This window comes from Parasteatoda tepidariorum, chromosome 11 (genome assembly GCF_982258835.1).
Source record: "Parasteatoda tepidariorum strain Cologne lab strain chromosome 11, Ptep-v5.0, whole genome shotgun sequence".
Taxonomy (NCBI): Eukaryota; Metazoa; Arthropoda; class Arachnida; order Araneae; family Theridiidae; genus Parasteatoda; species Parasteatoda tepidariorum.
The window spans coordinates 35,496,906-35,557,551 of NC_141765.1; the positions used below are offsets into that span (position 1 = coordinate 35,496,906).

General features: G+C 27.6%; 1 protein-coding gene across 5 annotated transcripts; it reads right to left on the reverse strand.

The window, feature by feature from the left end:
- Nucleotides 1-2,790: 2,790 nt before the first annotated feature.
- Nucleotides 2,791-52,051, reverse strand: LOC107443689 (protein FAM135A). Of its 5 annotated transcripts, none has more exons than XM_087155308.1 (23): nt 51,671-52,051; nt 49,885-50,001; nt 49,667-49,798; nt 45,601-45,680; nt 44,329-44,468; nt 43,260-43,330; nt 34,618-34,791; nt 32,238-32,267; nt 30,204-30,303; nt 29,712-29,865; nt 28,333-28,382; nt 26,729-26,797; nt 26,422-26,651; nt 24,103-24,281; nt 18,214-19,957; nt 16,375-16,434; nt 14,323-14,432; nt 13,087-13,178; nt 11,586-11,683; nt 11,302-11,453; nt 11,065-11,175; nt 10,869-10,985; nt 2,791-3,768 (listed from the first exon to the last, which is right to left on the reverse strand). In XM_087155308.1, the coding sequence occupies exons 3-23, from the start codon at nt 49,741-49,743 to the stop codon at nt 3,563-3,565; spliced, it is 4,044 nt and encodes a 1,347-aa protein (XP_087011434.1). In that variant the 5' UTR covers nt 49,744-49,798; nt 49,885-50,001; nt 51,671-52,051; the 3' UTR covers nt 2,791-3,562. The 5 variants fall into 5 exon arrangements, with proteins under 5 accessions (XP_087011434.1, XP_087011435.1, XP_087011437.1 ...); XM_087155309.1 differs by having other exon boundaries at nt 51,812-52,036; XM_087155311.1 differs by having other exon boundaries at nt 49,885-50,030; nt 51,671-51,797.
- Nucleotides 52,052-60,646: the final 8,595 nt, after the last annotated feature.

Consider the following 60,646-nt stretch of genomic DNA (forward strand, 5'->3'; position numbering starts at 1 on the left):
TAATTAGAATAAAAAGGTTTTGAAAATATTTATGAAATAAATATTTATTTCTTCGTTTACTAATTTTAAAACATTTTATTCTCCTTCTTCCACTGAAATATATAATATAAAAGCTGTGAAAGTAGCTGCTTGAACTATGCTTTTATAAGTATTCTATACGTAAAATGACTTCTCAAATCACGAGAAATTTTTTACAAAAATCTCTAAATTAATGTAGTTTCATGTGAAGACATTTAACTATCAGTAAAAACAGTCACTTTAATAATGTAACAAAGGATACAAAGTAATAAGTAAAGTAGTAACTTAAGTCATACCCAATGAACTTTTCTGAAATTCAATTAATTAGTTTCTAAAAGACCAGTAATTAATTTCTATTTTTGGTACAAAATTTTGTATCTCACTTCATTAAAATATATGCATTATTTTAAAAGCTGCACTTTTAAAAAAAAATTATTTTATTAAGAAAATAATAAAACATATTTAAGAATGTATCTAAAATATTTATTAATGAAAAAATGGTTTTATTATAAGAATTATACAAGATAAATTATATTATAGATTTTAATAAAAAAAATATGTGTTTATGTATATATATCTGCATATATATAGTTATATGTATGTATATATATATGTATATATATATGTATGTATATATATATATATATATATATATATATATATATATATATATATATATATATATATATATATATATATATATATATATATACACTCACATATAAAGAGAGAGAGAGATTAAAGAATAATTTTAAGTATTTACAACAACAAAAAATTTAAAAATTTCAGTCTTATGAAAGCAAGAAAATTATAAAAAAAGAATAAATCAGTTTCGTTTCGTTCATGCTAATGTTGCCACACTTAAAAAGAAAATCCTAAGTAAATTGGGTGATTGGTTAAGGTTTAGCCACGCCCTTAGAATAAGTTATCATGGAATGTCTGATACTAAGTGGGCGTTCATGGTATGATATTGAACGTTCATGGAACCAAATATTCCCAGTTTTACTTTCCAGCCAAAAATCATTCCATTCCTAGTAGCTCATGATAGGGCCCCATATATGTTATACCAAGATAAATGATTCCAAGATGTTGCCCATAGATGTTGTATCCCATATATAACATTAACAAGTTAATAAGAGAGTTTTATCGAATAATTTAATACTAGTCAGTTTAGCAATAGAAAAAATCTTTTTAAATGGGATGTACACACTATTTTCTAAGTCTGTTAGGGATCTAATGCATTTTTCCATTTTTTTCTTTACTTAGTTCTTAAAAAGTTAATTATTTGCAATTACAATAATTGCTTTTTTTAATTGACATTGATAATTAATAAGTCATTAATGCAGGTATTAACAATGCAGTAAAACAGATAATGTTTTTCCACATATATCGAGAGTCAATTTAATTTTTAAAAAAATAGATTGTAGAACAAGAACAGTAAAAGAAAACTGTCAGTATCTTTCTTTCAAAACAAATGGTAGAAAAAAAATGCTGAAATTAGTAATAAGCTTTTAAAAGTTCATTAAATTAAGGGATGTGATATAAGTTAATTAATTAAAATATTGAATGTGTAAAAAAATGTATAAATATAATTGAAACAAAATGCTAAAGAACAAATTAAATTTTCAATTTTCTAAGAATACTTATATGCTACATATACAAGTAATTAGATTTATTTCTCATTGATCTTTTGGAGATTGCTTGTAAATGGCACTTGTACTAAAGATAAAATTCCTTTAAAGATAGGTAAGGTACAACAATACCTTGAAAATTGTCCTCTTGACAATAGCAAAGTACAAGCTCTACTTTTAACAGATTATTCCTAAAATGTCCCCCTTTCTATTTGAGAAAGCAGATTATAAACTTTATCAAAAAATAAGCAAATTAACAAAGTGTTCTGATATGTAATAATAGAACAAAAACTAATTTTAAAAAATATCTGCATAATTTTGTTTAAAAAATGGATGTAGAATTCTTTTGTTTTTCCTAAATTTTGAAAATGGAATAACTGTGTTTCTTTTATTTTAAAAAACAACGTGACCTTTTAAAAGAAAATAAATTTAACTATTCAATTCTGTGGAGATAAAGAAATCTTTTCCTGTCCTAAAAGTATAATTATTTTTTAAGCTTCCATGTCTCATAAAGGTTAAAAATAATTCTGTTCCTTAAAAAATAGTTATGATTTATAAAACTGTTATACTGTTTTATAAAGCATACTTGGAAATCACTAATTTAACTTTTGATAACACTGTTACAAACTTAATAAAAAAAAGAGTTAGGCATCAAATAGTTTCATAAATATGAACTATATCCTAATTTAAAAACCTACTTCAAATTAAATAGATTTACAATGTAATGAATGTAAAAAGGATTACAATTAATTATTATAAATTTATGCCATAAATTTCAGGTTCACATTTTTTTGTAAGAATCAAGTAGGTTGAATAAAAAAGGAATAAAAGTAAAAAAAAAAAAAATTTAATAATATTAATTATAAATTATATTTAATGTGGATATGGTTTAGGCAATGCTCTCAATTGTTTTGAAAGATTTTCAAATCAATAAGTTGAAAATACAAATTAAGATTTTAATAAGCATTTTATTAAACTATATATAATGGACAGAAATATTACTTTACTTATATTATTTTTTTCTAGGGTATTTTATAACAAAAACATGCATCAACTAACTAATCTACACTTGTCTCAAATTTATTTTATGAATAATCCCAAACAAAATTGGAGTATGACATATAAAATGAATATATTAGCATTTTTTTTCCTCATTTTAGGGCATTACACTAGCTAGTTTCAACTAGATTTCACATTATATCTACACTAATTTCTACAGCTAAAAAAATTTATACTTCAATTAAAATGTAGAATTATTCAACAATTTTCTCATCCATAAATGATATTCTGAACTTAAAAAACAACAAATGCATAGCTAAAAACATATTATAAATTATTAAATAAAACTATATAACAAGTATATTATTGCACAAAAAATAATATAATGATAGATAGATATTAAAACAGAACTAAATTTTATTCATAAAAATGGCAGTTTTGAATTTTAAAAATTGTAATAAAAAGATATTATTAACTTACACTCAACAAATAAATAAATTATATATAATAGCTCAAAGGAAAACATAAATATCAGATCTCAGAATAAATAAGATACACAAAACAATGATAAACATTTATTTAATTTAAACAAAAACACAACAATTTCCATATTTAACTAAGTTTTCCAGTCTTTTACTGTACTCCACATATAAAAAGATATTTTATTTTCTAGATTTCGGTCTTAGAAGCAACTACTGCTAAATGTATAAAGATGCACCAAGTATAAAATTGAAAATAGTATCACAAACTTTATACAAATGTTTGGGCTTTTTATCCATTGCCACATTTTATTTAAATTATCTCAGAATAAACAATAGATTTCCCTTTCTGGCACCATTAATGACTATTTCAATTTAAACTACAGTTTTAAGATCACAGCAATCATAACATTTTTATTTTTATATGTTTACAAATTAGATAAAAAACCTCAATCCACAAACAGCTAAAAATTTTTCAATAAATAATTCTGAGTCTAAGACGGCTATGTGTGCAGCCCGGCCGATCAGAGAATTCGCACTACTAGGCAGAGCATGATGGACATCATACCTTAGAAGGGCAATATCTGGATTTTGGATGATTGGCTGCATAAGGTTGGTTACCATTTCTCGATAAACCACACCTGCAATATATAATGCAATATATAACTAGGTATTAAAAGAACACAAATTAATACATTTAATTTAGAAGTACATTTTGCTTTAAGAAGTTTCAATAAAATATTTGATCCTAAGAGTTTCATTTTTACAATGTTTGTTAGAAATTATTTTCTGAATGTTTGACTACGGCAAAGAATTAAAAAGTCTAACAGAAAAACGTGTATAATAATTAGAATCAAATCTTAAATGCATCTTTTCAAAACAAAATAGTAGAATAATTACAATAAGAGCAAAATATTTCTTCATTTGTCTCAACTGAAAATCAAAATCTATACATAAAAAATTTAGACATTTTTTAATTCTGATGTACTTACTAAGCAAAGTATAGACAATTTTATATTATAGTTTTTATTTCATGTTTAATTTTTAACAGAATGTTCAAAAAGTATGGAAACTGTCATATCTACAAAACTATGCATTGGATCTAATAAATCTTAGAATGCACAAGTAAAATTTATTCAAAAGATGCATGCAATGACCCCAAACTCAACTCAACTCAATTTCACTCACAAGGAAAAGGGTGGGAATGACTTCAAAATATCAACTATAAACATCCAGATAGAAATTTTACAGAAAAATACATCAATTTGACTACAGGTTATTGTATTTTTATTCATGGATGCACTGTAATCCTAAAATGAAGATGAAACACGAATAATTTAAAATGAAAACAGCTAAAGAAATGCCTGTCAGATAGAAGAAATAAAAATAGAGAAGTCTAATCATTTGAAAAACCTATCTAATTTTGCTGAAAGTGTCAATTTGGCCCCAACCCCTGAGAATCACTTTAACCTCAGATAGTGGGTCGAGTTTAGTGTCATATAAAAAAAATCAAACAATTCGTCTATTTTTTTTTTTTTTTTTTTAATTTCTCAAGATATGTGTAATTCAATGTATCTTCATCTGAAACAATTGAGCGCCATTTTTATATTATAAGTGCCATCTAAGAACCAAAATGCAACTACCTTTAATTCAAACTGGGATTCTTTTCTTAGAAAACTTAAATCTGCCATAAAAAATAGGGATAAATATTTTAAATTTAACTTGCTCCTCTCTCTTCCAAGGGGTGAGATTGGGAGTTGAGTTGGGTATCCATGAAAACTTTTAAAAATATTATTATACACTTGCAGTTTTAGATTTTTTGACAGATGCATATTTCTTGAGATAATTGAACAATCCTAATAATTGAATATCCCTATCTTTAAAAAGAAATTAAAAAGTACTTAAATTTTATGAAAAAAAAGTTAAAGATAAAAAAGAAGCTAATCTGATTTGAACTTTTAAATGTATTTCACAGGAAACTAATCCTTACAATTTTTATACAAATTATTTCACATTTTGACCAGTAGCTCAAATTTTTGATCTTGGTAGTACAACTATATAAGATCAGGTGGGGTAAAGTGGGTATTAAGTCTATCTTTTTTAAAAGAAGGCTCTAAAACCAAACCATTAAATTTATTTTACCCAAAATTTTGATGCATTTCATAAACACTGGATTCACATAAATTAAATATGAAACATAACTTACCAACTTCGTTTGTTTGTATTTTTACAGTAATGCATTCAAAAGAGCATGTTTTGATAGACCCATTATGTATCATGATTATATTTAAAAAACTAAATGCCAAAAAATATTTTTCTGTCATATTATTAGAGTTAATGTTCATGGTTAGCAAAGTTAGGTTTCACTTCAGATGCCGTATTATTTGCTGAACTCAACATAATTTCATGAAAAAACAAGAATATTGTAACAGTTTTTGGCTTATTTGAAATATAAATTTGAGTGTAAAAATTAATATCTATAGTGATAATTTAAAGTGCTTTTACTATGGATAGCAGACATGTATTTTTATTCTATTTAGTTATTTTGACAAAGTTGTTTTATTTTCCATGAAAAAACTGCCATATGAAGGCAAAAACTTGTGTGAAAAGTAAAACTCATCTATATCTTTAGATATGCTTGCTAAGTAGTATCATTATGCTATTTTGGTCATCTTTTTAATTGACATTGTAATCTAATTGTCTAATCAATTGACAATCTAATTTTATAATATGTCTGTAATATTGTTATTTCCCCCTATCTCTCTTCTCTTCAAAACAATAAAATTTAAAAGAAAATTTGTTTTCAGTGTTAAAATTAGGGGCTATAATCAAACAAGCTAATTATTTTTTAGCTATTTCATTATAAAATATTAGATGCTTACTAAAGCTAACACAGAAGTAAAAGAAATATCCCTATCTTACAACATTTAGCTAAGCATAACCATATACCCACTTACCCCACCTTAGAAAACAATTCATAATAAATATAATTTTGAAATTTACACTTAAATTTCTATGTAGATCTGTCCTTTGGATATCCCTCTACCAGTTTGAACTAAAAGTTAGATTTTGCTAGTTTTTAATAATATTACAAGAAAGTTCATTAATATCTTAAACTAACATACTGCATAAGTTGATCAAAACAGTTTGTGGACATCAAATTTTTTATCAGCTTCTAAAACATAAATAAAAATGCTTGCCACAATCCTAGTAAATGTCTCTAAAAATATTAAATGAGTTATCTCAATTAAAAAGGAGAAAATAAATGTTTTTGTAACATATCCTCACTTTATCCCACCTAACCCTATAAATTGTAGAAACCTTTTTTTATAATTGTAGTAAAAGAAAATTTCATACTTTAATACACCATAGCAAAAGAAAATTTTAAAAATTTCAAATACTATTGCATTAATCAATATCCTATTTGATCTTCTAAGGCTAGATCAAAATTTCAAGATGACCAGATTCGTCCTCAAATATTTAAAAACATGTGCCCTCAAAAAGATTACAAAAAAAAAACATTGTATTTGCACAAAATTCTTCAATCCATATACCAATTTGTAGCCCAGGACTGCAACAGATAGGCTATACAAAATGGACAGAACAACGCTGTGCACTTTCGCAGATAAGACATACAATAAATATTTTCTTGAGAGAAAACAACTTAGGTATGCTATTCACAGATGTAATGCATATATTTAAAAAAAAAAAATCAAAAGATTTATCAGAAATTTACTACTTTGTGAGGAAGATTTTAAATGGTAAGGGCAATTTTTAATTAATAAAGAAGTAATAAATCTTGCAAATAAACATATGAAAATGGTATTCTATATTTAACTTTTTATTTATTTATTTAATCTCAAAACACTTTTTCATAATTTTTAAAACTTAAATAAAAATCTGACAAATAAACAAAATTATTCAAAATTCTTCCTCTTTTATTTAAAACAAAAAAATATGTATTTCCTAAGTTATAACTTACATAAAATAAATAAGTGTTATTAATTTGACAAGTTTGAAAGCATCCAATTTATTGATGTTTAAAAATTAACACTCAATTTAAATTGTCTTGTCAGATAAAAGTAAGTAGATTATGCAATCCTGAATATCAAAAAAGAACAATATACTAAAGACAGACAAAGTACTGAATAGTCTTATGTTATAGGAATTAAGAAACTAAATATTAAAAAAAAACTGATTTTTGTTATGTTTTCATTTATTAAAATTATGACCTGCAGATAGCACTAAAGCAAATGTATAAATTTAAAATGAAAATATCCTGGATCTTTTGTCCTCTATGTTTTGTCTGTCTGTGCTATGGTAGATTTGATATTCATTAATTTATTTTTGTAAAACAAATAATTAATATTGAAGATAAGCTATTTAAGTTTGGAACTTGCAATCTTAGGTTTCCTACTCCATTTGTTTTCTTCACTATATATATACAGTCGAACCTCGCTAACTCGAACCTCGATTTCACGAATTTTTCGGTATCTCAAAGGAAAAAAAATTCCCTTCAAATTTCCTATACACTCAATGTTAAAAAAAAACTTTATTTCATTTTTTTTTCTAATCCCTCGATAACTTCCATAATAGTTTAGATTTCTTCATAAATAGTGTAGATTTTTTTTTCTGAAAATAAAAAATTATTCCAAAAAAAATGAAACATTTTAAGAATAGAAAACCAATTTTCATAATGATAAACTTTTTTAAAAAAAATGGACATAAAGATGTCAGTGCATGGAATGATGTGTCTCTCTCTACGATAATGAATGGCTTCAAGAAGGCTGGATTCATTAAAGATCACGACAGTAGCCAAACAATCAATATGGTTAATTCTGCTGAAAACTACATGAAAATGATTGGGACAGATTGACCGGACTCATGAAACTTGACGAATTGGAATTTCATAACTTTGTAAACGTAGATGATGCAGTAGCAGTGTGTGGTCAGTGGCATGACAATGATATCATCGCTCAAACGAAAGCTTCTTGCAAACTATCAGAAGAAGAGGATGAGGAAATCGAAGATTTACCGCCCAATGTTACTAACAAACAAGCACTTTCTGCAGTGGACACTGTAAGGAGATTTATTTGAGAGGCAACCAAATATGTCAGAGGAGTCATTTAAAGTTTTAGTCCACTTAGAAAGTGTTACAGACAAACTTTCTCACACATCTCTAAAGCAAACAACAATTGAATGTTTTTCTAAATGAAAGTGTAAAAAGTGTTTTTAGAATACATATGGAATAGTAAATAAGGCATGTAAAGAGCATTTTTCTTTATTCTATTATCGATAACATGCGATTTTAGATAATTCGTATTTTCGGTATCTCAAATTTTTTCTCCTCTCCCTTCAAGTTCGAGATATCAAGGTTTGACTATATGTGTGTATATATATATCAAAATATTTCACAAAAAAGTGAAATTTTTAAACTTGTAAACCTGTGATATTTATTTTACGACGATTAATTTTAAATCTGTATGAATATATGAATATGAATCACATGCATGATTTTAAATTGAGAGAATATGAACCCCGATATGAGGCTTTTAAATCATGTGAATATGAAACTCTATATTGAATTTAAAAAAATGTGAAAATACAAATCGTGATGCGTAATTTTTAGATCATGTATATACGAATCATGATGCATAATTTTTAAATCGAGCAAATACGAATCCCAATGTCTAATTTTTAAAGCACTATAAATACGAAAATTGATGTTCAATATTACAACTGCAAAAATGAATTACGACATTGGATTTTAATAAATAAATATTTACAAAATTAATTGAATGAGCAAATAAATATTTTCACTGCAAATCCACCTCTATTTTGTTTTTTGTTTTTTTTTTTTTTTTTTGCTTTCACGCCAGAAAACAGGAAGCAGCGACGTCTGAATAACGAAAATACGAGCTATACAAAGGACTAATAAAAATACGGAAAATCTTATTTTCTGTGCATATAAGCGGAGAAAATAACTATAATAAGAAAAAATGCGGAAGGGTTAGCAGCTAGGACATAGTTTGAATTTTCTGCTTATCTTTGAAAATCGTAAATAAATATAATTACTTTATTTCAATGACTAAATTTTCAAAAAAAATTATATATTTATAAAAAAAAATATATACTTTTAGAGAATCGGAGCTTTTGATAAACAGGCTGAAATTTGCGAGACAAAAGCAAAAAAAAATTTCATCCCTGTATAAAGTTTTATCTCAAGAAAATGATTTTTAAAGAAAGTTCAGAGGGAGGAATAAGGACTTCCAATACTTTCACTCCGCAGAAAATTAAATTCCTCATAAAATATTTTAACTTGTGCAAAAAAATTTCCACGGAAATTAGCGGAAAAAATGCAAAAATCTGATAAAAAACGGAAATCTTCGAATCTGAGGAAGAATCACATCCCTGTATTATGAATGATATTCTATACGTTTTTCTAATAAATAAAAAATTGTCAATAGTAAACTATTTTATTTAAATAAAGGGGAATGTGACACAGATATATAACTTAATGAAAATCAATTATCTCAAAGCTTAAATTGTCAATAAAGAATGCACTTTTGTTTACTTCGAACACAAAATGCTCCGAAATCTATGGCTAAGTTTACTATTTCTAAATGATATTAAATACAGCAAATTAATATTAGCCATATTTTTCTTGTATTTAAAAAAAGTGCAAAACTCTCAAAGTATCTATACGTACCACATACGATTTTTCTATTCACCACTGGTAAGAAACTGCTCATTTAGCAAAGATTGGTTCAAAATAACAGAAATATATAATGTTTATATTTTTTAGAATTACAAATGCAATTTTTATTATCTAAAGATTTTAAGAGAATGTGATTTACATAACAGGAATGAAATCATGTATAAATATGAAATATTAAAAAAAAATTCCGTAAAAAGTTTAGAAAAGGGCAAAACATATTGCTCGAACATGCTTGAGAAGTAAATAAAATATTCACTATTAACCCCTTAACTGCCGCGAGCCTATATGTATACGTCTCGGCCAGACGATGCGTTAACTGCCGCAGGCATATATATACGCTTTCCCAAAGTACGATGTTTTGCATTGCGCTGCTATAAATGGAACTACACTCCCGACTTCTAAATGCAGTAAAATGACCTTGAAAATGTTTGCAACGAATGTATTATCAATTTCGGAGCAGGTGGAAGGGGAAATGGGAAAGGGATGTGTTAGAAAAGTGATATCATCGTATTTATTGCTTGTGTTTTTCTATTTGAGTGAGGTCAGGTTTATTCTTCTTTCGGTTTCGTTTCTCGTGTATATTCGTCGTGAATCCCGCAATCAGTGCAATGAATGAGACGTTGGTTTATGTGTCCAACCATGTTTCAGGATTTATCATACAACAGCTAAGTTTTAGCATCTTTTATATTGTATTTTTATTCTTTAGTTTAAGTTTTTTATTTTCTATTTTTCCTTTTTCTTCTCTTGTGAAAGTGAACTGTTTTTAAATTGCAAAGCGTGCATCTTTTCCCCCACCAAAACATCGCGTAACAAAGCGCACTTGAGTGAAAAATGGTGGCACTGGGGAGAGAATCACGTAAATTTTACTTGGCAGGTAAGGGGTTAAGTAAAAAATTCAAAATTTTAAAATTCACAATGAAAACCACTTTTACTTTTGATCAAACTTTAATTTAAAGCTACCAAGTTTTTATGTTATATCTCCATAAAATACAAACATGCAAATGCGAAATAGGTTCCAAATACCTTGTAAGGACGTATCTTTAAGGGCAGGTTTGCAGAGTTCGATTCGAGCAGAATGTAGAGGTACGTAACGATCTTGGGAAGACCCGAATAATAATATATTGCGAAAATGCTCCAAACCTTCAATAAAAATTAAAATAAATTTAGAAATATCCTTGATATTGTGAGAAACTAAATTTTGAATTGTAAAAAATATCACCTGATTTCTGACTCAGTTTATACAAAAATGTTTGACGAAGATCTGAAGCATCTTTCATAGCCAATTGTAGTAATGAACCAGACTTCTTCCACTTCTGCATAAACCACATACCTAAAATGTTGTAAAAGAGACTAGATAAAGGATAATATTTTTAAAAAACTAGAGCATGATATATTATACTATTAGAGAAATAACTTTATATTACATAGACTTAGAGCATTGTAATTTTTAGCTTACCCATATTAACCAAACCACTACTATTATATAATGTTCCTAAATGAGGACCAGACAAAGATAGGAATGTGTGTAGTTTACAAAGATATGGCTTCATTTCTGGTCTTGTTATGGCAGATCTGATTATTATATTTCCCAAGGAATGCCCAATGAAACTGAAAAGCAATGCAATAATATGTTAGCCATCTAGTAAAGGGTGTTAGGAACAATTTCTCTAAATTTATGGGCTAAGAATTAACAGATGTTAACCAAGAAAAACTTTTTAACTTCACAGAATTAATTCTTACCTGATTTTAACAGGTTTTAAACCATACACTTCTATGTAATAAGTTATTTCAGAAACTAATCGATCAGTCATTGTATCAAAATCATCAAATGTTTCACCCTAAAAAACAAAACAAGTAAAAAATTTCAAATACAACTTAATATAGCACAAGGTGCATAGTCAAATTATTCAACAAAAAATAAACACCTTTTAAGCACTTTTCAAGCATTCAAAAAATATTTTTAAGCACTTAAAAAACTATCATAACTACGCAGGGTTGGAAAGTTCTTGACAATTAACGGTTTTATCTTGTTTTAACCTTGATGTCAAAAAAAAAAACATTCTGGCATTGTTTTTGACAATTGTCAAAAACCATGAAATTTTGGATCATGTGAAACAAATTTTTTTCTTCATACGCTACGGATTGACAATACGCTATGTTGAAATAGATTGGGGTTGAATTAATTGTGAAAACGTTCAAAGAAAAAATGTTAACTGCTTCTTTAGCATAATTCGAAGCAAAGATCAACATAGTAAAGAAAAATCTCATTTTGAAAAAGGGAAAAATAAGCACTTTTGAAAAATACCCAATGAAAAAAGCAGCTTTAAGGGCTTTTAAAAAACAAAAATCGAAAATAAGCACGTTTTAAAAACACTACGCACCCTGTAGCAGCTTTTAAAAATTCATTAATTTATTTTCAGATTATAGGTGAACAATTCGTCTGAACAAAAACTTATGTTTATTGTTTGCAACTGATTTGTGAATTAAAAAACGGTTTATTAATTAAGAAAAAGGACTTCTTATAAAAAAATTGCCAATAGTTTGTGAATTAAAAACAATAACAATTTAGAAAGTATGCAGTAACTTATTATTTTACATTAAATAATGATAAGTCAAGTGTAATACATAATGTATTTAATGTGAAAAAGATAAGAGATTTGAAATAAATTTAAGGCTCAAATGAAATTTAAATTTTTTATAAAACTATGATGTACAAATGTTATGTCTATAATAACAAAGATATCTTACAAAAAAAAAGTTTAAAGGTCTAACGTTAATATCAAATTGACAAAAATATGTAGTTAATATTTAGAGGATTCAATTTAATAGGAATAACTCCTAAATATATGCTTTCTTCAAAAATAAAAGAAAGATTAAAAGAAATAGCATGGAACAGTTACATTAACAATAAACTGGAGAAATTTATGGAAACTATTGGTAGATATTCCTAAATAAAGTCAAGAAGTCATTGCAATAAGACAAATTACAAAATTAATTCATGAATTTTTTATTTGAATGTGTAGCTAGAAAAATTCGATACAACGCATGACAAGCACATGCTACAGAATATTTTTACTAGGCACCAATTATTTCGCATTCAATTCAATTAACATTCTGCTTATGGCTGGAACAACGGGTGAGCCCAAAAAACATGCTTTAGCATACCAAATACTAAGTAGTTAAGCAGACTAATGGTTAAGCTACTATAAAAAAAATAAAAATAAAAAAAACATATTCATACTTGATTTCTTTCAGACATAAGGAACTCAAAGTTTACAGTAGGCAATCCAAGTTCTAAATAAGTCCTAACTAAACGTAAATCAGCACTGTTTCCTGTTAGTAAAAAATATTTACTTTTATAAAATAGTTATCAATGAAATAGTAAGAAAAATATACAACAAATAAATATAACTTTTTCAATGTAGTTACATTTTTATCTCATTATCACTATTCAATGTATAATGAAACTAAGTAAAATTACTGATTCATAGTGAAAACTATAAAGTAACAAACTTGTCCCAATGAAATATTCATAAATAAATTCATTTTGATAGACAAGTTTACTTGCCTAATAAACTAATGCTCAGAAATGGTCTACTTTTTAAAGAATCTCTGTTCCTTTAAAAAAAATCTAATTTATTTTTATGCTTGGGATCTGCTACAAAATATCATGTATGTGAAAAAAATAATTATTTCTTCGTGTTTCTGCAAGCTAAATATGCATTCCAATTTAATAAGCACACTAGAAAAAATTTTGAAAAAACAGGAGCAGTTAAAGAAAACAAGTTTTGGTAAAATTAATGAACTTCAAATATTAATGAAGATGAATATTAATGCTGACTGAAAAAAACTTAAGCGGAAACACTTTGTTTCCAATTAAATTATAAATGTTTTAATTTTGAAAAAAACTACTCAATTTTGTTCATGTTTAATATCATTATTTTGCTTATAATTAAATCAGATTAATTTACTTTTGGAATTTAAGGTTTTTTTTTAATATTAACTTTTATCTGAAGTTATATCTTTGGAACAAGTTGGGGAAAAGGAGAGTAGAAAAAGAATTTTATTAGATAGATTAAATTAACATCTTCTCCCTTTAATTAATCTATTTTCTGTCTGTTTATAGTTTATCATACTAAACATTCATTAGTCATAAATCAAGTCATTAACTGATAAGAATATAGTTATAAGTGATGGCAAGTGGACTTAGCTTTTATCAAATAACTTTTTTACACTATTAAGAAAAGTTCTTGACAAGAGGATGTTAATTTAAACTACCTACAAATTCAAAAAACAAAAATTAGGTATAGTATTCCAACAATAATGTACACTATGAACTGTTTTTAACAGTTTGTGCTCACATTTTATTCATTTTTCTACATTTACTAACTCCTTAATCATCGGAATAAAAAAAAAATTCTAAACATTTCAGTTTTGATATAAAGAGAATTTAACTAAATTACTTTTTATTTCTTACCATCTAATCCATGAACACAAATTACAAGATGCATGCCATCAGGACTAAATGCTCTAAGGTCACTATCACACTGGAAATATGGAACATCAGATGCCAGGCTAGGGAAGTCACTGAGAAACATCATTATTTTAGGATCATAAAAAAATAATTTTTTGCAAAAAATAGAAAAAATTTTAAAAATGAAATATTGGGTTTTAATTGAGTTTGTCTTTTGCTATTATCTGAAACAAAAAAATTAAAAAAATAGGAAGATCCAGAGATTTTCTTTGACTAGCTGTCAAAAGTCTGCAACTGACAAGTTTGGAAAAAGAATCAAGTGTATGCCACTACATCTACTAGAAACTAAGTACTTAGTTTTTTAAACTTTGAATATTTTAAATTACCAAGTCAAGACATTGTTGACAATAAAACAAACCAATCTGATTTTTGAATTAAGAAGAAATTGCCATGCTAATTATAATTTAATGAATAAAATAAATTCACTTAAAGCCTGTATTCAGCTATTCTTTCATTTGACTGATTTCGACAGTTTATTTCATTCGGTCTAAAGCTCATAAATATAGCAGTCCCATCACTTAGCTTTTATTTATTATTAATAAAGTGATCATAGGAAAATTGTAAATGCAATTAAAATATTGTTTTATATTTAAACTTTTTTCTAACAAATTTTATAAAATAACTATCTTTAATTTTAAAAAAAAAATTATGAAAATAAATCCAACTGAAATTTAAGTGAAAATACATTTTTAAATATAATTTCAATACTATATAAACAAATAATAATTAACTATACATTCATTTAATTATGATTATATTTTATGCCATAAAATTGCACAAAACTTAGTTGATTTTTTTTTTCATCTTCAGACTGTTCAAAGATTTTTGAAATTTTCTGTTGACTGAAATTAGTTTTCAACAGATATAGCTATTGAAAAGATATAGCTATTGACTTGTCATTTAAAAGCTATTTTTGACACTTATTATGTCTAAAATGAGTTTTTAAATCAGGGGTCTGTCTAGGTTTTTCTGAGAGGTACCTATTCAGTGAAAATTTAGACATAATTTGTAAAAATTAAAAATTATACTAAAAACTCAACACAAAAATATAGTAAAAATATTGATTTATCGTTTCTTATGTGATACAAAAATAAAATTTTAAGAAAAAGTATTTTGTGAAACTGTTTTTCCTAAAGTTGAACTTGTGAAGGTACTGCTAAAGGGTAGTAAATTTGGCCTGAACAGACCCCTTGGAAATGATCTCTTTATTCAGTAAGTTTTGATATCTTCCTGTCTGATTTTCTGGTTTATTATGAGCATAAATAAAAATAATAAATTTTAACAGGGTGCATAGCCAAATTTCTCAACAAAAAACTTCTTAAGTACTTTTCAAGCACTCAAAAATCATTTTTAAGCTCTATATACATTAACAAAATGCAAACTAATTTTCAAAGAATTTACATGATCATGATTTAAAAAACCGAAAATGGAAAATAAGCACCTTTAAGCACTTTTTAAAAATGCTACGCACCAATGTTTAAAAAAAAAAAAATCATAGATTAATAAATTTGAATCCATAAATAAGCCTCTTTTTATCATTTTAAAACCCATTTTCGTACTATGATTTATTATAGTTGTAAATATAATAGGAAATTGTTCCCATGAGATGAGTGTAATATATTTCGGATTATTTATTAGATTAAAAAACAACTTTTGAGAATCATGACAGATTTGAAAAACAAAGATTCATATTATAAAAATTTTTCATTATAGAAAATTAAAAGTTTATTAGAGATATTCCTTTAAATTAAAAATTCAAAGAGACTAAAAAATTGGATATGAAGTGAAAACTTAATGAACAAAAGGATTATCAGAAACAATGTTAGAAATAAAATATTTTAGTAAATATATCTCTTTATTTTCCACAAATAAGGAGCTACAGATACAAGTTTATAATTAATTATCTTGAATCAGCTTGCACCAGATTTATAAAAATATAAGAAATAAATCAAAACAAATAATTAAGTTTCAAACAAAATACTGGATGTTTCTCACCTGTACCATAACCAGGGATACTGAAGATGTTTGCGAAACTCTTCCTTAGCTTTAACAAAACTGGGGGGAAATGAAATAAAATTGCAAATCAACAAATATAAAATTTTACATTAGAAAGCTATATATATATATATATATATATATATATATATATATATATATATATATATATATGTATATATATGTATATATATATATATATATATATATATATATATATATATATATATATATATATATATATATATATATATATATATATATATATATATATATATATATACACACATATAAAATATTTTCTAATTATAAAAAAAATATCAAGCAGTTGTATTCCCTGTGCTTTTCACTATACAACAATTTTATTTAATAATATGAAAGAAACAGATTTGATTGCAAGAAACAGGCTGGTTATTAAAGTGATTTTCTTGAGAATGAAAAACAAACTAAATTCCAGCTTCTATATTAACATGAAAGGTTGGTCCAGTTTGATAGTTCTAACAGATGTTAAAATAACATCTATGGAATATCATATGTCAACCAGTATGGTGGAAGGATCGCTGTAATGGGAGGTCATACCGAAGAGCATATACTGAGCCTCTATTATTGAAACACTCTTTAATAACCATACAAAATTTAAAAATAAATGATATTGTGACATGAAAAGCTAAAAAAATTTCATGCAAACTTTCTGTCAACAAACCTGTATCATTGTTGAAAACCTTACCATTAATATCTAAACATTAGAAGAGAGTTTAGATGCTGACCATGCACTTAACAGAAGTTACAATTAAACATTGTATTTGCTATGTTAAGAAAGCTCAAAACATTTGCAATATTTTTGACTCAGAATAATATAAAGTATAATTTACTTTTTATTTTAAGATTTAAATTTCAAATAAATTTATTTCTATAAGAAACTGCCAAAATGGGAAATATGTTTTATTTCATCAGTGACATTGAACACTGATCAAAATAACTGAGATATAGCTTTTAATGTTTAATCTACTCTGTAAACTTAAAACCAATTGGATATAGGCAGCATCTTTATAAGATAATTTCTGAAAATGTTCTAGTAACAGAGAAGAGAGAACTTTCAAACTGATGCATATTATCCTAGCATAAAGGTACAGATGAAATAAAAAAGCTTAAATTAATATTGTTAAGGTCAGAAAAAAAGCTTAAAAATGGAATAATTATTTTTTAATAGTTGAAACTAGAGATGTAACAGGGACTAGACAATTACCGGTACCCAAACAGATTTTCATTGCCCGTTTAATACCCAGATCAGACAAAAACCAGTTGTTGAAACTGGGAGATTTTTCAAGGTTTTTTCATAGAGTAATGCAAGTATGCATTAGTTTCATATAAAATATTTTTTGCAAGAAACAATTGAAATACTACTAAAACTTCAGAATCGACTATTTCATAAACTAATATCTTAGTTTATGAAATAGTCGAACGCTCTTAAAACAAAATCATATGTATAACACTTTGTTAAAAGCAGTAATAAACTTTGTTTAGTTAATTTGTCAACTCAAAATTTAAAAAAAATTCTAAAAAGGAATTAACAATAGACCAAACACACTTGATCTAGAAAAAAGAGATTTGGCGATTGTAGGCAAAGCGTGCTTGGGTCTGCCAATTCATATTAGTTATTAAGAAAAAGATGAAACAATACTTGGTTGGCCTGAGGTCTTGAGATTGAACACAAGTCTGAAACATAGGTCAAAAACCTGAGACTCAGAACAAAAGCCTGACAGTTGACAGGTGTGCAGTTTTATTTTATCCGTAATAACTTAGAGAGTAAAACCACAAAAAAGAAAAACATGATCTTACCTAATCATTTCAGTGCCAATAACTGATGCTCGACGAATACTAGGCGTATCTTCTTCAAATGAGTTTGAAGTAATCAGGCTGAAACTTCTTTGCCTTTCACTCATACTACTTAAAGAAATTGTTGTGTTACCTTCAGAGTCATCAGGCAAATTAGGATTTGATTCAGAGAGATCACTTAGCATTTCTAATATGGTACATTTTGTATCAAAAAATGAAATACTGTCTGCAATTTTTTCTTTATTTTCAGTCAAATCAACTTTTGAAGTTGCATTTTCTTCTGTATTTTTCTCTTGTTCACTTGCTTCATTTGAAGTAGAAACATCCTCTGATGAAGAGCTATTAATGTCTTTTTTATTGTTTGAAATTGGTTCAGTTGCTTCATCTCCAAATTGTGCAGGAGGTTTAGGGAAAAAAAGAGTACCTTGGCAAATTAAGCTTGTAAGGCAACTATCATTAGACCATGAAGAACTGGTTTTAGAAGCTATTTCTAAAGAGTGTCTTTTATGCTTAGGTTTTGTAGGTTTTACTGACTTTTTCGTAACTGATTCAGTTTTACCATTAGCTTGAGGTGGATCTTTAAATTGCACAGGTGGGGAAGGGGGACAAATTTCACAAACATTTGAAGTAGATGTTGCATCAGTCAGCAATGTTCCAGGCTCATCTGATCCTAATGACAATGGAGGAGGTGGATCATACTTATTGCTTCTTTTTTTCTGAGGATTCAGAAAAATATTTTCATTTTTTGATTTCGATGGCTGATTTGAGACAACCATTTCTGGTTCATTACTATTTAAATTTTTTAAAGAAACTTGTTTTTGGGAATCAGTAGAAAGTTCTTCGACAGTATTACTTTTTGAAAACTCAATATCTACTCCATTTTCACATACAATAGCGTTATTCCTTGAAATCGTTTCTGAATTAGAAAAAATTGTTTCATGGCTCTTTTTTAATTGACTAGGAGAAGGACATAGGCCATGATTCTTTTTTCTGTCTGGAATTTGATAAGATGGGCTTGGAGGAACTTTTCTTTCTTTTTGTTTAGGTACCTCAGATGATAAATACACAAAATGACCATTTAAGAGTTTAGATTTTTGCATAGGTGGTGGTGGTGGTGGAGGAGGTGGAACATACCCTGATGTCAAATCAGGCATAGATTCACTATTAGGAATAGAAGAGCTTGCTTCTGAGTACAAAGTGCTCATAACAGAAAGTGTACTTTGAGAATGCCGTATACCGCTTTCTAAAGCAAATGGTATTTTTAAAGATTTAACACCACCACAACCAACTGAACTGCATGTATCTAACTTTTTGACACCTAATAAAACAACAGTGTTCGAGCTTTGCCCAGGTTTTTTTAATTGGCGTAAAAAATTTACAGTTCTGGAACGGAGCTTCATTTTTGATCGAACAGCAATTTTTTGGTTGATTCTGGTAAATGCACTAGAAGGTACAACATACTCTTCACTTTCATTTTCAAATTCATTTCTGGCATTGTTAAAAATTTTATCCTTTAAAGAAGGCTTTTTTATTGCTGAACAACTTGATTTGGTAGATAGTGAAGTTGAAATAGATTCAGGACACCAAGAATAAGCAGATGGACTAGTAGGAGTAGCAGTAATATCAGGCGATCTATATTTTTGGCCAAGAGATCCCTGGGATGTTCTTCGAATAGCATCACTAGATTCATCAATATTCTCCTCAACAAGAAAATTAACATCTGTCAAACTAGTGGACGAATCGGATTCTAGGCAAATAAAAAAAAATTAATAAGAATAAAAATTCAGAGATTGAATTATTTAAATGATTTATTGATTCAATATAATATATTTATCAACAAATGCTAATTATTAAATTAATTATACAACTTAAAATTATTTGCAATCAACATGCATTTTAAGTAATTCAAAAAATGAGTGGGCTAAAGTTATATGCTAATATTCTAAAGCTATGTACAAAAAGATAATTTAAATTTCAATAGCTAAATACAAAAAATGTTCTGATATATAAAATAAATTTCTTATTTTTATTTTTTTCAAATGAATGTTAAAAGGTAATAAAGCAGGGTTGGGTTTTTGACGTCAAAAAGTGGTTTTTGACATGACAAGGGTATAATACTGGTTTAAACTGTCAAAAACCTGTCAAAAATGTCAAAAACTGAAGTTTGCCAAGAAAATATATAAACTTCAAAACTACCAACAGTTGCCATGCATTATATTGAAATTTTATTATACTATAGGTAATCAGCAGGTTTTAAAATATTTTTTAATTAAAATTAAGGTAAAATAACAGATTAAAAATCTCAGAAATTTATATTTAAATGCATGTGCAGAAAAATTTTGCACAAAAATTTTTTAAATATTTATATTTAAAAAATTTTTTTCTTTCTTTTTGATACTTAAGAAAATTAAAAGTTTATTACTATTCATTTTTGACATATAAGGAACATATAACTAATATTTATAAGGAACTTACAAGTTATGTTGTATAAATACAAACTTGATATAAGATACAAGTTTATAAAAAATTTTATTTAATGTTATACCGAATATCTTTATTATCCAGTATGTTAATTTGAATTCAAAAAGTTATATTTATGAATAATGATAAATATAATTCATATTGTTTATTATATTTATTTATAATTATTACACTTATCATTTTAAAACAATTTTTATCTCTTAATTTTTTTTTCTCCACTTGTATTAAGAATACAAATAATGCATATCTTGAAAGCAAGAAGTAATTATTCAACAGCTGAATATTTAGATATTCAACAAAACTATATCGTATTCAGCAAAATGAAATTCACAAGTATTTGGATAAACTAAATTTTCAGCATAGTAAATGAATAGGCTGAATATACTGTAAATCGACATTAACTACTCTGTGTATTTAACAGAAAGCACTTAAATTTGTATTGTCTTATGTTAAAAAGATTATTAAGAAGATTTAAAAGAATATTAAAAAGATTTTTCTTTAATAGAAGATGTCTTATGTACAAAACTGCTAATGTTTATCTTTAAAAATGTCTAATTTTTAGTATAATCTATACTATACACTAAATTTGGTTATAAATAAATTTCTTAATAATATCACTGCAGATTTTCAATAACATATGAAAATGAATACATAATATTACAAAAGATGTGAGTTTTAATAACACATGAAAATGAATACATAATATTACAAAAGATGTGAGTTTTCAAAAGTACAAGATTTTGGTTACTATTCAAAATATAAGTGTTTCTTCAAAATTTTAAATTTATTTTTTCTAGAACATATTTAGAAACACTATCCTTTAAAAAATATATAAATTTTATGTATTAATTAAATTTCACATATGAATATAGGTTTTTGACATTTTCGACATTTTTGACAGTGAGGTTTTTGACGTGACGGTTTAAACCATGGTTTAAACTGTCAAAAACTGTCACATGTCAAAAACCTGCCAACCCTGTAATAAAGATTTTCAATTTTCCAAGATTTTTTTCCTAATCTTATTAACAAAGAAAATAAAATTTTCGTATCTGTTATCAAATAGAAAACATAAAACTCTTTCATCCTCAAATTTATTGGTACAAAGATTGGTCATATTATATTAAGTTATAAACACATAGACGTTTCAAGCCTTACATTAAAAATTTACATTTCAACAAGCCATGAATGTGTAATGCTAACTCAACTTGTTTCTTTTTAGTCATTTACATAGATGATGCTGGACTATCCCAATATATTTTACATCAGAATATAATAGAATCTAATGTTAGTTAATGTCAGTTATAAAATAATGCAAGCAAAATAAATATAATATCACTATATTGAAAATTATTTTTTCAATATAACCAACAGTGAATGCAAATTCACCATCATCACTAACATGAATGCGAATCACCAAGAGAAACTAATTTAAAATTAGTTTCTCTTGGTGATAATATGAAACTTACATCCATGCTGATTTTGATCCAAACTAATGTTATAGAAAGCTATTTTTCTATCGAATTAATTATTTTATTACAGTTCTAACCCTACCTGCCCCACTTTCACAAATATCATTTGTTCCACATTATGTTACTTAATTAAGCAAGTGTTTCAAACATGTAGGGAGATTTTATCCACTGTAAAAAGCTTGCAATGTGATTTCAAAACTTAATAATTAATCAGCAGCTTACTTTGAAAGAAGTAAGCGTATTACTGGATGTAAAAAAAAATAATTAACTAAACTACAAAATGAAACAACAATTTAAAATATATATTAATAGTAGTAGTCATATATTAAAAATAATATAAAGTAACTTTATTCTTGAATTTACAAAATAATTTTTTTTTCTTTACACTTCATTACTTTTTGAAGAAACCTATAATTGTGGATTGTTTTTTAATATCGTTTTGTTAACATTATTGTACCCTTTCTTCCAAATTGTAAACTACATTATCATCACCACTTCAATATTTGAAGTGCCTTCATATGACATTTGATGATTGTTGTACCTCCTTAAAAATGTAGTATCTATCATGTTGCAGTGGTAATAATTTCATCCTTTTTATAAATCATTTAAGTTCTAAAAGATGAAGTGAGCTTATTAGTTTCCGTTTCTTCTTCATCTTCTAATTTTGATGATTTCTAAACGTTCTTACTCTGTCATTTGAAGTTTTTCAGTCTCTTGTTTGAAACTTTTCTCATTCATCTGTTCTGTTTCACAAGAATCATCTTCCTTCCTTGGTTTCATAAACCTGGTTTTACAACCTCCCTTTTTTATAGCTATAGCAAACAGTTTCTAATGACAGTAAACAAAAGATAGTTCTTTCTTTTTTAACTAAAATGCATTACAGAAAAAAGTTTTTATTTTGCATATACAGAAAAATGTCTAAATACTAATCTTGCTGCTAAGTCCAAAACTTTCAGGTATTCATCAATTATTCGAATTTATTCATTATTTTCATATTCATTAATTTTCGACTTTGTAACATTCTCCATGAAGAGAATGACCTTTCTGATTTGTTTTTTCTCGTTACAATCTAAAGTGGTAAGCAGCTTTGCAAAAATGGACATTTATATATTTACTTCATTCTTGAGATATTTGGGCATTTTATTTTCAGCTAAAAAAAAGGCTCAATCTTATCCTTACCTATCACATTTGTGCAGAAAAGCACCATTAACTTTTTTTTTTACTTAACTTTAATTCTTGGACTTCTAAATTTTTTATTGGAAGCATGTCATTTGGCAAAGCTCTAAAATCCAAAATGAAAACATTCTTTTGATTATACTCAATGAGAATTGAATCATGAATTTCCGAAATCCAGTAATTCCAAATCTTTTATAGTTGTGTGGAGAACTAATTTTGCAAAAAAAAAAAATCTTTAAGGCCCACTAACTACTAAATGGCAAGTAAAAAATATCAAGAGAAATAGACACTTATATACATAATGTACACGTATTTCAGTTATTAGAGAAATTTTTCAAAAAATGTCAGAAACTAAAAGTGTTATTTCCATTCTTGCTTGGTAGTGTATATTTTTATATAGCAAAGTAAATAAATTTTTTAAAAAATTTTTTCAACTTTATTATTTACTAACTGCAAATAAAAACTTTTGGACGACTCATAGGTTAATAATTATGTGATTGTACCACACAAGTGAAAATACAGACATATTTTTATAGCAAGGTTTTATAAAAATATGCATATGTTAAGAAGTATTCTGCAATCAAGGTAAGAAACTAAATAGGAAAATCATTTGAGAAATATAGAACAATTAATTTAAAGATAAATGTTATGAAAACAATAAGAATTTTGATTAAACATTAATGTGATAAAAAAAATTATAGAACTATGAAAAGTAAAACTTCAATAGTTAAATTATTTTCTGTAAATGAAGAAATTAAATACATACGTGAACTTTGACTGTTTCCAGATCCTCTTCTAGCAGTTTCTTGATAATGCTCTTCATATACAATTGGCAAAGAATTTAAATCACCATCAAACTCCACACATTCTACTTCCAAAGGTGGTAGTAGAGTAAGATAAGAAGACTTTCTCAGCTGTTCAGACACATCTTGATAGGCTTCAATACTAGAACATAAATTCAGATTATAAATACATTCTGAGTGAATATATTTTAAAAAAATGCTTTTAACACATTAAATGCAGTAGATACCTTCAGTCAATTTGATTTAGTTATATTGTATCATTCAAATAACTCATTCTAATTGGCATTTATCATTAAAAGAACTCATTCTTTGTATCATTCAAATAACTCATTCATTTTATCATTCAAAGAACTCATTGAAACTGGCATTTGAATCTCTATTTCAAAATACCAATAATCATTTTATTATTTGTAAATTAAAATATCAGCACTGAAAAAAGGTCTGGAAAAAAGTTTGATCTCGTTTTGGTAAAAGAAAAGTTCTCCATATCCAACACAATATAAGAAATGACAAAAAAATGAGGACCCATCTCCCTCAATTAAGTTAACCGCTTGAAGTGCACTGCTGTAATGGTCAACTTAGACAGGTCATCAACTTAGAGGGAGGCGAAGCATTATTTTTAATCATATTATTCATATATTTCTAATAAAGTAAAGTCTTCTAGTAAAGTTTCTAATAATCAAAATAAAGATAAATAAAATTAAATCATTTTAATATGACTTTACAATTTCAGTAAGCAAAAACTCTATTTATCTTTAAGAAATGATATTGCTTACAGAATGAATTACAATTAGTCACATATATCTTAATTTTAAACTGATAAGTTTAAGAAACAAATACACATATTTTAGTGATGCATACCAGTTAGTTACTATCAATTATTTTTTTAAAACAGCTATATAGAAGAACACATATAAAATTAGAATACTTAATATCTAATCATTCCAGCATTTTAAAATTTACTGTTATACTTACAAAAACCTTTAATATTTTCTCATATAGTCAACTTACTAAAGGGTATTGGTTAGCTTTTGATATTATTTCACTAACTCATAGAAAATTTTAATAACAATAAAGCATAGAAAATTTTGACATAGAAGTTTTTGTTCCAGTCAGCTTACGAAGGGCTTAGAGTAGCATTCAAATAACGTCTCTAGACAAATTTGATTAACTTCTGCAATCCACATACATGATAGATAGGTGGTCAGGTTACAAAGGTTTTGCTCCCTTTAATTATGCAGAATAAATTCAGTTCCTCATAATAGAGATCAACTTGGTGGTGGTAAAAAACAAGTGCGGACAACTTGACAGGTTTTACTATACTTAACACATATACTACTAAAAAAACATATTGAATTCACAATCACAAATAACATGCTAATTTTTATAATTAAACACTGCTAAGTGTGAATACTCAAACCAACACTTAAATAATATGATATATAGATTTTTAAAATAATTTATGAAACTAAGAAAAAATTAAAAATAGTTTGTTTTCTTCACAGTAAACATGAAAAACTTTTAACTTTCTAGCACTATAATAAATGTAATATGATTAAATTTAAAATAGTCTTATAACACTAATTGCTAATTAGTTGTAATGGTCATTTTCAGTTTCTTCCATTTAGTCCAGTTTTTGCTAGATTTTTTTTCCCTCACTTTTTTCAAGTGTTCTGAAAAAAATAGATTTCTTCTAGACAAAAGGCCAACCCTGCTTTTAATGGGCATTCTGTTTTACTTTTACATTCATCACTTTTTATCTGAAATTCACATAAAAAGTTTTTTTTTGTTAAGTTTTTTTTGTCATTGATTAAAAAAAACAAAAATTGTTTTGTTTCAATTGATATAATTATTATAAATAATTAATATTTAAGAGATTTTTTTTTAATTAATGTTAAAAAAGCAACAACAATTTAACATTTGTGAAAAATTTCTCACTTTTCTATTCTTAAGAAATGTAAATAAATTGTGCATCAACTTTGCAGTTTGTAACATTTAAAGGTAACTGCAAATATCAAAGCCAAGCATTTTTTATACAATTTTTTCACAAGTTTACATTTTTTGATGTTAGTCTTATAATTTTTTCCCATTCCATGAAAATCCTCTTAATATTTGTTTTAGTGTATTTCTAAAATGGTTTCATTTTGTTTTTATTATTGATAAATGAAAACTGAGAAATTGAAATGCCAAATTTTAAAAAAAAGTTAAAGCAAATAAAAATATTATGTAAACAATTTATTAAAAACACATCAAGAACTTAAAAAGGTGACTGTATAAAATACCTGCTATCGCACGGAGATAAAACAGAATCTCGTGTTCTTTCAATAATAAAAAAAGCTTCAGAAAAGCGTTTGATTCGCTGGAAGTGTCTTTGACGAGATAAATGTTGTCGTATTTTTTCCCTCCCAACAACAATCTCCAGAAATTTTTGCCAAAGAAGTATAAGAGCTCCACAAATTTGAGCAATATCACTGTTAGCTTTAAGAAAAAATTCATCTTCAGATTCCATGCCCTAAAATGAAAATGAGATTATAAACATTTTCATACACTAATGGATGTTTTCTCTAAACAGTATGGTTTCAACTATACCTCATATGGTCCAAACAGTTGTTCCTTTGATGGGACAAGACGACCACTTTTAACATGCTTATAGCATTCCTGTTGAGATGTTATATAGTTAGAAACTATTAGAACCACAAAATTCTAGGTTAAAAACAACTAATCTCATGATCTTTTTCAAATTATAGCCCAATAAAAAAAAAAATAATTTCATCTAAGAAGCCCAAAATATCTGAATTTGATAAGATTTTATTTGAGTGATAATAAATGCAACTTTTAACAGGAGGTGGCAATTCGAGAAAATGCTATCAGCTTAGAAACCTGCATAACATATACCTAAAAACTGCATCACACATCACATTAAAGTTTTTGATAACTGCATCCTTTTGTGAAAGTCAAATCTTTTGCATTTTTTAAAAAGGTTTTACAGATTCACACCAACATATAAGTGATCAGAATGCCCATGGTTTCAGTTAAAACTTATTTTTACAACATATAATTTAAAGTGAATGCTAGGAATATATTTTTTTTTATTCTTAATTATGCATTTCTTTAAAATATTTATATTGTCTATAAATTTATCTGAATCAGCTTATTACCCTGGAGTGATTAACACAATTAATAGTACTCAAATTTAAGAAAAGCTATTTTTATACATTATACACTACCATTTATTATTAAAAAAAAAGATAGAATGTGAGGTGCAGAACTTTTTAATTGTGTACACTTTAATAAAAATATAATATCCAAATATATAAACTTGGTTACCAAAAAGAGGATTTACTAGTTCTAGTATGTAAAGAATTCTGCAATCACCCTCCTATTTGAGAAGGAAAATCTCAATCGTTGTGTACTGAAAACAGTGTTTTTTTTTATTTGAATCTTTCTGAGGATTAACTATAAAACTGTTATATGTCAAGAATTGCAAAAATTTGATTTGTGCCTTTTTCACCATATAAAATTGTAAAATTGCTAACCCAAAAAGAATAAAATAGGTTTTGCTAGGAATATAAATCATTGTGTATCTAGAATGTTCAATTAAAGTTAAAAACACATTTTTATAAATGAACCTGAAAATATTAAATCAGACGACAGTGTTGACTTAAGCTACACATTAAAACAAATAAGAGATAAGAGATAATTATTATTTCTGTTTTTGACCTAATCTGAACCTGTAATTAAAATATCCAAATAAGATTAGATATGCTAAAAAGTCATTTTATGACTCACATTAACCACAACTGTTTTATGTGTGTCCCAAATCACTAAATGATGCAAAGAAAGAAAGTTGCATTGAATTTAAAATCTAAACTAAAGAGTAATTCGAAACTTTTTCAATCGCTTTGACCATTTAATTTGACTGTAATGGGATACAATAAGACATTCATTTTTGTAAACAATTTATTTTTTTCCAAACATTTAATGTAATGAAAAAAATTTATTAAACTTAATTTAGAATAAAAATGAATAAACAAAGTTAAAGCAAATTCAGATAAAATTAAAATTACTTAAAATAAAGAAATTAATAAACAAAGTTAAACACAGATAAAAAATAAAATATCAAAAATTTTATTTTAAAAAAATAACTATTAATATAAATAAAAAAAATTTAAAAAAGAATAACAGAAACTTACCTTAGCAAAATCACTTATTCCTTCTAGATGAGGGTTACTATCTAAAAAATCTGAAATATAATGAAATATAGCAGGTAACTATAGTAACTCAACCATTTAAATGCTAATGTTTCATTTTCCGGAACATGAAGTGCTGTTTATTCCTTGAAAAAGATTGGTAGAAAAGTTTTTAATCACTTTGTTTTCGAGAGGATTGAAATATCCCCGACTACCAAGGCTTATAAGTATAACATATTACTTATATAACAGACTTACAAGTATAACATTATACTTATTATATTAAGTATAACATACATACAGCATCATTACTACTCCGGGAAGAAGAATATGTGATTGATAGTTATTAGTTAAGAATAGTAAAAGCTTTCAATTTACTTTTTAAGAAAATCTAGAAATGAGTTATTTTTACTACCAGTTCTTTTCTGGGATACAAAAAGCCCTAAACATGTTCCTTTTCTAAAAAGGTAAAGACTGGTGATTTCTTTGTTAACATTATTCTTAAATAAGCAAGACTATATATCAAAAAAAATTTTTTAATGCTAAAATTTACACATTTGGTTCTCCAATCTCACAATTGTTATATTTTTAAACTAAATTGTTAATTAAATGAATAAAATATTAAATTAATTTAATTGCAAATGTGTTATTGCATAACAGCTTTTTACATAAAGATACTTTTCGTATTATTATAAATTATTAGCTCTGTGGGTAAATGGTTAAGAAAAATATTAATAAAAACAAGTTTTACCAAAAAAATATAATGTTTGATACAGTCAAAAAAAATTTATAAAGAAAGATTAGAGGAAACAAAAATATTATATTAGCTTGCAAACCAGATTTAATAAAAAACTGCTAATTTAGAAAGAAAAAAAAACAATTTAAACAAACAAACAAAGGAAGGCGGATAAAGGATAGATATTAATTTACTGGATTTATTCTAGGCAATATATGTTTTAAAAAAAATCTAGATACATTAACACATGTATCTCTGGCATAATTTACAATTATGTTGATCAAATGCCAACAATTTTTGATAAGCAATAATTTACTGCAAAATACAAATTATAAATTTTTATTGAGTAAACAGATATGTGCTTATTTTCTGCATATATTTTCTGACAATAATTCTTAGTAAAGCACACATAGATGGATTATTATAATTAATATTTAATAATCCCTTCTAATAGCTATTTAATGTTAAGAACAAAATTATAATAATAAATTCCTGATTTTTATAACTCTTTAATACCCGTTGATCTGTAAGTTAAGTTTGCAATAGAAAACCAAAAAGAAATTTAAATTTTATAAATAATAATATAAATAAAAATAAAATCCATAACTTTAGAAAATGCAATATATTTTTGTTAAAAAGAAATTACCTAATTTCAACTTCTGCCATGCTGGTAATAGGGTCATATATTCCAGCAATTTTCTACACAAACTGTAGTGAGCAGAGAGTAGAACAGCACAAAGTTCCCAATGTACCAAATGTGCTCGATAGAGCCGAGCAGGAGATGGAACAGATCGCCCAACCTATTATGGTGAAGAAAATTATATCAATAATTATAGGAATTATAAGATAACTATAACATGAAAGGAAAGAGTAATTAATAATTAAATAGGGATCAATTTAAAGCTACATTTTTTAAACAAATGCAAAATTATATATTCCTTTTTTCTTTTACTATGTGTTAAAAAATATAAATAAATCTTTTTTTTTTTTTTTTTGTAGAAATTTTGTGAAAGGTAAGATTCAGATTTTTTTTGTTCAGACTTTTAAAAACAGAAAAATGTGTTTGCAATTTGATTAACTAACATTGTTAAACTTAAAACTAATTAATTGGAGTATTCAAGGTTACTTGCTTACTTACTTGCTGGCCAAAATAGATAACTTCCATGCCAGAGTGACATTTTTTATTTGAAAGGCGGGGACTGCCGGTAATAAATGTTTGCTTGGCTGGTTTTTGAAGGCTAGTGAAAAAGAAATATATCAATTTGATAGAATTTTTTAAAAAATATGAACTTTTTATGCATGAAGGTCAATACAATACAGATAACAATGGCAATTCAGTATAAATTAAAAATATTATAAATTCACTAAGGTTTGATGCTTGTTTTTAGTTTAAGAAAAAGTTTGTTAATTTACTTACAAGAATATCTGCATAATAATGTATTGGTATTATAAAAAAAATTGGATTATTCCAATTATTTGAGCTAACTTAACATTTTAAATATGCAAGATCTCTAATGAATTCTCATACCATTATTTGTACCATTTGTACATTTTCTTGAGACTTTAAAATATCAAAATCATTAATGCACAATTTTTAAAAAAAATAGATCTTGGAAACAAAGCTTTAAAAAATGCAAAAAATATCACTTGCCATTAAAAAAAAAAAAAAAAAAAAAAAAAAAAAAAGAGGATAGGAAGAAATGACTGTCTTTTCTTGTGCCTCATGCTTAAAACTAGTTTGTCTCTCTTGAGAATCTAATGATGAGAAAAAAATTTCTAGAACAACTCCAGAACCCTCAAAATAATGGATTGTTTTAAAATAAATACAGGATATCAAAAAAACAATTCATACCAAGATTTAAAATGCATCTTTAACAACAGTTTAGGGAGCTTTTTAAAAGAGGAAAAAACTTCTCTTGGCATTCATTGCAAGAGAGTAAAAATGAAGGCTGAAATATACAAAAAGAGATAATGGAAATAGTTATTTGGCCCAATCTCAAAACTATATACAGAGATGAATATTATTGAAAGATGGTTAACCTTTGTATATAGCAAACATAGTAAACTGTACAGACAATCCGGTTCATTTTCAGATAAAAGATTAATAGCTAACAAGCTCTCTAGATCTCAATCCAATTGATTAATTATCAAGCTGTTTGCACTAATTTTGAGAAAACACTACAGCTTAAAAAAAGAAGAAGAAAATCAAAAGAAGAAAGCATACCAACCTACTTACTATATTGACATGCCATTATGTTGTTTATTTCGTTTTAAATAAAATTAAAATATTTTAACCACAGAATCTTTTGTTTAAAACTGTATGAGTACTTATTGGACACCCTGTGAAATAAGATGTTTAGAAAAACTAGAGCTCAGAAAAAACCAATTTCACAAAATGATTTATATAGGACCTTTTTCTTGAAGAAACAAAAACTGTCTCTAAACAAGTATGAATTTATTTTATCATAATAACAATTGCTCATTGAGGCTTTCAGGGGAATACCAAGAGGGTGGCTGACAGGGCTGCAACCTTCTCCAAAATCAAGAATAAGCTTTGTGCTGAGCAGAGTAAAATATAAATGTCTATTTTCTAATCATTAATTTATTTTTCAGAAGAAAAACTTTGAGGATGGTAAAAATATTGTAGTACCCCAGAGCAAAAATTTACACTTTTCCAGCACTCAATCCTTCCTTCAAAAAATGGCTACAATTCTTGCAATTTTATCAAGTTTGCTTATTAATTTTTTAACATGTATCCTCTTCTGATAATTCTTATAGCGTTCAATGACTGACTAGTTTGACACAAATGCACTTTCCTGATGACATATTTCCATTAAGTGGCTCAAAAGAGATATTTAAATCTGACAACATATTTGAGCCTAATCAATAGGTCAGTGCAAATGGGGTATTACATTGAATAAGAAATTGCTGTGAAGTCATACATTAAAAGTTATACATTTATAAAAAGATTAGATTTCACTATAATTAATTTTTGACTGGTCAAATGTTAAAACTAAAAGTTGTAATCATCTCTATAAGCTTATCATAAAAAATATTAACAATTAATAAACATGAAATGATACAATACAAATAAATAAATTAATGATAGATAACTAAAAACATGGTCACAAATTATTAAAAATGTGATAGCACCAAAGAAATGATTTCCTACCTTGTCGGATGGGATGAAATCACACCTTTCCTGATAAGCCAGATAAAAAATAAAACATAAAATGACAAAAGATAGAGTTCAAACCAAAAATTTGAAGTATGTTTACTTTTATTGTAAGCAGAATAATTTTTGTATTACAACAAATTAGAAAACAACTAATAGATGATATATAATTTAAAACAGCCTGTTTTCATAGATCTTAATGAAAGTATCCATGACTCAGACAATCTAAGCTTTATTTTATGGAATCCCTCAATACAGATCCCAATCAGCAATTTTAAATTAAAAGCACTGCAACAATTTGTTAACACTAATCTGGAATTTTGGGGGGAAAGAATAGAAATAATAATGTTGAATGCAAAGCTGTTTAATAATTAATTTTTTTTTTTTTTTTTTTTTTTTTTTGTATTGAAATTGATTTGTTTGGTTTCTTTGTTTTAGATCAAAAGGAAAGATTGATACCTGGTTCAGTAGAAAATAAAATATTTTGGTACTTCAAAACTTACAATAGCACTCAAGTAAAAAAGATAAACCATATAGTGATTAATAAGTAACAAAAAATAACTTTTAAGAAAGTAAGGATTGAGAAAAAAATTCTGAAAAAAATCAGTTTTTAAAGGTTTGAAGGACAGACAATAAATTGCAAATGGAAATAGATTCTCTTAATGTTAATTTTGCTATCTACATTTTCAGGCATATCTTTAAAACTAATAATGTAATTTTAAAAAATTTTGCACCCACTTATAAAACTCGTTTACCAAATGTGTATTTAGTGATAAAATGCATTGTTTTAAAATCATCTGTTAGTCAATTTTTATTTTAGTACAAATATTTGAATAAAATAACATAATCAATGAATGCTAAATTGTATAAAATGTGTTACTGATAGAATGTAATATGTCTGCTTTTCTTGCTTTCATTTCTTGGTAGATTCATTCCCTGGGTGATTCAATTTCAATAATATACATAACCATTCAAATATTTGGTAAATAGATTTTTTAATTCCTCAAAATATATTTTTAAAATAAGTTTAGAAAAGAAGAGATTAGCTTTGTAAGAGAAATGTTTTTTTTTTTTCAAATATAACTAACTCCATTAACAATATTTTCCTGAAATGGAATTTTGCTGTTTTACGTCAATACAATGATTTAAAATTAAATATGGCTTCATCAAACACTTAACCAAAATTTTTAAATATCTTAAAATTAAGGGATGAAAAATTTCCAGTTTTTCTGCAATCACTCACAAACAGATACAGCTAATTACCAGTTACAAGTGCCTGATACTTTTTGTATTAGATACATATCAATCTTATAATTAGATCTAAATAAAAAGGCTGAAAAATTGAAAGATTATAAACATAACTTCCACTTTCAGATTTTGAATTTAAACATCAGTTGATTTAAATAGAACAAAAAATCACAAATATTTTGTTTAAAATAACTTAATTAACGTGCATCCATTATTATTAGTTCAGATTCAATATCTGTAACAAATTCTTACATTAATTAGAGGAATAATAACTAAATCTAATTCTAAACAATAAATTTTTATATTTTATTTTTGGTAATTTATTTAGTTGTTAAAAAATGGATGGTTAAATATGATGTAACTAATTAAATACATCATAAAAATGCAAACAAAAAATTGGAGAAATTTATTAGGAATGGAATTGTATTTATGTTTGAAAGAAAATGCTTTATCATATCCATTTGTATCAATATCAGCTCTTTGAAACAGTTCCAAATGGTTTAGTTGGTAAACTTTAATCCAATAATGAGTCTGGTTACTTTCAGAAAGATTGACAAGTATCAGCTACTTTGAACTAAGTTCATAAAATAACTACTATTAGATACTTAATACTTGCAACGGGCTTGAGTACTATTTATAACTGGATTCATTCACAGCTGATAAATGAAATAAACGATTTTGTTACAGTCATCTAGATGTCACTTCTTTTAGATAATTTTTAGAGAGTTTTACTAAACTTAATATCTTAAAATTTAATTTATACTAAATGTACCCATAAATTTCATGATGTACATTTAAAGTACATTCACTTTTAAGTACAACTCAAAATAATTAAATGATATAAAATAAATAAAAAAATGATAAAATTTCAATTTTCTATCAGTAAAATTGAATAACTCATAGATAACAATATTTAATAACTCTCTAATTTTTCAAGTTTTAACATTGCTTCAAATTACAGAAATTTTACAATATATTTTAAGCACCTACCTGTTACCAAACTTTAATAATGAACTATTTATACTAAAGTAATTTATTTAAATTGAAATTAATAACACGCTTCTTTACATTATATGTGCTAGTTTAGAGCACTAAATGAGAATCTTATAATATAATAAAAATATTAAACCTCAAATATGGCTGGCATATAGCGATGAGGGAAGCATGAATTGTAATTGTAACTGCACTCAAATGGAAATAATCAAATAACAAAGGTATATGGTGATGTAGTCCTCTAGCTGGATCAAAATGTAAAAGTAAATTTCTTGTACTAACACAGTGGATGGAATTATGTTGATCAGGTCTAAAAAAAATTAAATAGGCATAAATTGAAAAATAATGTTTTAACATAATATATTTTAAATAAAAAGTTTAGACAATTTCATACAGCTATAGTTTCATATACAGATATGATACAGTAAAACTTTTTGTGCTTAAATTAAATTTTTCGAAGATGATGCTTTTATAAGAATTTTTGAAGTTGACTATTTTGAATAAAAGAGAAATTGTATGATAGTGAAGTCCACCTTTTTACTATAAATGAAAAAAAAATCAAAGTTTTGAAGGTTCAAAGATTGTGTGTGTTTGTGTGTATATATATATAACGGTTATGTAGATATACGGTGGAAAGTCCCATATCCGGACATCCATTAACCGTTAGAGTATTTTTTCAGAACACAATCAAATTAAACAGAACTCTTTTTTCTCTTATCAAAAAAAAATGTTTTTTTCTTCTTTTTTTTTACATTTGCAACTTGTTGGGAAAAAGTGCGCAGGAATGAAAATCCTCCGTTTTTTGCCAATTTCCGGTTCTTTTTTATTTTTATCAGATTTTTGATTTTTGTTTGATTTGAATCCAATTTCCGCTACAATATGAAAAAAATTTGATATCACAAAAACAACATTCAGCATTTCACGAAATTGAGATAAAATTCCGCACTTTTTCACGTCTGCGTCTCGCATAAAAGGATTATTATTGCCAAGAATCACACACTTAACTTCAGGGTGCACAAAAATGCCCCATTTTGGAAAAATTGCGATCACGACAGAAGGGAGTCATTAATTGATTATTTAAATGCACAATTGGGAATTTGCGGATTGTAATAATATTAGATTAAAAATTATACACACATTTTAAAAATTATGTCGAAATCCCAAACCGTTGAAATGATGATTGACAAAAACACATGGACAATAAAACCAAAACAAATCTAGTCATCAAAAAGTAATTCCACAAATGCACGATTCAAAATTTCTCGTGTATGATAATGTAGTAATAAAAAACTATGAAATTCGGTAACAATAACTGACAAAAATGTGATCGTAATTCCATGTTCTATTGCGAGTGAATCATCAATAATTGAGTGCGGAATACGCGATTCAGAGTTCGCCGATCAAAATAATATCGTATTAAAACATTGTGGGAAAAAACGAAGTGAAAATCCGTTTTAATATCGACCGCAAAAGATCGGCAAAATCATGTGGATTCACTGTGAAATTGTCGCTAATCAAATAGATTAAAAAATGATTGCTAACTGAAATGCACGATTTAAATTTGCATCGAAACTTTAAAAACCATGCTGTAACAAAACCTTTTGAATAAAATAATATATATATACATAAAGAAAATAGATATAAAAAATTTAAAAAGTGGTTGGTTATCTTCCAATCCTGCACTGCACTTAGATTTATAAAAACTTACAAAATTTAATATATTTCCTTCTTTTTTTTTACACCGCACGAAGTTGTAAAATAGACATCTTTTAGTTTCTTCTGCCTAATTTATGGTTTAAAAAAGGTAAATATGATAATTCAATGCATACTAATTGTTTAATGTGTTTAAACAAGAATTATATCAAGTTTCTCTCCATTTACCATTGTATAGCTAATTAACCACCGCATTAGATATTCTCTGGGTTAGATAATAAGCAATGCATTTAATTTGAACTTCTTTCAAGGAGTTTGTACGGCCCTGAAAAGTTAAGAGTTCTGACACGTGTTTCATGAGACATTTCGAATTTCAGATTTTTTTATTTGATTTTAGGATTTCGCTTCAGCAGTTGTAATATCTAAATATATTTTCTTTAACTTGGAAACATTTTTTTCTTTCAGTAAGTAGGAACTAGTTAAAACATTTTGAGTCCAGCTTTTTCTATAATGTTCTAAAGTTTTCCGTACGGTAGAAAACATGATTTACTTTTGAGTAATTTATAAATTTTCTACTTTTTTTACCTCCTTGGTAGAATAGTATTGCATATAAGCAATTAAATAAATAATAACATTTGAATGAGTCAAACAGAACTTGAATTTAACAGCAGGTTTTATAATGTCTCACAGTTGGACCTCAAGATACTTTCCTTCAGAGCACACTACTGATACAGAAATATTTTCTTTCATGCTGTTTTAAAGAGAGATTCAAATTGCTTATTGTAACAAATGGCGAATGTGTAAACTTTACATATGAAGCTGGGACAGTAGAGAAGAGAATAAAATGCTTTTACGACAAAGTCTCTAACCCTTACCAGTAGAACTGTTCAACTTCATAAATCCATCATCAATTTGTCAAGAAAGAACAAACATATAACTGATAACAACAAACATCATTTTTAAGTAATGCAAATATTGCTGCATTTTGGTGATTTACTTCAAATTGTGAATTCAGTTACTCATAGAAATGTACTTTTTGGTTGCACAGAATATTTGATGTTAGATATGATTGTGAGCAACAGGAAATGCATTTGACAACATGCATGTATAAAAATTTTAAAAGCAAAATAATATCTATGAAAGAAAATTTATAAGTTACTTCACGGCATGTAACTTAATTTTCAGTGCTGTTGACTAAGCTGAAAAAAATATTTAGGGTAATTTCCTGTTTAATCATCCTTCAGCTCTGCTTGTAACACACAAGGATGCATATTGATAATTAAGATGACTATATTTACTTACTGTATTGATTATTGATATTATTTATTAATTCAAAATATTATACATCAAAAAGTTTCCAAAGTACGAAAAATATATCAAACAGGTTAGAAATTCCTAAGAATCATGATAAATAGTTATTAGTTGAAAAATTTTGTAGTTAGAAACTGTAGAGATAGATGCTTTGTCATACCAACATTCTGTTGTTGTTGTTTTTTTCCTTCAGTGTCCTGGCTTCTTCAGAAAAATTGACATGTTTACTATTTATTTCAATTAAGAATCTAAATTTCCCTTAAAAACAGCAGGGATAACATTTGTGTTTTGATAATTTGCACTATAGGAAATTCCTTTCGGCCCAATAACTGAACATTCAAAAACCCAGCTCAATAATTATCTTTGTGTTAGCTAATAAGAAACCATGGCACATGGCATAAAGCAAGAAAAAAAAACTTATATTTTAAACTTATATCATAACCATTATACTTTGAAATAAAGATAACATTTCAACTTATTTTACATTTTTAAACCATAAATTAAGTACAAGAAACCATATAATGTTGATTGTTCAATTTTAAGTAGCATAAAAAATTTAAGCAAATTTTAAGTTTGTCAGTTTTTATTAATTTCAAGTGCGATGCATGACCCATAAATATTAACATATTTAAAAAAAATTTATATCAATTCTCTTCTTTTTCCATACGGCATTTTTTCTACACTATAGCGTTTTGAAAAGAAAAACTTTTTTCTCAAACTCACTATAGTGAATACTAATTAATGAACTTATTTTATTCATTCAAAATATTGTCATTTATCATTTTTTTACATAAATATTTGCAATAAAATTGAAAATCTTTTAAAATATTTGAGATAGATAAAAACAGCAGATATTAACAAGCCATAGCTGTATTGCAAAACCGAGCAATCACTGGCAGTTTTCAAGGGGGGTATCACAAAGAAAACTCAGGTAAATGCACAGAAAAATAATAGTTTTTAATTCTCACAAAACTCTCTTTTGAAGAGAAAGTGGTTGCCACTCACTCCTATTCCTTTTATCTGATATGAAAAATTAAACCAAGTTATTCTTAAAAATAATTCTTATTAAACAGAACTAAGAGAAGAAACAATAAACATCTAAAGCAAATGAAAAAATAATAATTTGAGAGCAGGTTCATTCCTCTGGCTAAGTCAAATGAACAACATACTAAATACTCATCTATTATGTTGTTGATGGAAAGCCAAAATGACACTGACTTTTTCTATTAATTACAGTAATTTCCGGAAGATAGGCCGCGGCCTACATGTGTTTAAAAGTTTTCCTGTCACGGTGTGTGGCCTGTGTGCCGATGTATGAAGAAGTCATTTATCCCAAGCCATATGTGATTATTTTTCGATCACGGTGGATTTAATCAAAAGCATATGTTAATCAAAAAGTTTCCGAAATTATGAACCTATTTCGTAATGTTTGCTCAGAAAACGTTTTTCTTTCTTATTTTTTTCCATTAAAATATAGTTTGAATAAAGAAGTTTTCGATTGACGAAAAATCGCATGATGTCATCTATAAATGGTGTGACAAATTCCAATTTGTAACTTAAGAATAATTAAACTTAGTACACTTTATTTTTAACTCCCTTCTTCTCATCTATGTTTTATTTTCAAATTGTCACAAAACTAGAAAATAAACTCTTTTTGTTCTATGCATCGATCCGATTTCAGTAGATACTTTTAGTTGTATTTCCTTTTTCTTTATTTTTCAACGCTAATTAAAAATTTCTGCCTCTTTTGCGAACCAATGCATTCAATATATAAGATATAGAAAAAAATTTTAAAAAAGGGGGGGGAAATACAATGCTACTGCATTAAATAAAAGCGCCAAAAAAAAGAAATCACGGAGTTTTAAATTGACACAGATCTGCCGATTGACTGATGTAAGGACTGTCAAATTGTGACAGAAAAAAAATTACATTTGAAAAAAAAGAAAAAAAAATTTTAAAAAAGATTAAATTCGAAAGAAAGAAAAAATCTCAAACTAGAAAGAAAAAAAAAACCATATTCTTCAAAACAAATCCCACTACTGACTTTATAGAAAATACCAAAAATAAAATGGAACAAGATTTCGAACTATTAATATACAGTACAGAACCCGTTATCTGAAAATCAGAAAACGGGAACGAAATTAGATAAATTTTCACGCCATTTTTAAAGAAAAAAAAAATTTCCTTATAAGATTTTTCTTCCTTTTTTGAAAGATGTTTACCTTACCATCATTTGGAAATAATCATTAGTGTATTACTCCATCGTTTTTTCTTCTTTTTAAGATTATTTCCAAAAAAAATTTTTTTTTTTCAGTTGGGTTTAACAATAAAAAAAAATGGCTTTTTGTAGCGATTCAGAAAACCGGAAAAATCAGTTATCCGGAAAAGCGATGGTCCCGATCACTCCGGAAAATCGGTTCCCTACTGTATTTCAATTGGAACATTCGCCTTTGTCTCAGAAACTAAATTCATTTACCATTGAAATTCATAATTTATTTTTTTTTCTTGAAAGTAAGTTTCGAAAAGTTAAATCGGAGAATTTCCTCGAGAAAATTTCTGATACACACATGCTAAATTATATTCACAAAATACGAACAAAAAAAATAATAAAGAAAAAAAAAAGAGCAACATACACAATTATTTTTGTATTTGAATAAATATTTTCTTGGATGCAAAACTTGAAAAATAAATTTTTTTCCACCGTTGGTATGTTAATTTTCGCAAAAACGAAATAATTAGGTTAAAGAAAGAAAAGCAATTTAAACCTAAATAGATTTCTTGCGAAAATTGTCTGCAAAAAAATGACAACTAATATATTATAAATTGCGGGCCACAAAAAAGGGTTCGCAGGTCGCCAGTTGGTAACCACTGAGCTAGAACAAAATTAGTTAAAAGAACAGTTTCGTAACAAATCAAATTTTAGAGACAAAACGAAAAACAAAGAAAAAATTAAAATCATCTGTCTACAACTAGTGATCAAAAGAACAATTTGTTTAACTTTCTATATGTTCTGCTGTCATTCCCAACCCTTCCTCACACAGGTCATTGTGCTAATGATGGCAGGGGATTGAGGGGAGAAAGAACGAAACATTTTATCTCTCCCTTCCGAATTTCACAGTCCGAAGAGGAGAGGGAAGTGTTTAATTTTTACTCACACTAAAATTATGTTGGGCTTTCGATGCCATAAACATTTTGGACATCATAGAATCCTTCCGCAAGTTCCGCCCCTCCTATGACTGCCGTGATCATTAATTTTCTTTTTAGCAATTCTTTTTTTTTTTAACTATTTATTCTCTTTAATGAAGATTGAAGGTCACTGAAGAATCTACATTTCAAAGGCTGCGGTACATTAGACCGTTACTATTGTAACTAGTGAATGAAATAGTTATTCTTCCTGGTTGCACCTGGAATAAGGTGACCTAGAGGGAGAAGGGGGATCGTAAGTATTTCAACATATTGCACTGCTTTCTTCACATTCTTTAGTTCGTCTGCCCTACTTGTTCTACAAAATTCCATTCATACACTTCCTTCTCGTTCTTTTATCTTACTGTTACACGCTTTTGCGTGAAAAATGTTCCTTCCTTGATGTGGGATGATGAAGATGACATAGAAAATGAACTAGAATGAAGATTTAAAACGTTTGTTTTGTTCTGACAGTGAAGAATCCGATTTTGATGGTTTTGAATAAATATATGATCAGAAATATTTGAAAAGTAAATAAAAAAAATTGTGATTTACTTTTACTTTGTGATCAGTTTATTTTTCATCACATACACATTCTCAACTTACGATTTTGATTGGTTATACGTGTTTCATCTGTAAGTAAGTATCATTCTCAATTCCTTCTTTTTATAATAAAAGTATACATAAAAAAAGATTTATCAATAACTATTTCCTAAGTATAGAGTTTATATTTCAAAGATTATTATTTTTTAAGTGTATTTTCATGCATGTGATATTTGATAAACATCGATGATTGATCAAAAAAAAATGAAAGTGCAGTCCATAAGATGAAAATTGAAATTTTTAGCGATGCTTTTCGCAGGTGCGGCCTGTATGGCGGTGCGGCCTGTATGGCGGTGCGGCTTGTCCACCGGAAATCACTGTCATCTAAATATCCTGAAATACCTATTGTAAATAAATCTAACACTTTTTTTCACCAATAGTATACAAATTTCTCATGGAAAAATGATCCTTTCATTTTTATGCCTCAAAACATCCCACCTATCTAGAATTAAAAAGTAGAAAAATGACAATTCATACCACAATTTATTAATTACAAGGGTGGGGGTATTAGCCTGAACCACAGAAAAAGTGTGAACAATCAGAATCAGTAAGAATGAAAATATCAACAATTTAAGTATTTTTTTATTTATCGGTAATAATTTTTTGGATTACATTTTCACTCCTCAATATTATCTTTAGACAATATTGGTTTGGATTAATTAAAATAATTTATTTCATCATTATAACGTCTGTGGTCAATGCATATCTATATCAAAATTTAGTCATCAACACCTAAAGTTTTAGCTAATGAAGAACAAAACACAGCAGGAACTATTATTTCGTACTATTCTCTTGTACATGAAAAATGTCATGATGTGTAGCATACTATGCAACTTCTAGTGCATCTTTATTTGTAATCGCAATCTTATGACCCAGTTTCTCATACTCTTTTAAAAAATTGTAATAAAAATTTAAATATTGTTCATCTTTTAAAAAACATTTCCTTAGCGATCTAAATCCGAAGAGAGCAAATCACTAGACTTGCCTAATCCCGAGGGTTCATCTTCAAGGTGTATTGAAACAATATATCTACCTACCACATTTCTAAATTCATTCCTTAATACCTGTGGGCATAATTGAACATAAGCACTGCTTTGAGCTTCTCTACACGAAAATTATTATAGCTTTCTCGCAATGTAGGCAGAAATTATTTTTAAAACTTAAGATTTAAATTTGTTACAAATACATAACTCTTCTTCAGACACATATAATATTAAATTACTAACTCTCTTAACCAAGATAATTAAAAGAAGTTCCAATTTCAGAAAAAAATTTGTTTTTAATTTTTATTCTAGTGATTGAAAAAATAAAGCATATGAGTCAACGGAAGAAGTTACCCGAATCAATGAAGTTTTCACACTTTTATTTAGCATTTCAATACTAATGTTAGCAGGCATGTGTCTACTCTGCACTCTCTGTCAAAATTTAAGCATTATACAGTCACTAAGAACACTAAACACACAATTTTTTGTTTAAACACAAAATATAACCACTCCTTTCCATTTATTTAACTTCTTCTAAGTTTCACTCATTGTCTCGCCATTTTCACACATAGAGGACATTGCAATTACTAGAATACGGGGCAGACAGCTACTATACTTTTCACTCTTTGTTTCATCATTATTTTTATAAGATTTTTTATAAATGTCATTTGTTAGATTTTCTTGCTTTGTTTTATTTTTTTTTAAGATGTTGTATTTTCCCCCCGGAAAATAAGGTAATATTAAGGATTGAGGTTTTTGGCACTTAAATATCCAAAATTTTCACATACCTAAAATTTGTGGATTCCTCATAATCAAACATTTACTGTATTTTAGAAATTTTGCAAATCACTCATTACAAAACATAATTTGAGATAAATTATTTCTGATCAATATTCTGTCTTTGAAAAATAAATAACTTTGTTGCTTTTAATATACAATTACACTTTAAAAGGCTTCATTATTTGCTATTAATGATTTATGATAAGTACTCTGAGGTAGATCATTTCAGTAATTAAAATGGTTCATTAATTAACTCAATACATACCCAAAAGATTGATCAGTAAACCACAGTTCAACAACAATTTGAAAATCTGCTTTCAAAAAAGATTCTCGTATCTGTTAAGAAAAATAAAAGTAGAGAGGTCAGACACATACACTTAAAAATGAATATTTTCAAAAGGTTAGAAGATAAAAAAATAAGAGGTCTACTCTAACACATAATGAATTAAAATTTATACACTATATTCACGAACTGATGTTTTAACTACCTAGTTGCTTTCCTACAAAACAGGATTTTCATAGTCAAACCCAGTGTTTGAAAAAACAATTTTATTGAGTAATTTCACTCTTCTAATAATCTTTGAAGAGTGAAATTTAAAATAACAAAGTAACTTCAAAACAAAGATTACTTTTGGAAATTACTGCTATTTTACAACACAGATTATATTAAACCTAACATATTAATTATGCAAAATAAACATTTAATTACTATTGATAGATTATTTCAGTAAAATAAATTATTTCTCATTTTTTTTAAACGATTTAAATGTTAATTATACTGATGTTTCCAAAAAACAAATCTCCGTGATCATATATTTAACTTTTTGTGCTTCAATTTAGCAGTATGTCTAAAATTCATGTTTCTTAAGACAACTTCACTTGAGCTGTGAAAAGGAGATTTTGGAGAATCAGGGACAAAGAATAATCTGGAAAGGTTATGCAAATATTCATCCTCAACAAACCTCGCTTTTCAGAATTTATTCTGACTTGTAAAACCTCTTTCAAAAGCAGCTGTAGTTAATGGCAAAGTTAGAGTTATAAAAATTAGTTTCCTTTAAACCATCTTCATGCATTGAGAAAACAAAACAAGTCAACATCAATTCAACATTCAAGGCTCAAAACTTAATACCACCTCTAATAATGCATAATATTTTTAGAACTAAATATGGATCAGCTTTCTCATATGTATTAAAGAATGAAACCGTTCTGCCTTCTTTTATATTGGAACAAACTAGTAACATATGCATGCAAAATCATAGCTACATAATTTAAATCAATAGCTAAAAAAGTTTTTATGATAAAATGTAGAAAACAACTAAAAGTTACCAACTTACCCTATGCCCTTCTATAAGAGTGTGTACCTTAAAAATTATAATATCATCTAAAATAACTTCTTCATTTTTATATAAAATTTGAAATGTTTTACTGACAGCTGTTCCATTTACAATGCAGGCAGGAAAAACCAATGAACATGCTGAAATATAAATATTTTATAAGTTTAAACAAGTTTAAAATACAGTAAGAAGTTATTCTCTTCAATTACTAATGATTATTTTAATTACATATGAACAATGCAACTGAGATTTAAAATTTAAAATCTCATACAAAAAACAGGTATGAAAAGTATGTAGAAGAATTTAAATTGCAACATATATATATATATATATATATATATATATATATATATATATATATAGATAGATATAGATATATTCAAAATTGGCACTTTAATGTGCTAAGAAAATTATAAAAGCTTGAATGCATACCTAATTGAAACAATACATATTCTTTATCTTGAAATTTTGTTTCAATTTAATTAATCAACTATTGGAAAAACTTAATAAAAAATTTAAAATTAACTTTCAGGAAAAAAATTTTGATTTATATTTTGAAAAATACTCTTATAAAAACAATACAAAGGTAAACAATATAAAAATTTTAACTCCTTCCAAAACTATATTTCAGCAGATAGTCTAGTTGATTAAATTAAGAATTTGAGATAAAAACTTTAAAAAGAAAGGAAGGAAGAAAAACAAAAGAAAATACTTTGCAAAAACAAGATGTAAAAAAATTTATCAGTCTAAAAAGTTTATAAAAAAAACAAAAAAAATATACATACTTTTTTGGGGGGGATTTTAACATTTGTAATGAGAGTAAAAATAACTTTTGCTTTCATTTGCGATATATTTGTAATATTTTCTGCTATTTGTTGCATACAATGACATTTGAGAATATATTAATAATAATAAAGATAAAATTAATTTCTTTAAGCCTAAGGTCATGAAACAGAGTTATTTTGCACAGTCTCACATGTTTTAAAGAATTCAGGTAAAAAAAAACATTTATCTTAAAACTTGGATTTGGTGAAAAAAATAAAGAAATTTAGCAAACTAAAATTTTACTTTTAATAATTTCATTCATCTGTTTAGTAAAAATTTGATTATTAAAGCATCTCAAAAGTAAAATAAGCACTACATGAATTAAAAGCATAACGCAATTATTATAGATCAAAGTACAATTAGCATTACTCAGTTTTAAAAAGTTTTGGCACACTTTTGCGTGAATATATATAAAATATTAAAAAACAACATGAAAATTCAGCATACATGAATTCTTAGGCAAGTTCACTTCAATTTTTACAGGCAGCTTTTGAGACACTTTAAGAGTACTTCTAACTTGATAAAAACTGCAAAGAAATGTTACATTAAAAAAAATTAATTAAAAGATGTCTAGTTAACAGATTTATTTCATCGAAAATTGAAACAATTTTTATTATCTTAAAAACTTTTAGTTTCAAATTTCTTTAACCTCCCAAAAACCATTCTGAAATACAGTGGGTGATCGGTTAACGAACAGATCGGTTAACGAACAAATCGGTTAACGAACACTTTCACAAAAGATTTTTGTGTTCGGATAACGAACACTATTCGGATAACGAACACTTTCAAGAAAGATTTTTTGTGTTCGGACAACGAACACATATTCGGATAGTGAACAAAACGAATTCTAACGAACACTTCTCGGAAAAAAAGTACTATTAAACGTTTGTTATCATTTGCATACAAAATAAGATCACTGAAAGGAGAAATGTGTAATGCATGGTTAGTATTGATAATTACTAAATGAAACTTGAATTAACAATGAATTTAAATGTCATTCAATAATTATTATTATAAAGCTTAAAACACTTCTCGTTTACCACTCTGAGAATTCCAGAGCATTCAAAAAAAAAAAAATTACATAATTAAGAACAAACTGCCAGTAATGTGGAGATCGAATCAGAGGGTATGGGTCACGCAGTATCCTTTCTAAGAATGGCTATTTGAAGTTTGTACCCCGAGCATCAAGGACTACCTTGATACCAATGACTTGCCGTTGAAAGCACTGCTGCGATTGAACAATGCACCAGAACATCCAAAGGATCTTGAAGATAATTTGTTGACAGACTTTCCCTGGCAGACAGTTCAGTTTTTACCTCCGAATACGACTTCGCTGATTCAGCCGATGGATCAGGAAGTTATTGCGGCTTTCAAGAAATTGTACACTCGCGCGCTGTTTCGTCGGTGTTTTGAAGCAAGCCAATTCTCCTCAACAATGACTTCAAAAAAGTTTTGGAAAGAAAAATTTGACATTCTTGAAGCTATTCGTATCATTCAAAAGGCGTGGTCAGAAGTCACACAGCGACAGTTGATTTCTGCTTGGCGGAAGCTGTGTCCATCCTTCGATCAAGGTGACGGAGGTGATCAGGGAGACACCCCTGAAATTATGGATGAAATTTTGACAACTGCTAGAGATCTGGAATTGGAGGTGAACGAGGATGACGTAGAAAAGCTCATAATGGGACATGAAGATTAACGGACGACAGAAGAACTCCAAGAAATTTTGAAGGAAGAACACCAAGAAACACAGCGAAATGTGTCTCCTTCTGAACAAAAGGAAGACGAAAGAGGATACCAATGCCGACCTCTGCCGTTAAAGATCTTTTGAAAAAGTGGGAGGATGTCAGAGCAATGGTCTTAGAATGGCACCCAAACTAAGCTGATGTCAGTAGGGTTGGAGATTTTTACAACGACAATGCTATTAATTACTTCCGGAAAATCCTGAAAAAAAGAGAAAAGCAATCGACATTGGACATGCTCTTCAACGCCCCATAAGCAAAAAATGAAAAGGACTGATTAATATGCAAGACTATATGTATGTATTATTTTTTAAAAAACTTAATAAGAAATTATACATTTTTTTAAATTTAATTTTTAGGGTCTCCAGAACGAATTAATCGATTTCACGTAGAAGTCTATGGTGAATCGATAATCGGTTAACGAACAATTCGGATAGCGAACATAGTCTTGGAATGGATTATGTTCGTTAACCGATCACCCACTGTATAAAAAAAAAATTACTTTTTTGCTCCTTTTAGGATATGCCTATTAGAATGTAACTTGGCGTAAAAAAATAAAAATAATAATGACTTATCATACACTATGAAACAAAGCTATGTAACAAATAAAATTTTAAAAACTTCGTTTTCAGCAAACTTTTTTTTTCAAAGGAAAAAACACTAATTTTAGAAACATTCATTCTCTGCATTTGTACCATTTATTAAAAACCTATTAAACTCATTTACTCTTTCCTGATGAATTGCTATATCTAAACTTTATTTCAAGGATAATATTTTCCTTAATAAAAAAAACACTTTAAATAATTTTCCAGCTCTTAGGATGCTAATCTCATCCTGCGATTTTATTTCAGATATTTTGCAAGCAATTTATTTATTTATTTTTTTTCTACTTGAACATCTTATTCTCGATATTTGTATCATCTATTATATGGTTTGAACAAAAAACATAGTTATAGAATCTTAAAAAAAAAAAAAAGAGTTTGTTTGGCTATACAATCAACTATAACCAGGACTTCTAATGATAGTTCACTGATCCTGGACCACTAAAAATTTGACTTGGACCACCATTAAATAATTATTGTGGGTCCCCCGGAGCAACAATCAATACACAGTAGGAAGCAAAAATTTTAAGATATGTTTTCTGATCAAACTTTTTCTGGAAGCAAAATTTCATCATGATGTAAATTAGTAATTTGTAGCTTTAGTCATCCTACATGAGAAGAAACTAATAAACTTGAAGATTTTTAATTTAACAAACACCAAACAAAAATTTGAAAAATTGAAAACGTTTTGAGACGGTTCAGTTTTTCTAAACTTTTCCAAACTAGAAGTTTTTTTACCATAAAGCATGCACACAATCCAGCTGCATTCAGTCTTAAGGCGTGTTTACTCCTGGTGAGTTCAATGGCTATCTCCTTGCATATTTGATTAATGCTTTTGTTTGTGTCACCAACCAAATTTTTTCGGATTAACCTCACTCGACAGTGGGTCATTTTTCTTGGGCTTCTGGTACTAGAAGATAGTACACACTTTTTTTATCCTTCCACTTGTTAACAATGAGGCCAACAGTTGATTTCGGAATTCCAAACTAGGTGATAATAGCAGAAAATGAAACTTTTTCTCAGCTTCCTTAATAATCAAAAGACAAATGGCCAAAGGCATATTTTTCTCTGTCTTCATACTGAAGCTGCAAGGGCAAATCCAAGATTTTTAACTTAATACCTATTTTTGTGAAAAATTTTAGCCACATTTAACTTTTTTAAAAAAAAAATTATATATCATAATTTTATGTAAGAAAATATGTATTAAAAAAAAGGAATAAAAAAGTTAATTTTGAAGGAACTGTTTTTCTGAATAATGCAACAATATTTACCATGACATTTACGATTTACAATTAATTCAAATTTACAATACTCATCTTCATTACACTTTTTAGAATTAAAAAATTTTAATAACATACAAATTATTTCTCAGCATATCATTAATGTTGGGTAGGTAGGAAATGGTGCAAAAAATGGTTATCTCGCAATTTGCCTATTTTTTAAACATTATGATGATTTGATCTAGTTGATCTTCTGGCGGCTTTTCAGGGCCATTAAATAAAAATTTAATGATTTCGTAGAAAGACTGCTTCTCAATTAAGAACATACCAAGAAATTCATCCTGGAAAACAGTCTTCTTACAAAAGCTATTGATATCGACACTATTACCTTAGGTTTAATAACTTCATTAAATTTAGGAATTTATCCCAAAAAGTTTTCTTCCTTTCCATGGTATATGATTTTCATGCTACGTGATTTATAAATCACAGGAATAGAAATTGAGAAGTGATTTTTAAATGTTGTGAAAATGAATCGCATAATGTGATTTTTAAATCTCTTGAATCACAATGTGTGGTTTTTAAAATCCCATTAATATGAATAAAGAACTGTAATATTTTAAAACACAAGAATACAAATCACTACACTGAATACACTATACTACGCTACGATGAATAACGAGTTACTGCTAAGCATTTGTGTTCATTAACAAACTCTAAAAATTTAGAAAACTACGTACATCACTTCCTATTAGCAGAAAAAGAAGCTATTATGGTCAACAACTACAATGGTCTAATATACACAAGAAGAAACTAAGAAAAATTTTAGCCAAGAGATTAGCTAAAAAGAGCATCAAAAAACTGTACTTTTTTTTCTGTTAATAAAAATTTAACAAATTGCCCTTTGAGCAATGATTAATATAAAATTTTATACAATAGATAAAATATCACATACCCTCGTTGAAACAAATCCACATTGATGAATTTGTGTAATTCAATAGAAAATTCTAAGGTGCATTGCAATTCACCCATTTTCTATCCACCTAACTTTGATGCTTGACATTGATGACTATAAAATAAGGAATTGCTAAAAAAAAAGTCAAAAATTGTAAATACATAACTGATTTAAATACCATTTAATGTTAATAATTTAAATAGAAATTAATGATTTACCCTACGAATATGGCAGCAGCTGGATGATCAGCATGGCACGTATATGGTCATGTAATATTTAACAGTCTTTTTTGCATCATTAGAAAATCTTTGAATTTTATAATACTAAACCACTTCCTGCATGGAAAAAAAAATAAAAATCAAACCTGAAAAATTATTTAAATATAAAATTTGTTGACAATGTTTAAATAAGAATAAAATTCATAATTAAATTCTTGATATAGCTTGTTCACCATGAGTTGGCACTTGGCTCCGCCTTCATCACGTGGTATGCGACGATACTATTTCGCTATTTTTGGGAGAAGGTTGTAAGCAAACTTGAACAATGTTGCTATTTGGCGATCGTTTGGCAAAAATATTTATTTCGCAAACTTTATGTGCATTTTTTTAACAATAAATATTTCATAAATTTGATTATATTTTGCACCATTTCTTATGATATTTCTTTCTTTTGAGTGAATAGTTTGTCCTTTATAAGCCATTTCGCTGGGAGAACAACAGTTTTTAAATTGAAACTATATTTAATTAGCTAGTGTAAAATAGCAGGTATAATATAAAATAAAGGTATAATAGCAGATGATAAAGCAAAGTAATGACTGAAAAATAATTCACTTTTTGTGTTTGGCGCAAATTAAGGGTTGTCTCAATTTCAACAACGGAGATGTTTCTCTTCTAACTCCCGCGCTGAAATGAACTCTGCGTCCCAGGAGGTGGAGCCAAGTCTCAACTTCTGGTGAACGAATTATATATATGTTTGAGTCTTCTTTTTATTTATTATTAATGCATCTAAATAAAAAGTGTTGGACATAATAACAGTAGATTCAAAATGTAACATAAATTACTATAAAATAATAATAAAACTACAGAGCAATTTATAATTATAATAAAAGCTACAAATAGGTTATGATTGTATTCATGCATAAGTTAACTATTCCGTGTATTTCTTGGAAAATCAGAGAAAACAATGGTTATATTTGCATTAATTTGGTCCAAAAAATGATGCTGTTGAACTGCATGAAGAAATTTGATAATGTAATTTCTAGATATATACCAAGCACATTGTTAATTAAATATACTTAATGATATTTAAAAATATAAAGACTATTAATACAAGAACATGGGGAGTTTTTTTTTTTTTAAATACAATAGTTTCTAAACTTTTAATTTTAATTTAAGTTAAGATATTTTTTTATTCTAAGTTTTTATTCTAATAGTAACTACTTTTTGCCTGAACCTAAGTAGCAAAAACATGAGAAATAAGTATGGAATTAAATTATTACCAACTTAATACTATGAATGAAAAACTAATATTTTAAAAATGACAAACATACTTGACAAAATTTTAATTATGACAAATATAATTAAAACTCTAGAAAATATTTTTTTTTAAATTGTAACAGCTCTAAAGAAAAAATTTGCATTTTATTATATGTTTATTTTTCAAAAGTGCTTAGAACTAATCCTTCAGAATTGTTGACTTTTGCTTCATTTTTACATTTTCATGCAAAAATAATTACTATTAAAGAAACATTTTTGAACACTATAAGAATTAATAAATGCTAACAATAAAAAAGAGGAGTATAAAATTTCTCCTCATAACATACAGATGATTTTACACAATTTACTTTTTAATAGGTTAAGAAAAAAGCACCTGTCATTACATCAATAAGTATCTGTCACTTTCTATACACATTGCATTTCAAGTAACAAAAAATTATTGAATAATTTTACCACCACAGATACGAATTTTTTAAAAAAGTAAAATAAAAAAACGATTATATCTTACTCAAGATGCAAAAGAATAAACTTTGACTTCTAATATATTATCGATCATGTCTTCAAAAGTTTCATCAAAAACTTTGAAATTTCTGGTTTCAGTTTTTAAAATGTTTTCGATTTACTCATGTGAAAACAAATGTATGCATACCTGCTGTCTGAAATTCTGACAATTCTTAATTTCGATCAAACAAGTTGAAGTTTTAAATGCGAAAAATAAATACCAACACATAGTTTCCAAATAAAAAATAAAATTAATTTCCAGTTTTAATCCATAAAAACCAGCAATAATAAACCTGTAGCCAGAGACTTAAACGGATAAACACTTTTAAAGTTAACTAAATACTGATTTTTGAAGCTTTTCTTCTGGTGAGATAGTGGCACTAGTGTCATTTAAGTGACGATTTGCTAAAAATAACTCGCGTATCTAAATTAAGGACCGTTCTCACTAGAATGTTGTTGTTGTTAATTTACGTCGGACTAGAGCTACACAATGGGCTATTGGCGACGGTCTTGGAAACATCCTGGAGGATGATCCGAAGACATGCCATCACAATTTTGATCCTCTGCGGAGGGGATGGCACCCCCGCTTCGGTAGCCCGACGATCTGCGCGAAATCGAGCACTTTACGGTAGCACAGTTTAACGAGGACCAACACCGCACACCCTCGGTCCCTACGCAGACTGATCCAAGTGGTCACCCACCCGCACACTAACCGTAGCCAGTGATGCTTGATTTCGGTGTTCTGCTGGGAACCGTGTCTCAACTATCAGTCCACTGCGGGACCACACATGAATGAAAAGCTGATTAATGAAAACGCAAAAACCTCACCAACCTGCTTCTCATTCGCATGCGATTTTTTCATGGACAAAGAAACTACAGGCAGTGAGAATAGGTGATCGAAACGGGTTACAGGAGACGTAGAGCAGAGAGTATAATTTTGTTTTCAATAAAAGAAATAAATTATATAATTTCTAAGCTCAAATCTGACATATTTCATAAGATATTAATGTTAATATGTAATTCTGGTGAGTTTGAAGTGAAAATTTTTTTAGTTTCTTAGAGATATATTGTTAAAAAAGGTGACATGGTTGCTAGATTTCGAATAACTCGCTTTTTTGGTAGTCTTGATATGGCCAATTTCCATCAGTTTATTACTGTTTGTTCTTGTTGCAAGCTGTGCACCATCTGACGTTAGTGTTAACCCTTTTAGCATTGTAAACACTAGTATTGTTAGCATTGTAAACACAAGTAATAAGTAATCAAATACATTGTTTGCAAGAATCTCAAAACATAATGATGCCAAATGGCTTTAAAATACAACGGAAACAGTAACCCGGAAATTCAGGTGGTACCGAGCTTGCAGCGTTCCCTAGTGTAGAAAACACCATCCATTTAAGCACTGCCCTCTTATTACATTGCAAATTTTTAATTCCCAATTCTTGATTTTAATGATAAACTGAAAGAAATAAGTACGACAATTTCATCTGTATTAATCTCTTTTGATTAATTATTTCATTTTACTTTTTTGCACCTTTAGGTGCAAGTTAAATTTTAACTCGAAAGCCGTATTACCATTTTGATAAAGGTGACGCACAAATATTTTCAGTCATTTTCCTTTTCATTGATTAGTTGTATAATTAAATATCAACTATGTGGTATCAAAATAGTTTCATTACAGAGATGATCATCATTTGAGAAAATTTTAGTTTTTTCTAAATTTAGTCAAATTTTATTTTAATTAATTATTCAAATGCGACTTTAGTCATCATTCCTTATGCAAATTATAGCTTAATGATTGATGAATAAATTCATCAGTCTTGTTTAAATATTTTTGGATAAACTTCTGAGTATTCGTAACAAATTACAAATGTAATGTTTTCATGTAAAGTAAGACTACTCGAAATCATAATTTTTTGTAACAAAATACGATTACAGCACGATTAATTTTAATAATAATTTCAAATGAGCTTTATTACTTTATAATCAGAATTGTAGGCAATTTATTATTTTTTCATATTGCATAAATTGTATTGGCGATCGAAATGGGCTGCAGGTGGCGTACAGCAGAACTCTTTTCCTATGGCAACACTTCACATGCTTTCCCCATTAGCGTGCGGAAAGTCATAGAGGAAGGAAGTACGTTAGTTTCTCTCTTGATTTTCATATAGATTAAAATCTTTCAACTTGAAACACTATATGAAACTGAAAACTGCATTAAACATAGTTCTAAAGAAAAGTATCACGGAAATTTTAAAAAATATTTTGATTAAATAAAAAGGAAAAATATAAAGAAAAGGGAAAATATAGTAGTACATTCCTATACAACTGAAAAGAGGAGGAGAGGGAAGGGAGAAGGGCTAAAGGCATGAAACCGGTCTCTCCCCAGATGGCGTATTCGAGTGTTGCGATCGCGAATAGCTAAATGAATTCTGCTATTCAACTTAATAAAGATTGCATGTACAGTTTGCAAAATAAAAATGAAAAAACCTGAATAATAACTTTCTATCTAATGATCGGATGTCCACGTACCAGAACTCAAACATTATCTCATTAATTAAAGTCGTATATTTAAAATTAGGAATCTCAAGAACAATTCAAATTAATAACATTTGAGCAATTTTGTTCAAACTTTAGATTTAACCATATAAAATTACATTCTTTAAAATATTGCAAAAATTTCTTTACTTCCTAATTTAAAATGCATTGTTCATAAATACGTATGTAAATACATAATATGTACGTTAATGCAGCGATTCTCAACTTGTGGGGCGAGCCCCCCTAGGGGGACGCGAGCATACTAGAGGGGTGGCGTGAGAATGTTCAAGAGAAAATATTATTTAAAAAAACTGATTAAGTGGATGAAGGGAAATCGCACATACAAATAGAAAGCAAAATGCATTTCGACATATTTAATAACTTACTAAAGTGAAACAACTTATTACATCAAAACTTAAGGTGGGAGCCAAGGGTGGCTTTGCTTTGAGGATTTTTCCTAATTTTCTGATTAAGTCTGTGCGACTGAATTTTTTTCTGTAACATCTGACACCTATCTCTAATATATACCATGTATACTTTTAATTGTAAAATAAAATTTCATTTATTTTATAATACAATTTCAAAATTGTAGCTTTTGCGCCTAAGGTTTCCCTCAGGTTCCAAAGGTGAGTCATATATAGAAATCACTTTTTCACTTACTCAAATTATCTTCAGAAAAAGCATTTGGACTCGCAAACGTTTTTTAAAAAGGCTTGCTGGTTGGAACAAGTTTCCCGACTATAAAAAAGATATTTGCTTTTAGAGTGTATAATTTGTTTATTGATTTTACATTAATAGTTCTTGTGTGAAGTCACTAGCGATTCTTTTGAGTTAACTCATTAGAATTAATCAAGAATTTCTGAGTTAATTTTTTCAAAGGATTAACTAACACGAGTTAAATAACTATACTAGAGTTAACTAACCTAACCCATAACTAGTATAAAAATACTCAAATTTACAAGAAAATACCAGAATCGACCACAAAAACACTCATAGTCACCACAAAAATAAAAAAATTCCTGAAAAATTACTTTAAAATGCAAATAATACGAAAAACTTGAAACAGAATATCGCAAACTCTACTAAAGTGCAGAGAACATCAAAATATTATAAAAATTCAAAAAATACCAAACTTCCACATTTGCTTAAAATGAAATAAATCAATTGGCATTCAATTTAATCATTCCTTTTTGAGAAATAATATGCTATGTAATGATTTGTAATTAACTCTTTTATAGATTTCCCTTTGTTTCCGAAGGTGGCCCACGTGTCTCCAAGGTGGCACCGGTGTCAGGCCACCTTGGCGACTTAAAACCAAAGTTCTAAGAATTTAAACACATATAAATTACAATATCTTCTCATCCGGAAATCAGAACGACAACTGCAAAAACTTAGATCACTTCATACAATGGAGGCCATTCAATGAAATATCTTACATTTCAGCCTCGTGCACCTCAGGTACAAGATTTACAATGCAGCAGGGACATCTTATGGTTCAAAATAAATTTAATTTTACTTTGGGGGGTGGGCTACGTTAGGAACACTGGCCACCTTTGGCTTACCCACCTTACTTAATCAAAACATACTAAATTTTTTTAAAAAATTAGTAATTTTTAATGACTTCCTTGGGCCTGTCTTGCAGAGCAAATGTTTTTGAGGTGAGGCTTAATATTAGAAATAGTCACTCTCAGTTCTGTTTCTATATTTAGCCGTGATCTATATTTTGTCTTCAAAGAAGTCACAGCAGAAAATCCAGTTTCACAAAGGTAGGGTGTTGAAAATGTTAATAGAATGCGAATTGCTCTTGTCTTTAGCGCAGAAAAATCATCCCCCTGCCCAAGATTCAAATAGTGATTTATTACTAAATTGTATTTTGGTTTTACCACTTGTCGTGAAGTCTATGAATTTTTCTTCCTCATGAATTGAGAGTCCTTCGGGAGTCTTATGAAAGAGATTACTAACCCACTCTTAACTTGCAATAAGTTTGTCGTCAGCAAGAAAATACTTTTTAAAATTCGGTGCCATCATGGCTAAATGATTTTCAATGGTTACAAAACGAACTTTGACGTGTTCTTCTTCAGCCTTATAAGTTTTAGTACAATTATCCACATTTGTAAACATTGTTAAGTTTTTTTGCTTTAAATTTCTGCCCCACAATTAAAATTTTCTACAAAAAGCATTGACTTTATCACTCGTATCCAACATATGTGTATTTGCTCCTTGGAGTTGAAGATTCAAGTTATTTAATTTCTCGAATATGACGATCAAGTAGCTCAATTTCATCACAAATAAACAATAATGAAAATTCTCGGTTTCCGTTCTGTCATCTTCTTCTAGGAAAATGGCGATTTCTTCTCTTAATTCATAAACACGTTGCCAAAATTTCTCACGTGATAAACATCTTGCCCCGCATTTAAATAGTAACTCTGAATGTACTGAACCCATGTCGTTACAAAGAGCGGAAAAGATTTTCGATCTAATTGCTCTCATTTTTATATAATTTGCAACGGTTACAACCGTAGTTAACACAATATTTAAACCAGCATTTCTTTCGAAGCCAAGATGTGGAACTAACTGCCGAAGCCATGATTCTTTGTGGATCATGCAATGTGTCCAGACGCATTGAGGCGATTTTTGTTTTACAAGTGCATGTATACTTTCGAACCTTCTGGCTATTGAACGAGCACCATCGGTGCATATTCTGATGCAATTTTTGCATTCTATGTTTGCCTCATTCATACCATCATTTGAAATAGTAAATAATGCTAGCGCTGTTGTTTTGAGTTCTATGGATTTTCAGAAAAGTAGTTCTAATACTGACATATTATCACAAAATCAAACATAGGCAATTAAATGAGCATCTTTATTAATATCTGTTGCTTCATCAAACTGTATTGAAAACATTTTGTCACACACCGTCGAGAAAAGCTGTCACTACATTTTCAGCAGTATCACCAATTCGACTAGCAACAGTATCATTTGAAAGAGGTATGGACTGTAATTGTTTTGAAAAATTAACTTCAAACACAGTTTCTACAATCTCAATTGCTGCTGGCTTTTATTTTACTTTTGTTTTGGCAGTTAGTTAAAAATAATTTAAAGACAGAATTCAAAATACTCAATATACATTATTGCTGTATACATTTTACTGTAAGTGGGGGGCGCGATGAAAATTATGATTGAAAACTGGGCAGCGAATATTGAAAGATTGAGAAACGCTGCGTTAATGAATATATTTATTGTACGTACAGTGTGCCAAAAAAACAAACCAGCTTGAATATCTTTTGATCTAAATGATCGGATCTTCACGTTCTAGGACTCAATCTATACGGCTTAAGAGGGTGACCTCAAAAATTCTAATTAATTAGTGCAGACAATATTTCGAGTTTCGAAATCAGACACAAAAATGTACTTTCTTTGAATAAATGTGCCTTCTGGTCCTCAAAATGTAAGAGGTATTCGCATTCCGGGAAAAATTGTCCCATTAGTTTGATCTGGAGAACAATCCAAAGTTTAATTCTTTGCGTATTTCGCTCGAGAACTTTTTAAGCGAATTAAAGAATCTTTGCACACATTTATGAAATTCGTTCACCTAAAAATAATTCAGTGCAAAAAATAAATTTTGGTAAATATTTATCACTTAATATTATATTTAATATTATTTTATTTAATAATTAAAAACAATTGAAATTGTAAGCAATAAAATATTTTACATTATTTTAAAGAACGTAATTTAACATGACAAAATACAGAATTTGTTTTTTTTTAAATTTATTTTTGGATACACGAATTTTATAATTGCTCGCAAAATTTTTTAAAATTAAGTTAGAAGTTCTCGAGATATAGCGAAATACACAAAGAGTAAAAATAACTTTAAGAGTCCACACTTTGAGCAGCTCTTGACCAGCCTATGGGTATCATATTTCCCAGATTGCGGCTTCCAACTGCATTTTGGGGTCAAAAGTCCGAATTCATCAAAAAAGAAAAAAAATAAACATGTTTATTCGGAAAATTTAAGTTTAGAGAAAGTAAGGTTTCTTGAGTGATTTAGTATCTTAAAATATCATCAGCACTATATAGCGCACATATTTTAGCTCACCCCTTTAAACCATAACCAGTCCTAAAACATGAAGATCCAATCATTAGATCAAAAGTTATTCAGGGTGGTTCGTTTATTTTTTTTGCGCACTGTACGTATGATGTCTGTGTGTACATATATATGTATCAGCGTGCATAAGTACTTAAATACTTTACATACAGTGCATGAACGTAAGTATAAATAATTTATCCATTCTAAGTTCGTATATGGTATGTAATAATAATAATGTATGTGCATATAACGACATGTAAAGTAACAACAGATATATATATATATATATATATATATATATATATATATATATATATATATATATATATATATATATATATATATATATATATATATATATATATATATATATATATATATATATATATATATATATATATATATATATATATATATATATATATATATATAGTTAATTCAAATACGCCAATTGTGGCATGTTTCAGATATTATCAGTAAATTGTTTACAATCGAGTTCGGTATAGAGTAAATTTGTTGTTATTTTGCCACTGCTATACATCTACCTAAATAAATGTTCCCCGTTACGAAATGCAAGTATGTTTACAGTTGTGTATAGTTGTGTAATAAGGCAAATTATATTTTAATTTTTAAATATCAACCAATTGTAATATGTAGTTTTATAATATTTAATTTCTATCACCATTTACTCGTATAAGCGTAATTTGGATTCATTTTAATATTCTCTCCGTGATACGCGTATGTATGATTTACAAATTAATTATATTTCAAGAATTACCGTGCGTATGTTTCCTAAACAAACTGTTCTTGCCTTAAATTGTATCTTAAAAATAACTTTACTAACTCGCATATGTATTACTTACATACAATACACGTTTGCATTCATGTAAATATATACAATTTACGCGTGCATTTATCAGCGTACATTCATTATGCAAAAGTACGTACACAAAAATTTAATTTTATTTTTCAGAGAAAGAAGCATGTCTGATGAGGTAGCAATTTATTTGAAAATTGTTTCAACAAATTTTAAAATTAGGAACTGATATAATATATAAATGAATTTGATATGCGAACATAATAAAAACAATTATTATGCGAACAATTAAAAAAATAATAATTCCAACCGTTCATAAATACACAATTATAAAAGTAATAAATGATTTAATGAGAACATTTGCTTACCACCTTCGAAAGATATTTTATGATTTCTTGCTATCCGAAGAAAAACTTCATTAAGAATAACAATTATTTATGGTACGATTTCTGTTAAAAAATCTAAATTATGTTTATGTTGCAAATAATTTATCAAACTGATGAAAAAAATCTTCATTAAAACAATTGAACAAAATAACAAAGAATGTATGCTTTATTTTAAAATAGACAATTTAAATAATGCATTAAAAGAGCTAAAAAAAGATATTTAACAGAGAGCGTTTATCAGTGTTTGTCTAAGAGAAAGTCTTATTAGAAAATGACCAGAGAAAATATTAGTGTCTCTACGTACAAATCGAGAAAATGTCAACAAAAGTTTTTTTCCAGTTTAGAGCCTTTAGCTTAAAACATCTGTCTTCTTTGAAAATTTAGAGACTTGCTTCTCTGAGGCAAATTATGAAGAGATATCCCAATAAAATATGGTTCTCTCGATATATGACATATTAAAAAATGGACAAAGGAGGTCCAGGGCCATAAAAATGATAAAGGCAATTTAAAAAAGGAAAAGACTTCTTCCCATAGTGTAAAATGAGGCAGTTGATTTTGAGGAGTCTAACTAAAGTCTTTGTGGGTGGTCAAGGGGTAAAAAGTCTAGGGAGGCTTTGGAACAAATTTTTATCACGATAAAAATTTGCATTGCAGTGAAGGCAGCATTTTATTACTTTTTTCCCGGGAAGGGTAAAAGAGAATAAATTATTTAGTATGGAACGCATTGCATAAAAATAAACACTTGATTTTTTTTATGCAGTGCGTTTTTTGTTTGGGTGTATTTTGTTTTTAAAAATGTCTCTTTCATTTAATTATGTAAAAAAAAGTGTTTGTCTTGCGAAAATAAAGTTTTAAAGTTGGAAAAAAAGGTTTTTTTAAAAATATTAATTTAACTTAACTTTACTTTTATGAATGTCCAAATTTCAGGAAGGGTGAAAATTCTAATTTTACTAATTTAACTGGATTTTATTTTTGTGAATGTGTAGTTGTTGTTAATTTACGTCGCACTAGAGCTGCACAATGGGCTATTGGCGACGGTCTGGGAAACATCCTGGAGGATGATCCGAAGACATGCCATCACAATTTTGATCCTCTGCGGAGGGGATGGCACCCCTGCTTCGGTAGCCCGACGACCTGCGCGCGTAAATTTCACAA

Bases quoted from the DNA above. Each gene is read 5' to 3' on its own strand.
- LOC107443689 (XM_087155308.1), bottom strand. From the start codon at position 49,743: ATGGGTGAATTGCAATGCACCTTAGAATTTTCTATTGAATTACACAAA. The intron at 43,331-44,328 runs GTAAGTTGGTAA...TTTTCTTAACAG, and splicing joins CTCTTATAGAAGGGCATAGG to ATACGAGAATCTTTTTTGAA. The intron at 14,433-16,374 runs GTGAGAAACATC...GATGTTTCTCAG, and splicing joins TATCCCTGGTTATGGTACAG to TGACTTCCCTAGCCTGGCAT.